Source organism: Triticum aestivum, chromosome 7A (assembly GCF_018294505.1).
Source record: "Triticum aestivum cultivar Chinese Spring chromosome 7A, IWGSC CS RefSeq v2.1, whole genome shotgun sequence".
Classification (NCBI taxonomy): domain Eukaryota; kingdom Viridiplantae; phylum Streptophyta; class Magnoliopsida; order Poales; family Poaceae; genus Triticum; species Triticum aestivum.
This window is the reverse complement of record NC_057812.1, coordinates 236941538-237013626: the sequence shown is the minus strand read 5'-3', so window position 1 is coordinate 237013626 and position 72089 is coordinate 236941538. Positions and strand designations below refer to the sequence as shown.

The window sequence follows — 72089 nt, the reverse complement described above, 5'->3', positions numbered from 1 at the left end:
TATCCGGAGTTCTTTCGGTCCTAGATCTCGGGACGAGATCCTTTCGTAGTGGTGGAGTGTTGTAACACCCCAGATGTAACTTACCATATTTGTACTCCAACTCTTGCCATTTCCGGCTCTAAGTTATGAGATTCCCTCATGGTTGGGTTTTGTCTTCGTTTTGCATTTTGTTCATGTCATGCATTTCATATCATGTCATCATGTGCATCTCATTTGCATACATGTTCGTCTCATGCATCCGAGCATTTTCCCCGTTGTCCGTTTTGCATTCCGACACTCCTACGTCCTCTGGCGCCCCCTTTTGCCTCTTTTCGTGTGCGGGTGTTAAACTTTCTCGGAATGACCGAGATTTTCCAAGCGGCCTTGGTATACCACCGATAGACCACCTATCAAGTTTCGTGCCATTTGGAGTCCGTTCGATACTCCAACGGTTAACCATGGAGACGTAAAGGCCTCGTGTGTGTTGCAGCCCAACACCCCTCCAAAGTGGCCAAATAACAATCCAAAACCCCTCCATCCTCTTGGTCGTTTGATCACGATCGTGTGGCCGAAAATCGCTCTCCATTTGGACACTCCCACCTCCTTCTATGTACAAATAGGTGCCCCTCCTCCAAATTCGGGCGAAACCTCCTCCCGCAGCCACCGGACACGTCTGGCCGCCGCCGGACAGAACCCGCCACCCGCGCCCCGCCGCCGGCCCCCGCGGCCCATCTCCTCCCTGCCACCGAGCGCTCCTCCAGCGCGCCACCCGCCATCGTCACCTCGCGCGCCGGTCGCCACCCTCCGGCCGCCGCCACACCAGCGCTGCTCTGCCGCTGCTCCTACGCCTCCCCGTGCCGCCCTTCGTTGGCGTCCGGTCGGATCCGGCGAGCCGCGGTCAGATCCTCCCGACCCCGACCACTCTCCGGCGCCGCCCCACGTCCAAATCGCCGGATAAGCTGTTGCGTCGCCGTTGACCTCGGTTCACGTGCTTCCAAAGAACCCTAGATCTATTTCGGAGAGGTCCATTTTCCACCAAGTCATTTGTCTGATATATTTTTTAGCCATGTTCAACATGTCATAACTTCTCATCCGTAGCTCTGTTTCATGCGTGTGATATATCAAATTGTTCATAATGATGTGCTCTTCATTTTGTTCCATTATGCCATGCTTGTTTGAGTCCATCTTGATGCCCAAATCGTGGGGTGCAAGAGTGCTATAAAATGTTAGCTCCTGTTACTTAGCAGATTATGAGCATTTGTCATTTTTGCCACATTTATTGTGAGCTGCATATGAGCATGAGCTCTACATGTGTTTTGGGCTATGCCATGCCATCTTTACAGGGGTGTATGCCATGTATTTTTGTGATCAATGTGGTGACCAGCACAAGCATGCAAAGTAGCTCTCATGATATTACTGATTTCAGGGACTTAGAATTTCATTAAATCTTTGCTCTGCTGTTCTTTTATGCCATGTATTCATGTTGCTACAGTGAAATCCATGCTTCTTTTGAGTATGTTCAGTAAGGATGATTTAGACATATGGTTGTGCTCTATCCATGCCATGCCTTGTATTGCTATGTTCTGTTCCTGTAGCATATTGTTAGCTTGCTCTAAACTTTGCCTCCTGATATAATTCCTGACATGTTAGTATTTTCACCAAGTCTGTGATGTTGATATCTTTTGCACTTTTGCCATGCTTGTTTGAACCTTCTATTGTGTGATTTAGTTGTAGCTCAGTGTTCATCTTTTGTCAAGCATCTTGAGTAGATCACTGCCATGTGCTTTGTTTCTATGTTAGAGTGCAGTAGCCTAGTTTGTTGTTGCATTTTAGATGGCATCGTGTTGTTAATCGCAGAATTGTGCCATTATTGTTTTGCTTGCCATTTGCAAACCTTGCATTCGATTCCGGTGATCTTTATATCGATTTCGACCGAAATCAACTCATCTTTCCAGCGGCGCACTTGGTTTGCCAAGTTGAGGCCTAGTTCAACCTTTCCCTTTCGAAGCACGCATATGCATTGCTTATCAAGAATATCCTGAAGTACCTGAAAAGGACTAAGGAAATGTTTCTCGTTTATGGAGGTGACAAAGAGCTCGTCGTAAAGGGTTACGTCGATGCTAGCTTCAACACAGATCTGGATGACTCTAAGTCACAAACCAGATACGTGTATATTTTGAATGGTGGGGCAGTAAGCTGGTGCAGTTGCAAGCAAAGCATTGTGGCGGGATATACATGTGAAGCGGAGTACATGGCAGCCTTGGAGGCAGCACAAGAAGCAGTCTGGGTGAAGGAGTTCATTACCGACCTAGGAGTCATACCCAATGCGTCGGGCCCGATGACTCTCTTCTGTGACAACACTGGAGATATTGCCCTTGCCAAGGAGCCCAGGTTTCACAGGAAGACCAGGCATATCAAGCGTCGCTTCAACTCCATTCGTGAAAGTGTTCAAAATGGAGACATAGAGATTTGTAAAGTACATACGGACCTGAATGTCGTAGATCCGTTGACTAAACCTCTCCCGAGAGCAAAACATGATCAACACCAGAACTGCATGGGTGTTATTCATCACAATGTAACTAGAATATTGACTCTAGTGCAAGTGGGAGACTGTTGGAAATATGCCCTAGAGGCAATAATAAAATGGTTATTATTATATTTCTTTGTTCATGATATTGTCTATTGTTCATGCTATAATTGTGTTATCCGGAAATCGTAATACATGTGTGAATACATAGACCACAACACGTCCCTAGTGAGCCTCTAGTTGACTAGCTCATTGATCAACAGATAGTCATGGTTTCCTGACTATGGACATTGGATGTCATTGATAACGGGATCACATCATTAGGAGAATGATGTGATGGACAAGACCCAATCCTAAGCATAGCTCAAAGATCGTGTAGTTCGTTTGCTGTAGCTTTTCTGAATGTCAAGTATCATTTCCTTAGACCATGAGGTTGTGCAACTCCCGGACACTGTAGGATTGCCTTGGGTGTGCCATACGTCACAACATAACTGGGTGACTATAAAGGTACATTACAGGTATCTCCAAAAGTGTCTGTTGGGTTGGCACGAATCGAGAATGGGATTTGTCACTCCGTATGACGGAGAGGTATCTCTGGGCCCACTCGGTAATGCATCATCATAATGAGCTCAATGTGATCAAGTGGTTGATCACGGGATCATGCATTACGGTACGAGTAAAGTGACTTGCCGGTAACGAGACTGAACAAGGTATTGGGATACCGACGATCGAGTCTCGGGCAAGTAACGTACCGATTGACAAAGGGAATTGTATACGGATTGATTGAATCCTCGACATCATGGTTCATCCGATGAGATCATCGTGGAGCATGTGGGAGCCAACATGGGTATACAGATCCCACTGTTGGTTATTGACCGGAGAGGTTTCTCGGTCATGTCTGCATGTCTCCCGAACCCGTAGGGTCTACACACTTAAGGTTCGGTGATGCTAGGGTTGTAGAGATATTAGCACACGGTAGCCCGAAAGTTGTTCGGAGTCCCGGATGAGATCCCGGACGTCACGAGGAGTTCCGGAATGGTCCGGAGGTAAAGATTTATATATATGAAGTCCAGTTTCGGCCATCGGGAAAGTTTTGGGGGTAATCGGTATTGTACCAGGACGACCGGAAGGGTCCCGGGGGTCCATCAAGTGGGGCCACCTATCCCGGAGGGCCCCATGGGATAAAGTGGGAGGGGAACCAGCCCCTAGTGGGCTGGTGCGCCCCCCTTGGGCCTCCCCCTGCGCCTAGGGTTGGAAACCCTAGGGGTGGGGGGCGCCACCCTTGCCTTGGGGGGCAAGGCACCCCCTTGGCCGCCGCCCCTCCTAGGAGATTGGATCTCCTAGGGCCGGCGCCCCCCTAGGCACCCTATATATAGTGGAGGGAGGGAGGGCAGCCGCACCCAAGCCCCTGGCCTCTCCCTCTCCCTCCCGTGACACTCCTCCGTCTCCCTGCGCTTGGCGAAGCCCTGCTGAGATCACCGTTGCTTTCACCACCACGCCGTCGTGCTGCTGGATCTTCATCAACCTCTCCTTCCCCCTTGCTGGATCAAGTTGGAGGAGACGTCTTCCCAACCGTACGTGTGTTGAACGCGGAGGTGCTGTCCGTTCGGCACTTGGTCATTGGTGATTTGAATCACGTCGAGTACGACTCCATCAACCCCGTTCTCTTGAACGCTTCCGCGCGCGATCTACAAGGGTATGTAGATGCACTCCTCTCCCTGTTGCTAGATGACTCCATAGATTGATCTTGGTGATGCGTAGAAAATTTTAAAATTCTGCTACGTTCCCCAACAGTGGCATCATGAGCTAGGTCTATGCGTAGTTACTATGCATGAGTAGAACACAAAGTAGTTGTGGGCGTCGAAATTGTCAATTATCTTGCCGTTACTAGTCTTATCTTGATTCGGCGGTATTGTGGGATGAAGCGGCCCGGACCAACCTTACACGTATGCTTACGTGAGACCGGTTCCACCGACTGACATGCACTAGTTGCATAAGGTGGCTGGCGGGTGGCTGTCTCTCCCACTTCAGTCGAATCGGATTCGATGAACAGGGTCCTTATGAAGGGTAAATAGAAATTGACAATTCACGTTGTGGTTTTGGCGTAGGTAAGAAACGTTCTTGCTAGAATCCTATAGCAGCCACGTAAAAAACTTGCAACAACAATTAAGGACGTCTAACTTGTTTTTGCAGCAAGTGTTTTGTGGTATGATATGGCCAAAGGATGTGATGAATAATATATGTTATGTATGAGATGATCATGTTCTTGTAATAGGAATCACGACTTGCATGTCGATGAGTATGACAACCGGTAGGAGCCATAGGAGTTGTCTTTATTTATTTATGACCTGCGTGTCAACATAAATGTCATGTAATTACTTTACTTTATTGCTAAAGAGTTAGCCATAGTAGTAGAAGTAATAGATGACGTGACAACTTCAAGAAGACACGATGATGGAGATCACGATGATGGAGATCATGGTGTCATGCCGGTGACAACGATGATCATGGAGCCCCGAAGATGGAGATTAAAAGGAGCGAATGATATTGGCCATATCATGTCACTATTTGATTGCATGTGATGTTTATCATGTTTTACATCTTATTTGCTTAGAACGACGGTAGCTTAAATAAGATGATCCCTCGAAATAATTTCAAGAAAGTGTTCCCCCTAACTGTGCACCGTTGCGAAGGTTCGTTGTTTCAAAGCACCACGTGATGATCGGGTGTGATAGATTCTAACGTTTGAATACAACGGGTGTAAGCCAGATTTACACACGCGATACACTTAGGATGACTTGACGAGCCTAGCATGTACAGACATGACCTCAGAACACAGAAGACCGAAAGGTCGAGCATGAGTCATATAGAAGATACGATCAACATCAAGATGTTCACCGATGTTGACTAGTCCGTCTCACGTGATGATCGGACACGGCCTAGTTAACTCGGATCATGTTATACTTAGATGACTGGAGGGATGTCTATCTGAGTGGGAGTTCATCGAATAATTTGATTAGATGAATTTAATTATCATGAACTTAGTCTAAAATCTTTACAATATGTCTTGTAGATCAAATGGCCCACGTTGTCCTCAACTTCAACGCGTTCTTAGAGAAAACCAAGCTAAAAGATGATGGCAGCAACTATACGGACTGGGTCTGGAACCTGAGGATCATCCTCATAGCTGCCAAGAAAGATTATGTCCTAGAAGCACCGCTAGGTGACGCACCCATCTCAGAGAACCAAGATGTTATGAACGCTTGGCAGCAGCGTGTTGATGATTACTCCCTCGTTCAGTGCGGCATGCTTTACAGCTTAGAACCGGGGCTCCAAAAGCGTTTTGAGAGACACGGAGCATATGAGATGTTCGAAGAGCTGAAAATGGTTTTTCAGACTCATGCCCGGGTCGAGAGATATGAAGTCTCCGACAAGTTCTTCAGCTGTAAAATGGAGGAAATAGTTCTGTCAGTGAGCACATACTCACAATGTCTGGGTTACATAACCGCTTGACTCAGCTGGGAGTTAATATCCCGGATGACGCGGTCATTGACAGAATCCTTCAGTCACTTCCACTGAGCTACAAGAGCTTTGTGATGAACTTCAATATGCAGGGGATGGAAAAGACCATTCCTGAGGTATATTCAATGCTGAAATCAGCGGAGGTAGAAATCAAAAAGGAACATCAAGTGTTGATGGTGAAGGAAATATGCCCTAGAGGCAATAATAAAGTTATTATTTATTTCCTTATATCATGATAAATGTTTATTATTCATGCTAGAATTGTATTAACCGGAAACATAATACTTGTGTGAATACATAGACAAATAAAGTGTCACTAGTATGCCTCTACTTGACTAGCTCGTTAATCGAAGATGGTTATGTTTCCTAACCATAAACAAAAGAGTTGTTATTTGATCAACGGGATCACATCATTAGGAGAATGATGTGATTGACATGACCCATTCCGTTAGCTTAGCACCCGATCATTTAGTATGTTGCTATTGCTTTCTTCATGACTTATACATGTTCCTATGACTATGAGATTATGCAACTCCCGTTTACCGGAGGAACACTTTGTGTGCTACCAAACGTCACAACATAACTGGGTGATTATAAAGGAGCTCTACAGGTGTCTCCAAAGGTAAATGTTGGGTTGGCGTATTTTGAGATTAGGATTTGTCACTCCGATTGTCGGAGAGGTATCTCTGGGCCCTCTCGGTAATGCACATCACATAAGCCTTGCAAGCATTGCAACTAATGAGTTAGTTGTGAGATGATGTATTACGGAACGAGTAAAGAGACTTGCCGGTAACGAGATTGAACTAGGTATTAAGATACCGACGATCGAATCTCGGGCAAGTAACATACGGATGACAAAGGGAACAACGTATGTTGTTATGCGGTCTGACCGATAAAGATCTTCGTAGAATATGTGGGAGCCAATATGAGCATCCAGGTTCCGCTATTGGTTATTGACTGGAGACGTGTCTCGGTCATGTCTACATTGTTCTCGAACCCGTAGGGTCCGCACGCTTAAGGTTTCAATGACAGTTATATTATGAGTTTATGAGTTTTGATGTACCGAAGGAGTTCGGAGTCCCGGATGAGATCGGGGACATGACGAGGAGTCTCGAAATGGTCAAGACGTAAAGATCGATATATTGGACGACTATATTCGGACATCGGAAAGGTTCCGAGTGATTCGGGTATTTTTCGGAGTACCGGGGAGTTACATGAATACGGGGAAGAGTATTGGGCCTTAATGGGCTTTAGTGGGAAGGAGCCAGGAGGTGGCGCGCGCCCCTCCCAAGCCCAGTCCGAATTGGACAAGGGGTTTGGGGCGCGGCCCACCTCTCCCTTCCTTCTCCACTTCCCTCCTTTCCCCCCTTCTCCTAGTTGGACTAGGAAAGAAGGAGTCCTACTCCGGGTGGGAGTAGGACTCCCCTTGGCGCGCCCTCCTCCTAGGGCCGGCCTCCTCCTCCCTTGCTCCTTTATATACGGGGGCAGGGGGGCACCCTAGAGACACAAGTTGATACACGTGATCATATTCTTAGCCGTGTGCGGTGCCCCCTTCCGCCATAGTCCTTGATAATATTGTAGCGGTGCTTAGGCGAAGCCCTGCGACGATAGTACATCAAGATCGTCACCACGCCGTCGTGCTGACGGAACTCTTCCCCGACACTTTGCTGGATCGGAGTCCGGGGATCGTCATTGAGCTGAACGTGTGCTAGAACTCGGAGGTGCCGTAGTTTCGGTGCTTGATCGGTCGGGCCGTGGAGACGTACGACTACATCAACCAAGTTAACGCTTCCATTGTCGATCTACAAGGGTACGTAGATCACACTCTCCCCCTCTCGTTGCTATGCATCACTATGATCTTGCGTGTGCGTAGGAAATTTTTTGAAATTACTACGTTCCCTAACAGATGGTGAATAAAACCACTAAGTTCAAGAAAGGCAAGGGTAAAAAGAACTTCAAGAAGGACGGCAAGGCAGTTGCCGCGCCCGGTAAGCAAGCTGCCGGGAAGAAGCCAAAGAATGGACCCAAGCCCGAGACTGAGTGTTTTTATTGCAAGGGAAGTGGTCACTGGAAGCGGAACTGCCCCAAATACTTAGCGAACAAGAAGGCCGGCAACACGAAAGGTATATGTGATATACATGCAATTGATGTGTACCTTACCAGTACACGTAGTAGCTCCTGGGTATTTGATACCGGTGCGGTTGCTCACATTTGTAACTCAAAACAGGAGCTGCGGAATAATCAGAGACTGGCGAAGGACGAGGTGACGATGCGCGTCGGGAATGGTTCCAAGGTCGATGTGATCGCCGTCGGCACGCTACCTCTACATTTACCTACGGGATTAGTTTTAAACCTCAATAATTGTTATTTAGTGCCAGCTTTGAGCATGAACATTGTATCAGGATCTTGTTTAATTCGAGATGGCTACTCATTTAAATCCGAGAATAATGGTTGTTATATTTATATGAGAGATATGTTTTATGGTCATGCTCCGATGGTGAATGGTTTGTTCTTAATGAATCTCGAGCGTAATGCTACACATATTCATAGTGTGAATACCAAAAGATGTAAGCTTGATAATGATAGTCCCACATACTTGTGGCACTGCCGCCTTGGTCACATAGGTGTCAAATGCATGAAGAAGCTCCATGCAGATGGACTTTTAGAGTCTCTTGATTACGAATCATTTGACACGTGCGAACCATGCCTCATGGGTAAAATGACCAAGACTCCGTTCTCAGGAACAATGGAGCGAGCAACCAACTTATTGGAAATCATACATACTGATGTGTGCGGTCCAATGAGTGTTGAGGCTCGCGGTGGCTATCGTTATGTTCTCACCCTCACTGATGACTTGAGTAGATATGGGTATGTCTACTTAATGAAACACAAGTCTGAGACCTTTGAAAAGTTCAAGGAATTTCAGAGTGAGGTTGAGAATCAACGTGACAAGAAAATCAAGTTCTTGCGATCAGATCGTGTGGGAGAATACTTGAGTCGCAAATTTGGCACACACCAAGAAAATGTGGAATAGTTTCACAACTCACGCTACCTGGAACACCTCAGCGTAATGGTGTGTCCGAACATCGTAATCGCACTCTATTAGATATGGTGCGATCTATGATGTCTCTTACCGATTTACCGCTGTCATTTTGGGGCTATGCTTTAGAGACTGCCGCATTCACTTTAAATAGGGCTCCGTCAAAATCCATTGAGACGACACCGTATGAATTATGATTTGGGTAGAAACCTAAGCTGTCGTTTCTAAAAGTTTGGGCATGCGATGCTTATGTCAAGAAACTTCAACCTGAAAAGCTCGAACCCAAGTCGGAAAAATGCGTCTTCATAGGATACCCTAAAGAAACTGTTGGGTATACCTTCTACGTCAGATCCGAAGGCAAGATCTTTGTTGCCAAGAATGGGCCCTTTCTAGAGAAAGAGTTTCTCTCGAAAGAAGTAAGTGGGAGGAAAGTAGAACTTGATGAAGTATTACCTCTTGAACCGGAAAGTGGCGCAACTCAGGAAAATGTTCCTGAGGTGCCTGCACCGACTAGAGAGGAAGTTAATGATGATGATCATGAAACTTCAGATCAAGTTGCTACTGAACTTCGTAGGTCCACAAGGACACGTTCCGCACCAGAGTGGTACGGCAACCCTATCTTGGAAATCATGTTGTTAGACAACGGTGAACCTTCAAACTATGAAGAAGCGATGGTGGGCCCGGATTCCGACAAATGGCTGGAAGCCATGAAATCCGAGATAGGATCCATGTATGAAAACGAAGTATGGACTTTGACTGACTTGCCCGATGATAGACGAGCCATAGAAAATAAATGGATCTTTAAGAAGAAGACAGACGCGGATGGTAATGTGACCATCTATAAAGCTCGGCTTGTCGCTAAGGGTTATCGATAAGTTCAAGGGGTTGACTATGATGAGACTTTCTCACCTGTAGCGAAGCTGAAGTCCGTTCGAATCATGTTAGCAATTGCCGCATTCTATGATTATGAGATATGGCAAATGGATGTCAAAACGGCATTCCTTAATGGTTTCCTTAAGGAAGAATTGTATATGATGCAGCCGGAAGGTTTTGTCGATCCTAAGAATGCTGACAAGGTGTGCAAGCTCCAACGCTCGATTTATGGGCTGGTGCAAGCATCTCGGAGTTGGAACATTCGTTTTGATGAGATGATCAAAGCGTTTGGGTTTATGCAGACTTATGGAGAAGCCTGCATTTACAAGAAAGTGAGTGGGAGCTCTGTAGCATTTCTCATATTGTATGTGGATGACATACTGTTGATGGGAAATGATATAGAATTCTTGGAAAGCATAAAGGCCTACTTGAACAAGTGTTTTTCAATGAAGGACCTTGGAGAAGCTGCTTATATATTAGGCATCAAGATCTATAGAGATAGATCGAGACGCCTCATTGGTCTTTCACAGAGTACGTACCTTGACAAGATATTGAAGAAGTTCAAAATGGATCAGTCAAAGAAGGGGTTCTTGCCTGTATTGCAAGGTACGAGATTGAGCATGGCTCAATGCTCGACCACAGCAGAAGATAGAGAAAAGATGAGTGTCGTCCCCTATGCCTCGGCCATAGGGTCTATCATGTATGCTATGCTGTGTACCAGACCTGATGTAAACCTTGCCGTAAGTTTGGTAGGAAGGTACCAAAGTAATCCCGGCATGGAACACTGGACAGCGGTCAAGAATATCCTGAAGTACCTGAAAAGGACTAAGGAAATGTTTCTCGTTTATGGAGGTGACGAAGAGCTCGTCGTAAAGGGTTACGTCGATGCTAGCTTCAACACAGATCTGGATGACTCTAAGTCACAAACCGGATACGTGTATATTTTGAATGGTGGGGCAGTAAGCTGGTGCAGTTGCAAGCAAAGCATTGTGGCGGGATATACATGTGAAGCGGAGTACATGGCAGCCTTGGAGGCAGCACAAGAAGCAGTCTGGGTGAAGGAGTTCATTACCGACCTAGGAGTCATACCCAATGCGTCGGGCCCGATGACTCTCTTCTGTGACAACACTGGAGATATTACCCTTGCCAAGGAGCCCAGGTTTCACAGGAAGACCAGGCATATCAAGCGTCGCTTCAACTCCATTCGTGAAAGTGTTCAAAATGGAGACATAGAGATTTGTAAAGTACATACGGACCTGAATGTCGTAGATCCGTTGACTAAACCTCTCCCGAGAGCAAAACATGATCAACACCAGAACTGCATGGGTATTATTCATCACAATGTAACTAGAATATTGACTCTAGTGCAAGTGGGAGACTATTGGAAATATGCCCTAGAGGCAATAATAAAATGGTTGTTATTATATTTCTTTGTTCATGATATTGTCTATTGTTCATGCTATAATTGTGTTATCCGGAAATCGTAATACATGTGTGAATACATAGACCACAACACGTCCCTAGTGAGCCTCTAGTTGACTAGCTCATTGATCAACAGATAGTCATGGTTTCCTGACTATGGACATTGGATGTCATTGATAACGGGATCACATCATTAGGAGAATGATGTGATGGACAAGACCCAATCCTAAGCATAGCTCAAAGATCGTGTAGTTCGTTTGCTGTAGCTTTTCTGAATGTCAAGTATCATTTCCTTAGACCATGAGGTTGTGCAACTCCCGGACACCGTAGGATTACCTTGGGTGTGCCAAACGTCACAACATAACTGGGTGACTATAAAGGTACATTACAGGTATCTCCAAAAGTGTCTATTGGGTTGGCACGAATCGAGAATGGGATTTGTCACTCCGTATGACGGAGAGGTATCTCTGGGCCCACTCGGTAATGCATCATCATAATGAGCTCAATGTGATCAAGTGGTTGATCACGGGATCATGCATTACGGTACGAGTAAAGTGACTTGTCGGTAACGAGACTGAACAAGGTATTGGGATACCGACGATCGAGTCTCGGGCAAGTAACGTACCGATTGACAAAGGGAATTGTATATGGATTGATTGAATCCTCGACATCATGGTTCATCCGATGAGATCATCGTGGAGCATGTGGGAGCCAACATGGGTATCCAGATCCCGCTGTTGGTTATTGACCGGAGAGGTTTCTCGGTCATGTCTGCATGTCTCCCGAACCCGTAGGGTCTACACACTTAAGGTTCGGTGATGCTAGGGTTGTAGAGATATTAGCACACGGTAACCCGAAAGTTGTTCGGAGTCTCGGATGAGATCCCGGACGTCACGAGGAGTTCCGGAATGGTCCGGAGGTAAAGATTTATATATATGAAGTCCAGTTTCGGCCATCGGGAAAGTTTTGGGGGTAATCGGTATTGTACCGGGACCACCGGAAGGGTCCCGGGGGTCCACCGGGTGGGGCCACCTATCCTGGAGGGCCCCATGGGCTGAAGTGGGAGGGGAACCATCCCCTAGTGGGCTGGTGCGCCCCCCTTGGGCCTCCCCCTGCGCCTAGGGTTGGAAACCCTAGGGGTGGGGGGCGCCACCCTTGCCTTGGGGGGCAAGGCACCCCCTTGGCCGCCGCCCCCCCAGGAGATTGGATCTCCTAGGGTCGGCGCCCCCCTAGGCACCCTATATATAGTGGGGGGAGGGAGGGCAGACGCACCCAAGCCCCTGGCCTCTCCCTCTCCCTCCCGTGACACTCCTCCGTCTCCCTGCGCTTGGCGAAGCCCTGCTGAGATCACCGTTGCTTCCACCACCACGCCATCGTGCTGCTGGATCTTCATCAACCTCTCCTTCCCCCTTGCTGGATCAAGTTGGAGGAGACGTCTTCCCAACTGTACGTGTGTTGAACGCGGAGGTGTTGTCCGTTCGGCACTTGGTCATCGGTGATTTGAATCACGTCGAGCACGACTCCATCAACCCTGTTCTTTTGAACGCTTCCGCGCGCGATCTACAAGGGTATGTAGATGCACTCCTCTCCCTCGTTGCTAGATGACTCCATAGATTGATCTTGGTGATGCGTAGAAAATTTTAAAATTCTGCTACGTTCCCCAACACTTTTGCCATGCTTGTTTGACCTGCTATTGTGTGATTTAGCCGTAGATCAGTGTTCATCTTTTGTCAAGCATCTTGAGTAGATCACTTCTATGTGCTTTGTTGCTATGTTAGAGTGCAGTAGCTTAGTTTCTTGTTGCATTTTAGATGACATCGTGCTGTTAATCGCAGAATTGTGCCATTCTTGTTTTGCTTGCCATTTGCAAACCGTGCATCCGATTCCGGTGATCTTTATATCGATTTCGACTGAAATCAACTCATCTTTCCAGCGGCGCACTTGGTTTGCCAAGTTGAGGCCTACTTCAATCTTTCCCTTCCGAAGCACGCATATGCATTGTTTATCACATCCCGCATATCATGCCATGTTTTGCATCATGTTGCTTGCGCATTGCACCATGGTTGATTGTTCTTTCCTTTGCTTGTGTTCTTGCTTTGGTTAGAGCCGGGAGACGAGTACGTGATTGAGGAACCCATTGAGTACGCTTACGAGGATCAAGCTTATGTCAACTCGGAGAACTTTGTAGGCAAGATGACCATACCCTAGAAATCACTTCTATCTTTGCTTGATAGTTGTTCGCTCGTTTGCTATTCCGCGATACCTACCACATTATTTATCATGCCTCCCATATTGCCATGACAAGCCTCTAACCCACCTTTCCTAGCAAACTGTTGTTTGGCTATGTTACCGTTTTGCTCAGCACCTCTTATAGCGTTGCTAGTTGCAGGTGATGATGGAGTTTGTTCCTTGTTGGAACATGATTATTGTTAGGATATCATTATTATATCGTGTTTACTTTAATGCATCTATATACTTGGTAAAGGGTGGAAGGCTCGGCCTTATGCCTGGTGTTTTGTTCCACTCTTGCCACCCTAGTTTCTGTCATACCGGTGTTATGTTCCTTGATTTTGTGTTCCTTACGCGGTTGGGTTATAATGGGAACCCCTTGACAGTTCGCCTTGAATAAAACTCTTCCAGCAAGGCCCAATCTTGGTTTTACCATTTGCCACCTAAGCCTTTTTCCCTTGGGTTCCGCGGACTCAAGGATCATCTTTATTATAAAACCCCCGGGCCAGTGCTCCTCTGAGTGTTGGTCCAAAATGACTAGACTGCGGGGCCACGTCGGGGCAACTTGAGATTTTGTTTTACTCATAGGATGTCTCATCCAGTGTGCCCTGAGAACGAGATATGTGCAGCTCCTATCGGGATTTGTCGGCACATTCGGGTGGCTTTGCTGGTCTTGTTTTACCATTGTCGAAATGTCTTGTAACCGGGATTCCGAGTCTGATCGGGTCGTCCTGGGAGAAGGAATATCCTTCGTTGACCGTGAGAGCTTGTGATGGGCTAAGTTGGGACACCCCTGCAAGGTTTTGAACTTTTGAAAGCCGTGCCTGCGGTTATGGGCAGATGGGATTTTTTTAATATCCAGTTGTAGAAAACCTGACATTTAACTTAATTAAAATGAATCAACCGCGTGTGTAGCCGTGATGGTCTCCTTTCGGCGGAGTCCGGGAAGAGGACACGGTCTCGTGTTATGCTTGAACGTAAGTAGTTTTAGGATCACTTCTTGATCTTTATAGCTTCTCGACCGAGCTTTGCTTCTCTTCTCGCTCTCATTTGCGTAAGTTAGCCACCATATATGCTAGTGCTTGCTACAGATCCACCTCACTACCTTTTTCCGACCCATAAGCTTAAATAGTCTTGATCGCGAGGGTGTGAGATTGCTGAGTCCCCGTGACTCACAGTTTACTTCCAAAACCAGATGCAGGTGCCGATGATGCCAGTGCAGGGGACACGACCGAACTCAAGTGGGAGTTCGACGAGGATTCAGGACATTACTATGTTTCCTTTCCGGACGATCAGTAGTGGAGCCCAGTTGGGGCGATCGGGATCTATGCATTAGGGGTTGTCTTTCTTTATTTGGTTCCATAGTCGGACCTTGATTGTATCTGGATGATGTAGTGATATATTTATGTTTTGTGTGAAGTGGCGATTGTAAGCCAGCTCTTTATCTCTTTCATATTTAGTACATGGGATGCGTAAAGATTACCCCTCTTGGGACATGCCTACTATGCGGTTATGCCTCTAAGTCGTGCTCCGACACGTGGGAGATATAGCCGCATTGTGGGTGTTACAGTGAGTCGAAGAGAGACACTCGTGGAGTTTTTGCAATGGCAACGGAGGCCATGGCAACCGACTCACCATCTTCATCATCATCATCATCCTCATGGTACTCTTCTTGAACCACCAACGCCTTGTGAGGTGTCTTCTTGGTGAAGTTGCTCTTGTTGGGGAAAGACTTGGCTTTGTCCTTTCGGATGAGCTTGCCACCATTGTCTTCCCTCTTCTCATACGGTCACTCCGCAACAAAATGGCTCACATTGCCACAATTGCAGCAAGTCCTCACACGTTGCTTGCTCTTCGTGCCACTTGAGTTGTTCTTGTTGAAGTTTGTCCTTGAGTTCTTCTTGCTCCAAAATTGCCTTGAAGCAAGTGCCATGTGTTCATGATAGGCATACTTTGTATCTTCGGGGTTGCCTTCCTATTCTTCCTCTTCTTCTTCAACACAAACCTTGGCCTTCAATGCAAGGTTGGGCTTCTTTTCCCTTTGAGAGTGAAGCACCGCATTGTCGGTGGTCTTGTCCAAGATGTTCATAGCCACAAACTCATACAACACTTCACTTAAGGTCAAAGTGTGGAAGTCCGGCCTTTGACGAATGATAGAGGACATGGCCTTGTGGTAAGGCATCATTGCCTTGAGGACTTTGTGCTTGATCCAATTGTCATCCGTGTCCTTTCTCCCATGATCTCGGAGTGAGACCGTGAGTTTGGTTACTCTCTGATAAAGCTCACGAAGTTCTTCATCTTATTTCATTGCAAACTCATCGGCTTCATCTTGCACTACTTCATAGTTGGAGCGTTGAATGCTTGCGCTTCCCCGGTAGAGAGGGACAACACAAAGCCATGCATCTTTGGCCAAGGCGAAGGGCCAAGATGAGGTAGATCTTTGGGTGGAATTGCATCTTGGATGATGAAGAGAGCATTCTCATTGAATTGATTATCCGCGGCTTCTCGAGGAGTGAAGTTGCTTTGGTCATGCGGATAAAAACCTTCTTCAATGATTCTCCAAAGATTAGTATTCACATGATTTAAATGACGCTTAAAGCGATAAACCCAAGAATCAAAGTCCTCATTTTTCACAATCTTAGGGGGAGGACCGGCATGATTCAAATGAGTGGAAGGAATTGGTCCACCATAAACAAGTGGTGGTTCCACATGGGCAAAGATGTCGGTGCCATTTTTACCACTGGAAGAAGGAGCATTTTCACTACTAGCTTCCCCCTTGTCGGAGTTAGCATCCGTCACCTTGTCAGTGGGATCACCCACTTTCAACGGTGCGGTGTATAGTTTAAGCCCTTCAATGAATTTAGTAAACATGCTTTCAACCTTGGTCGTCATGGATGTTTTCAATGTCTCCAAGGCTACATTGAATTCCTCACGAGAGACCGAGGTTCCCCCATCGCCCGTAGATGAGATCGGATTCACACCGGAGTGCTCCTCCACCCCGTCTACGGTGTCAACCATACTCTTCGGACAACAAAATCCTTAGTGAAGAGACGAGGCTCTGATACCAATTGAAAGGATTGATATGGTTGACTAGAGGGGGGTGAATAGGCAACTAACAATTTTTAGATTTTCTTTATCAAATTAAAGTTTGCATCAAAGTAGGTTGTCTAGATGTGCAACTAGGTGAGCAACCTATATGATGCAACAACAACAAGCACACAAGCAAGCACGGGAAGTAACACTAAAAAGCTTGCACAAGTAAAGGTGCGAGATAACCAAGAGTGGAGCCGGTGAAGACGAGGATGTGTTACCGAAGTTCCTTCCTTTTGAGGGGAAGTACGTCTCCGTTGGAGCAGTGTGGAGGCACAATACTCCCTAAGAAGCTACTAGGGCCACTGTATTCTCCTCATGCCCTCACACAATGCGAGATGTCGTGATTCCACTATTGGTTCCCTTGGAGGCGGTGACCGGACCTTTACAAACAAGGTTGGGGCAATCTCCACAACTTAATCGAAGGCTCCCAACAACACCATGAAGCTTCACCACAATGGACTATGGCTCCGTGGTGACCTCAACCATCTAGGGTGCTCAAACACCCAAGAGTAACAAGATCCGCTAGGGATTGGTGGGGGAATCAAATTTCTCTTGGTGGAAGTGTAGATCGGGACCTTCTCAACCAATCCCGAGCAAATCAACAAGTTTGATTGGCTAGGGAGAGAGATCGGGCGAAAATGGAGCTTGGAGCATTAATGGAGCTTTTGGGGGAAGAGGTGAGTCAACGAAGAAGAAGAGGACCCCCTTTTATAGAAGGGGATCCCATCCAACCGTTACCTCCAAAACAGCCCCGCAGAGGGCGGTACTACCGCAGGGGCAGCGGTACTACCGCTGGACCCAGCGGTACTACCGCGCGGTACAGGAGCCGAGCCCAGTGCGGTACTGCCGCGGTGGTAGGGCGGTACTACCGCTTCTACTACCGCTGCAAGTACCGCACAACCCGACACGAGAGGCGACCCCCTCGAGTCGACGCGGAAGGATCCCGGTACCGCAGCGGTACTACGGCTGAGACCCACAAGCGGTACTACCGCTGGGTACCGCGGTACTACCGCTTGGACCCAAAACCACACACTGAAAGGGGAGAGAGCACTCCATTTGAAGCGGAACGGCGCAAAGGGTGAGGAAAGGATGTGTACATGTGATTCCACCCAAGCCTTACCAAAGCGGACCCCCTCTTGATAGTACGGTGACTCCTACGAAACTAGTCCACCAAACAAGAAACGAAAGAGCTACACCGTCTTGAATAACACTCCGAGGGGAAAGAAATCGTCTCGTGCCAAAGGATGAATCTCTAAAATGCTCAATGCACACGATTAGTCCACAAACATGTTGTCATCAATCACCAAAACTACATTGAGAGAGATATGCCTTAACAGCTGGCTGGTAGGCTACCAAGGCTCCGGTACAGGTTGCTAGAGGGGCAAAGCCAGCTGGATCGGGCCAAGGCAGTGCGTGTGTGCGTACATGGTTGAGATGACACGGGATTTGTTTGGGAAAAAAGGGCTTGCTGAAACGTGTAGAAGGTAAATCATGGAAAGACAAGAAGAAGGAATTGTGTAGAGAAGGGATCCAGCTTGATCAAGTCTTGCACGGATATTTTTTCTTTCTATCCAGTATGATGAGGGGCTTCGAGTATCTATGGCAAGGACTAGCGCATAAGGCTTGAAGAGGTCTGAAGTGTGTCGTGGCAGGATCATGCATACATAGGGCGTCAAACAATGCACGGAGATGTGCGGCCGGAGACGACGCAGGGTGAAGCATGGTTGCAGTCGGATATTTTCGGCTGGATCGGACTGGACAGTCTGATGGATTGACGGCGATGTTGGTCAAAGCCGAAGACGGTGGTGATATCGGCGACGACGACATAGGAGCGTGATGCTGATGGTGACCGACTTTTGAGGCGTGGAAACACGTGGTGCAGGTCTGAGGGCTTGTGCAGCTTTGACAAGACTATGCGCAGGGTTGATTCAAGGCAGTGTACACATGAGAGAGTTTGAAGTCGATAGGGCGCAGGGTAGCACGGCCAGCTACATGGAGTCATGTTGAAGGTGGAGCTGGAGTCTGATGGATGACTACACTATGTGTTGATGGAGGGGCTACGGCGTAAATGCATGGAGAGTCGAAGCCTATTTTAGCGGGGAAAGCGAGAGACACGTGGATCAGACTGGGGCCCAGTGGCCTGATGGAGGTGTGATACTCGGCATCGGTCGGTGATATGATGATCGGTGGTTCTCTGCAGTAGGGGTTTGAGTGGTGTGGGTTTGCGACCCAGGAGACTCGACCGGGACAGCAGAGGCTCGACGCGGCTATAGCGGCGAGGCATGCAGTAAGCACGGGACATAGCGACAGGCCAAGGCACTGATGGTCAGACATGTGGTCAGACAAATTGTGTAGGGGGTGCTGAAGCAGCGTTGACGAGTATCGGATTCAAGTTGATGACTGGGTCTATCGGTGTTGATTGATGGATAGGAGTTGACCATGGAGAATCTGAGAAAGTGGTGGAAAGTCTAAAATTGTCAAAACAGAGAGAGTACATGGTCGTATATTCTATGGTGCTCGGTGCACATGGCAAAGTGCGGATGACAAGACAGAAGGGGGCGGAGTGCTATAGCTGTGGGACATGCTAGAGACTATCCGAAAAAGGGTGAGACAACTGTGAATTTGACTCAGGGTGACACAGGGCGACGGTGAAATTCCTTCAAGTTTTATACAAGCGGTCAAGAAAGAGCGATGACGTAGAGTTCGGCTAACTCTTATATGTGCCGTCCAATATGTGAGTTGTTGACTTCCATGCAGACAGTGGTCGGTGTGTGATGGCGTTGAACGGATTCTCCGGTAGTTGGAAGCACAAAGTAGAGAAATGAGGAACTTAATTTTGCTCGAGTGTTGACTGTAAAGAAGACGAGAAGGGACTACAGTTGCAGGTGGAGTCACATGAAGTCTGGGAGTAGCAACGGTGCTCATGGCATATCTCAAGTCCAATGTACATGGAAATTCAACGCATGGATGAATCCAAGGTGATGGAGAATATTCGCCAAGGTGAAGTTTGTTAGAGTTGTGTCGAATATTATTGTATAAGGTAGGTTACAGTTGGACTTGGTTTTGGACTGTGTATAGACAGGATGGGAGTTGTGTCGTAATAGGATACTTATATTCTAGGCCTCTCATATATATCAGGGGTAGACACACGATGTAACATATGCCAACATAGTAGTACGTCCACGCGGGGGAGCTGGCGGCGTGTGCCGACGTCCGGGCGGCCAGGGTGCAGTATTGTGACGGTATCATGGGGAGGAGCGTCCATCGTCCCCGGGGATATAGCTATATTGATGAATCTCGTTAACAAATCTCGGTGTCGTGCTCGTTTAATTGCTTGGTCCTTAATAAATCAACGGAGCGCCTCGGATTTATTCTAACAATTTTAACCTCAAATTGATGATTTTCTATCCGTACATACTTATATTTTGTTGTCACTAAGAACCCATGTTGACCTATTGGTTCCTGCTCGTGTGTAGTGTAGTGTGTTTTCTATTCATGCAGAAACAGCCAAAAGATGCTTGAGACCTCAATATGAAAAGCTTTGGTTTTACTCTGTTTGTGCAACAGAGGGCCTCCTATTTCTCAGAGAAAAATGTGCCATGTATTAGAAGCCAAGAGCAGAATATGAAGATTTCACTTGCATCCTCGCTGTCACAGCAACTCTTGCATTTTCAGATTTGTCGTCTCTTTAGCTGTATGCAGAACTGCAATGGTCTCTGCTACACCTGTCTGATTAAATCTGTTTCCTCACACATGTTACTATCTATATTGCTCCTACTATAAGTAGTTAACCAATAATGAGACCTTCACTGGCAGGGTGCGCAATGAAGATGTATGTGCTCCATTCTCCTCTTGCATGCATTGCGTTCTCCCTTCATTCTCTTCAGTAGTTGAACGTAGCGCTTTCCAATATTTGAGACTCTAGAAATGCCCTTCTCTTCAGGAATGCAGTGCATGCTCCTTCTGTAACCATAACAAACATCGTATCCTACTTTTATTTTGTGGTTATTCAGATTTAAATGCTAGTCAGAAGGTGTCTTCGCAGCAATACCTTACCTCGTGCTCTAGCACATCTCTGTAACTTTGCCCATGTGGCACTTTGAGTGATATATTTAGGCCTCTTTTGGTTCATAGGATACGATTATCATAGTAATAGGAATTTTGTAGAAAATGAGATGACATGTATTTTAAATCCTATGAGTAGAAATAGGAAATGAGATGTCATTTGGTCGACACCAAAAGAATTTTTCCATTGAGTCTAAGCTCATTTTTATTTTTCTATGAAATGTGGAGGATAGGAACCAATCCTATGCAGAAATAGGAATCCATTCCTATGAACCAAAGGGCTCAAAAAGAAAAAAAATTCCTATAAGAATCATATCCTCTAGAATTCCTATAAAATTCCTTCAAACCAAAGGAGGCCTAGCTGGGATCCTCTCTCCCCCGATGATAGTTAAAAAAAATCGATCGCTCTTGTGTGCCGATTGACCATTGGTTGGCGTGTTGTCTTTTTAGTATTATGATACTTAGGCCTTCTTTGGTTTACAGGAATTTTGTGGGAATCTCATAGGATAGGATTTGTATAGAAAAAATTCCTTTAAAGGCCTTTGGTTTATAGGAATGAAAGCCTATTCCTACGGAGGAATTCTTTCTATCCTTCACATTTCATAGGAAAATAAACATTAGTCTAGACTCAATGGAAAAAATCCTATGATGTGAACCAAAAGACATCTTCTTTCATATTCCTATTCATAGGGTTTCAGATACATGTCATCTCATTTTCTATGACTTTCGGGCAGTGATCTGCGCCGGTGTGCCGGCCCAACAGTTGGGCCGGTCGAACCCAGGCCGTCCGATGCACTGCCTCCCAACCGTCAGATTGATCCCTTCCGCATCGTCGTCTACCTTCCGCGCCAGATCGAGCCACAGCAAGCGCCACGGGCCACCCCACACCAAGCCATGGGTGTCTACCTCGTCGTCATCCCCGTCGCCGTCCGCCGCTCGCCCTCGCCGTCGCGGTCGCCGCTCGCCCGCGCCGTCGCCGTCGCCGTCGCCGCTCGCCGGTTGGAGCACAAGTGCCCCATGGCCCGCCCCCTCTTATGCAGCAAAAAAATGGACCCAGCAACAAAAATTGACCCTGCCGGTCCCTGGAGTTCGTCGCCGTTGCAACTCCGCCGGGAATCCACCGCAGTAGTTAGTTGCATCAAAAATGGTGAGTAGCCGATTCGAGCTTTTTGCTGCAGTCTCTGGTTGAAGCTTTTCAGAAATAGGGTTGAAGCTTTTCATGTCAACAACTGCAACTTTTTCGTTGTGTACTCGTGTGGGTGAAGCTTTCTATACAGTTGGTTGAAGCTTTGTATAAAGCGGGTTGAAGCTTTTCAATTCACGGTTGAAGCTTTCCAAAACGACGGTTGTAGCTTTTTTTTCTTTCGTAGTGTTCGCATGAAACTTATCTATTTCGTCGGTTGAAGCTTTTTCAAATACAATTTGAAGCTTTCACATGAACGGTTGTAGCTTTTTCAGTTTGTATGGGTGGTCTGTTGAAACTTTTGCAAACTACGATCGAAGCTTTCGACCGTGCCAAATGAAGCTTTTTTCACCTAAGCTTGAAGCTTTTTTCACAAAAGGTTGCAGCTTTTTACTCTGCGGTTGCAACAAAAACACAAAGAGACGCCATGGTCGTCGTCGAGGAGGATTTCTCAATCTCTGTTTGAAGCTTTTTCATCTGCGGGTTGAAGCTTTTTGTCAAACGGTTGTAACTTTTCCTGTATTTCGTTGTCTGGTTGAAGCTTTTTTATCTACTGGATGTAGCTTTTTGTGTCCATGGTTGTAGCACAGGAAAACGCCGTTTGCAACTCTCCAAGTACCGTTGTTGCAGCTCCTCCCTGTGGCTATGGTTGTAGCACGGGCGCCTTGGTCCTCCCCGCGTTTGGCTTGTCGTCGGTTGCAGCAAAAAGGGAAGAGAGGAGGAGGAAAGGGAAGAGAGGGAGAAGGAAGAAGGGTAGATGTTGTTGCCGCGATCGAGGGAGGGTGGGCGGCAGCGGAGAAGTGGGCAAGGGCACTGAGGTTGGTGGTAGGGACCTGCACGGGATTGGGGCTGGCCGGCGGCGAGATCCGAAGGATGAAGACGAGGGCCAGCAGCGCGCTAGGCTGAGAGGGAAGGAGGGAATTGGGAGGAAGAAGAAAGTGGGAGAAGATAAGGTGGGTCAGGGCGATGCGGGAGGTGTACGATGGGGGGCTGATCGCGTGGCTCGCGAGCATACCGGCCGAATCGTTCGGCACCGCCCCGAAACGTTCCCCTTTTTTATTCCTATAATTTTCCTATCTTATGAATCAAAGAAGGCCTTATGTGCTCTTGACGTGGTAATTGTGGTGGAGACTTGCATTATCTTCACACAGTAATAGCGTCCATTTCATAAGGAAGACACATGACATTTTTCACTTCCATGAACTCTTCTCAAGTAGCATAAACAAACACACGGCAACAACTGATTTATGCATTTATTTTTTCTTAAATACACGCAAGTGTGCGTATCATTCATTAACAACTTATTTATGCATCGCATCGTCGAATTTGAACACGGATACATGTTCATGCGAGTATGTAATTCAGCTCTGCAGTAGAAGACCTCTGTGGCCATCAAATTAAAGAGACGCAATCACACGTCAGAAGGTGAGACCAGAACCTCTCAGCTTCTCTTCAACGATGCAGTCCAGCTTTTTTGCCATCTCCTCAGTCAAGTGTGTCTTCCAGTCTCCCACCTTCCCAGCCCGGAAGTAGGACGAATTCTCCATGGGCAAGCCACCGATCCGATCGGACACTCCTGAGGAGTTGACCGGCAGGCTCTTCAGATTCTCGAAGCTACACAGGGCCACGACGTCCTCCACGGCCCCGCCGCTGACCTCCTCGTCAGTGAACGGGGCGCGGAGGAACTCGGCGAGCATCTTGAGGTGCTTACCTGCGTCGGCCATCATGTCGTCGTACTTGAGGAAGAGAACCCTGTCGGGCTCCGCCACGCTCTGCTCCCAGTACCCGCGGACGTGATCCCAGAGAGGGCCGTACAGGGAGAACCCCTCGCAGAAGAGCTCGAAGGTGGCGTCCATGTCGGGGGAGAAGTCGGCGCTCACCCTGTTCATGTAGTGCCAGCTGGAGACGAACACGTCCTTGGGCTCCCGGCACAGGTACACGACGCGGCAGCCGAGGGCCGAGATGCCCGGGGGCAGCAGCGACGGCGGCATGTGGGTGGAGAGGAGCCTCGGGGAGGGGAGCTTGTCGAGGCCGGCGACCGGGTGGACGTCGCGGTGGGGCACCTCGAGGGACGGCACGAGGTCCTGCGGGTGGGTGGTGAGCAGCGGGTGGGCGCCGGAGCCGGCGGGGTGTCGGGAGCGGTTGGCGACGGCGAAGGCGAGCGCCTTGAGCCAGGTGGTGCCGCACTTGGGGAAGGTGGCGAGGACGACGTCGTCGGGGCGCGGGGCGAACTGGGACTGCAGGAGCGTGATGCTCGTCACGGTCCGGGGTGTGAGCCAGCAGCCTCGGTAGAGGAAGAATGGCTTCCACATCCCTTCCTTCTTCGGGAGCGTGGACAGGAGCTGCCCGTCTCCTTCCTCTGCGGCGTCATTGTTGATCTCGGCCATGGCGGATGGCGGATGGGGCACGCAGCTATCTAGAGTGGTCGAGCAGGTGCCACTTTGCTGGTATATATGGCACTGCAGTATGCATGTATGTGCGGAGGGAGAGTAATGATGCAGAGATAATGTATTGTTAGCACCTAATGTAGGTCCGTTAATTTGCATGTCCGGTGAGATGTCTCGTCCTCATGGTCATGGGTTACGTAGCACGTTCTCTTGCAACTAAGGGATTAGCCGAAGTCGAAGGGAACAAATAAGGTAACTCCAGCTGATGATCCCAATTCATCACAATAGAGTATTGTTGAGACTCTACCAATATCACGTTCTGAATTATTAGGAGAGTTGCTTTTGCAGCTATGCAATGTCGCAACGACAGGAGAAGGAATTCCAGCTATGGAACAGCCCTGAGTCATTAATCCTTGCAGCCACCGGAGCAGCCTTGGCCGCGGCGGCCAGGAGAGGCTTTTATGGAACTCAAGCATGAGACCAGCAGAAACCTACATCGGTTTCGTTTCAACTTGGGCTTGGTAGCATGCGTTTCAAATAGACAAGCACTTTTACAAACCCAGCAAAAGAACCCATCAGGTTCTCGCCGGAGCTGATCCACACAACCGGAACAACACCACTCACATTCAGCAGAAACACACAATGGCAAGCTCAGAAATACAGAAGTGGGAAATATAAAGGAAACCAGTACCACCGGACTTCCAATAGACCAAACGGCACTATAAGCTCCATAGGTCAATCATCTGCCGGGGCACCACCGGATGGTGCATGCCGCCCGGGATCGCCCTGGCCTCTGGAAGATCGAACTTCTGCAGTTAAACGACCTTCCTCGGTGGTTGCGGATCCACCATCCCCTCCAGCACAGATTTCTTCACCTTCTTCACCATCAACATCAAGTCAGGCCAAACAATATTGATTAATGGCCAAGAAATAAGGTTACTAGAAAGCATCACAAGGTTAGTATAAAAAAAGGTATCACAAAGAACAGAGGAAGCAACACGTAAAGGACAATCGTGCCAAAGCAACATTAATTTTGCACTGCATTCGACCATGTCTTCTCTCTCTAAAAGTTAACACCATGAAAGTACCTGCACTGCATTTTATTTCAAAATGGCAGCCAGCAAAAGATTAACAGTTACTTTCACCACTGAGCATTTTATATCAGCAACTCATATTAACCGGGACAAGCATAGCAACCATCGGAAGATCAAAACAGACACGCACTCAGTCTCTACACAAACTGAGCACAGGCATCATATCCCTACGTAGTAGAGGAAGCCATGATCAGATGACCAACCACAAACCAAATCCTAGAAATTGCATCGGCGTGATGGCCATGGGCACACAAAGCAACATAAGGGTGTGGAGGAAAAAAGAAAGCCAGTCAGGTCATACGGACAAAAATGCAATATGAAAGTCATTGTGTTCCAGAGTATTTTATTTTCTTTACCTATGCTCTCCTGTAGTTGTTGTCTCAACATAGCCGGTCCCAAGCCCGGGTAAAGGAGGAGGGTTGTGATAGGCTTGGCGAGCCAACGTAAAAACTCAGCCACTCTTATGGAGATGAAACCCAAAAGATTTTCGTTGGGGCGTAACCCTCTCAGCGACGCGCCACATCGGAACCCGGGTGTGGTGGAAAGTGGGCAAGGGCCGGGCCGTCACCCCCCAAGTGGCGCGCCGTATCTTGATCCGGATACGGTGGCAAGTGAGCGAGGATCGGGTCATCGCATCCTTAGTGGCGCGCTACATCGGCGCCCGGGTGTAGTGGAAAATGAGCAAGGGTCTTCGCATTTGACTCGACGGATGCGAAGGGTAAGGAAGCTAGCCGAGCCTAGGAGGATTCGCTTAGGTAGCTGGAACGTAGGGTCTCTGATAGGGAAGCTTCGGGAGCTAGTTGATGCAGCGGTGAGGAGAGGTGTTGATATCCTTTGCGTCCAAGAAACCAAATGGAGAGGACAGAAGGCGAAGGAGGTGGAGGATACCGGCTTCAAGTTGTGGTACACGGGGACGACTGCAAACAGAAATGGCGTAGGCATCTTGATCAACAAGAGCCTCAAGTATGGAGTGGTAGACGTCAAGAGACGTGGGGACCGGATTATCTTGGTCAAGCTGGTAGTTGAGGACTTGGTTCTCAATGTTATCAGCGCGTATGCCCCGCAAGTAGGCCACAATGAGAACACCAAGAGGGAGTTCTGGGAAGGCCTGGAAGACATGGTTAGGAGTGTACCGATTGGTGAGAAGCTCTTCATAGGAGGAGACCTCAATGGCCACGTGGGTACATCTAACACAGGTTTTGAAGGGCGCATGGGGGCTTTGGCCATGGCATCAGGAATCAAGAAGGAGAAGATGTCTTAAGCTTTGCTCTAGCCTACAACATGATTGTAGCTAACACCCTCTTTAGAAAGAGAGAATCACATCTGGTGACTTTTAGTAGTGGCCAACACTCTAGCCAGATTGATCTCATCCTCTCGAGAAGAGAAGATATGCGTGCGTGCCTAGACTGTAAGGTGATACCTGGAGAGAGTGTTGTACCCCAGCATAAGCTGGTGGTTGCTGACTTCCGCTTTCGGATTCGTGTCCAGCGGATAAGCGTGCCAAAGTCGCTAGAACGAAGTGGTGGAAGCTCAAGGGGGAGGTAGCTCAGGTGTTCAAGGAGAGGGTCATTAAGGAGGGCCCTTGGGAGGAAGGAGTGGATGCGGACAATGTGTGGATGAAGATGGCGACTTGCATTCGTAAGGTGGCCTCGGAGGAGTTTGGAGTGTCCAGGGGAAGGAGAAGCGAAGATAAGGATACCTGGTGGTGGAATGATGACGTCCAGAAGGCGATTAAAGAGAAGAAAGATTGCTTCAGACGCCTATACCTGGATAGGAGTGCAGACAACATAGAGAAGTACAAGATGGCGAAGAAGGCCGCAAAGCGAGCTGTTGGTGAAGCAAGGGGTCGGCCATATGAGGACCTCTACCAACGGTTAGGCACGAAGGAAGGTGAAAGGGACATCTCTAAGATGGCCAAGATCCGAGAGAGGAAGACGAGGGACATTGGCCAAGTCAAATGCATCAAGGACGGAGCAGGCCAACTCTTGGTGAAGGACGAGGAGATTAAGCATAGATGGCGGGAGTACTTCGACAAGCTGTTCAATGGGGAGAATGAGAGTTCTACCATTGAACTAGACGACTCCTTTGATGAGACCAGCATGCGTTTTGTGCGGCGAATCCAGGAGTCTGAGGTGAAGGAGGCTTTAAAAAGGATGAAAGGAGGCAAGGCGATGGGCCCTGATTGTATCCCCATTGAGGTGTGGAAAGGTCTCGGGGACATAGCGATAGTATGGCTAACCAAGCTTTTCAACCTCATTTTTCGGGCAAACAAGATGCCAGAAGAATGGAGACGGAGTATATTAGTACCAATCTTCAAGAACAAGGGGGATGTTCAGAGTTGTACTAATTACCGTGGAATTAAGCTGATGAGCCATACAATGAAGCTATGGGAGAGAGTCATTGAGCACCGCTTAAGAAGAATGACAAGCGTGACCAAAAATCAGTTTGGTTTCATGCCTGGGAGGTCGACCATGGAAGCCATTTTCTTGGTACGACAACTTATGGAGAGATATAGGGAGCAAAAGAAGGACTTGCATATGGTGTTCATTGACTTGGAGAAGGCCTATGATAAGATACCGCGGAATGTCATGTGGTGGGCCTTGGAGAAACACAAAGTCCCAGCAAAGTACATTACCCTCATCAAGGACATGTACGATAATGTTGTGACAAGTGTTCGAACAAGTGATGTCGACACCGATGACTTCCCGATTAAGATAGGACTGCATCAGGGGTCAGCTTTGAGCCCTTATCTTTTTGCATTGGTGATGGATGAGGTCACAAGGGATATACAAGGAGATATCCCATGGTGTATGCTCTTTGCGGATGATGTGGTGCTAGTTGACGATAGTCGGACGGGGGTAAATAGGAAGTTAGAGTTATGGAGACAAACCTTGGAATCGAAAGGGTTTAGGCTTAGTAGAACTAAAACCGAGTACATGATGTGCGGTTTCAGTACTACTAGGTGTGAGGAGGAGGAGGTTAGCCTTGATGGCCAGGTGGTACCTCGGAAGGACACCTTTCGGTATTTGGGGTCAATGTTGCAGGAGGATGGGGGTATTGATGAAGATGTGAACCATCGAATCAAAGCCGGATGGATGAAGTGGCGCCAAGCTTCTGGCATTCTCTGTGACAAGAGAGTGCCACAAAAGCTAAAAGGCAAGTTCTACAGGACGGCGGTTCGACCCGCAATGTTGTATGGCGCGGAGTGTTGGCCGACTAAAAGGCGACATGTTCAACAGTTAGGTGTGGCGGAGATGCGTATGTTGAGATGGATGTGTGGCCACACGAGGAAGGATCGAGTCCGGAATGATGATATACGAGGTAGAGTTGGGGTAGCACCAATTGAGGAGAAGCTTGTCCAACATCGTCTGAGATGGTTTGGGCATATTCAGCGCAGGCCTCCAGAAGCTCCAGTGCATAGCGGACGGCTAAAGCGTGCAGAGAATGTCAAGAGAGGGCGGGGTAGACCGAATTTGACATGGGAGGAGTCCGTTAAGAGAGACCTGAAGGATTGGAGTATCACCAAAGAGCTAGCTATGGACAGGGGTGCGTGGAAGCTTGCTATCCATGTGCCAGAGCCATGAGTTGGTTGCGAGATCTTATGGGTTTCACCTCTAGCCTACCCCAACTTGTTTGGGACTAAAGGCTTTGTTGTTGTTGTTGTTATGCTCTCCTGTAATATTCAAACAGCCGAATCAGATCTCTCTAGTGAACAAAATGCAGAACAAAGGTGCTGACTAAATAAGTGGAAAAAGTCCATGGCTCTTTAGTCTTTAGATTATGTAACAGACTGACAAGGACCCGTGAGTTGCAGCTAACCAAAAACTTAAAAAAAATGTAGATAAATCAAGATTCAGTTGAACCATTGTGAATTTGCTATCAAGTAAACGAGACCTATAAACCATTGCCAGATTACAAACAAATACGGCTTTGCTAACACCAATAGCAGATTGCTCAAAGATAAATAAATGGCACTTCATACAAGCAGACCAAGGTAACATAAGATTAATCAAATGGTGTCAATACAGGGTGACCGTCATAGAATGCAGAGTCTGAACACTGCGTGATAACTACATGAGCATCCCCAACAGCAGCCCTAAAAATGCAGCTGTGCCCAAAAAAATGCTTTTTAGGTCACTTGGGGTGGGGGTCAAATAAAACGCCTCCAACAGCAGCACTACAGGTATATATGGTGCCCAAAAAAATTTAGGTCGTGCCCAAAAAATTGCTACAGGTGATGCAAATTACACATCACCACTAACAGCTGCCCGAAAACCAAAAGGGCTGCGGCGGGAACCCCAACACCCAAAGTGAAACTTCACCCCACAGCTGCCGTCGCGCCCAATTCCGGCCGCCCTACGCCAATGGAGTCATATGAAGCAAGCCTTACCCCTGCACAGTGCAATGCAGAGGGACTGTGTCGAACCCATGACCTCTTGGCACAAGTGGGCAGATCCTCCCCACTGCGCCAGACAGTCAAAAGATCATATAAACTCAATGGTCCCAAAAATATCCTAAATCAAAAGGGAAGCAGCAATATTAGAAATTTAACTAAGTGCACATTGTTCTATTTGACAACAGAGGTCTAATTGATAAAATGAATCAAAGCTATCAAATTATTCTTTCATGCCAAAAAAAATTGAGGCGGAAGAAATTGGCACATACTGCACGATGTTTGAAACTACCAGATATGCAATGAGATGACTGCACAGTATGGCCATAGCACGAAGGCTAGATCCCAGAACAGACAGAGGAGAAAGGAGAGACCAAGGACTCACCTAAGTAGTGGTAGCCGAGGAGGCAGTCGTGGGAGCCGACGCTGAGATTACGAGATTACGGGGTGACAACCCCATTGTCTCATCGGCACTGGAAGCAAGGTGGTGAACCACCGTCATCCGAGACCGTGACAACGACCACCAGGTCATGGAAACGAGAGCTGCAGGTCTGTGTGCACGTGACGCCATGACCAACCTGTTCACACGTCAAGATTAGTTGCTACCAAACATCCCGGACAACGGGAGAGATAAATAAGGAACATGTTCTTGATGGTTAGAACCTGAACCTAAACCATGCCGGGTTAGGGCAACTCCAACGCGGATCAACAAATCGCCACTAAATGTCCGGACTGGACTGTTAGGACATTTTTTTTGCCATCCAACAAAGGTCACCAAATTTGTCCAGACCGGTCCAGATGTCCGAAATCCCACAAACTGGAACCAAACGTTGGGGAGGTTTACAGGCGTCCGGACGTTCGCCGCGTCAGACTCAGACACGCCCGACCGACCCAAGAACCCCATCCAAAGCACGCACATTTGGACATTCCCACCACTGTTTCCGCGGGAAAGCCCACCCTTTCCCACTGCCTCCAACCCCCCCCCCACACACACACACACACACGCACACCACCACCACCAACACCGTTCAGGCGCCACCGTGATGGAGCCAGAGGACCCCGACCGTGGTGGCCGCCCGCAAGGCCGCGTCTGCGGAGCGCAGCACCCGCCATCACAGGGCGAATAAGAAGGCGGGGGGTTCATCGGCGGCCGGTCAAAGTGCGCCGCCACCCTGGTGTCGCCCAGGCAATCGACGTCGTGGCCATCCCAGCTGAAGCCACTCTACTACTACGCCTCCCAGCACCTCATTCCACAGCAATCGCCGCAACAGTCCACGTCCTCCTCCACCTCCAGCCATCAAGTCTCACCGTCGACCTCAACACCGACTATGCCTTCACGGAGTCGCAGTCACGGGAGCTTGTCCGATCGCGGATGGCGGCTGTGGACTGCTCGTCCGTCGATGCCCAATCAATGTTTGCCGGAATGCCCCATCCAAGCGGGACAGCGGTAGCCGACGAGGCGATGATGAACATTATCCACGACGAAAGCAGCTACGAAGACGAATAAGTGGATGACTCCTAGCCGTAGAAACAACCACAGTAGGACACCCAACAAACATGCACCCAGCAGTTGGACACCCAGCAGCCGCACATGGATCCGGATGAGCAGTGGGCGCCGGGCGTCGACCCAAAGAAGAAGCAGAGGGACTAAATTTCTCCCCAAAGGAGGATGAGTTGTTGTGAGGCATTGGTTGGCCACTAGTAACAGAGCGTGGCATTTTAGCAAAGCATGCATATTTGGTTTCACGAGCAAAAGCACTACAATCCCTACCACAAGGAAGTGATCCATCAGCGCAATTCAAAGTCGCTCAACCATCAAATGTACAACATTCAAAGAGGGCATCAACAAGTTCTGCAGCTTTTACAATTAAGTGAAAACCTGATGGCCAAGTAGCGCGGCAATCCAAGATCTCATAAGTTGTGTGCCTTGTTGCTCTATGTGTTGGTCATTTCATTGATTTGCTCAATGTTGCAACTTGTTGACCATCCATTGTCTTCCTTTGCTCGGTCGTACGTGCATGCACATTATATCACAAGATGGAGAAGAAGCACTTCATCTATATGCATTGTTAGTTGAAGTTGAATGGGCAAAGCAAGTGGACCGCCTTGATTGCCAATTCCGTCAACGCCATGCTCAATGAAGACGAAGGTGGTGATCCAACCGTTCCAAGACAAGATGGACTTGCTTTGGCCAAGAAGGTGATTAGGAACCAGGGAAGGAAGTGGGAGGAGGGGAAAAAGAAGGGAGAAGGGGCGGCGGCCAAGATGACGAAGAAGTTCAAGGACATCATGACGAAGGAGGAGGCAAGTGTCGCACGCAATGAGGTGAAAGAGGGAAATAAGGGGGAGAGATTTGGCATCTTCATGGAGATGCAAGACAAGAAGCTCAAGCTCCAAGAGAAGAAGCTTGAGATCAAGGCCGCTTCGGAGGACTCCAAAATGTTGTTCGTGAAAACGTCGGACTTGGATTCCGATGCGGCGAAGATTGTCCAAGCCTAGCGTGTGAGCATATTGAAGCGCTTCGCGCAAAGGGAGGAGGCCGGAGAAGCCAAAGAGTGAGGTCTTTGCCACAGACAGCCGGAATGGGAGCCGATGAAGGTCTTTGACATGGACAGCCGGACTAGCAACTTTTGGAATCTGTAAAAACATATTGAAGATCCGGTGCATATGTTTGCAACTATTAAACGTATGCTTAAATTGGTATTGATCTAGATATGCATGTCAAATGGAGGAGGCTGGACCAGGGGCGGACATTTGGTGATTGTGGTTGGATGTCTCCACCCCTATCCCTGTCCATAGACATTTGGTGAGGGCTGTTCTGGTGATCCGCGTTGGAAATGCCCTTAGTGAGCCATTACCATATCTAAAAGCAGGAGTTTGAGTGTCCATCTAAGAGCATCAAATATATATGTAAATACCAAGAGAAGATAAGCTACTATCTAGTATTATATGAATCTATGAACTGCAATAAGGACTGCATACGGATGTATATAGACATACTGTAGAGTGTAGATTCACTCATTTTGTTATGTATGTGTCCGCATTAGAATCTCTAAAAGACTTATATTTAGGAACGGAGGAAGTACATCTTTGCTAAAACCAATAGCAAGTTGCTCATAGATAAATCGCACTTCATACATGCAGACCAAGGTAAGCATAAAATCCTTCAAATGGCGTCTATACAGGGTGACTGTCATAGTATGCAGAGTGCCAGAGAGAGATTGAAGACTGCGTCATAACTACTTGAAATTACATGACTATGCATAGTTAGGAAGCTCATTCCCTTTCAGACATAAAGATAGTTTAACAGTTAACATACAATCTTGCAAGCGCGGCAACTGGAGGTGAAATAGATGTTTCCTTGTATATTACAGGAGACACATGTCAACCTGAATTGAATCTCCAATTTGAAACTTAAGTTTTCAAGGTGCAGCAAGTGCAGTAAAAGATTTGTTCCTTCCATATCAAGTTCTACACCCTAGGCAGTAGCACACCAAGATCCTAAATAAATATCAAACCATCACAAATAGCGTAAAATAGCACAAGGGCCTAATCACCACATGGGGCAATTCATCAACAAGATCATCACAATCACAAGACTCTGGTGGGCAGAAGACCACCACCACAGACAACATGACCACATAACCGAACCCTATGATTGGCTCGATAATCAGCCATGACTCAATGGCTGGATAATCTCAAGGCATAAGGGAGAGAGGGAGGAGACCAGGAACTCACCAGAACCAAGGAAGAGGCGACCACCGCTGTAATGAGGCTGTCATCGCCCTGCAGTGCAGAAGCTGAAGTAGCTGAGGAGGTAGTCCACCGAAACTCATTGTTGTTGAACTCACCAAGAAAGACGAAAGCGACCCAAATTCCTATAGGCAGCAGCAGAGCCTAGGCATTGGCCTACAATCAAGAGGAGGAGCTAATCAAATCAAAAATCTCAAAGAATGCCATTGTGGGATAAGGTTGGGTTTACATGCCTATAACAAAGAAATATAAAATACAGTTGTTTTTGCCATTCTGTGCAGCAGGCTACAATTAACATAGTGTGCTCTTACAAAAACCGCATGTTGTTTGCCTAGTGTTGTTCACAAGCCAAGATGTCCACTGTTCATGGGCCAAAATATCCACAACTTCTAAATTGCTAATACATGAGATACGTGGATCCAAAGTACGTACATGAATAAAACAAACAGGCTTCTAAACAGCAGCAAAACAAAAACTCGTTAAGATTACTCTTACAACCTAGATTCATATATTCACAAATACAGTAGAGATGTCAATTACAGTGAATAATCAGAAGACGCGGATAATAGCTTTAATGAACATCTATATAAAATACATGAGGTGCTCTCAGCTGTACGTGCTCAAGCACACACTAATCAATCAAAATTATCCAACCTAAGGAAAAGATAATTTGTAGCTCTCTTAACTAACTATGGGTAGCATAATGCCAAAAGAATGATATATGTCATGAAAGGCAGAACAGAATCCTACATAATCATGCATATAGGCAGCACAACATAGTAGCCACAGAATCTTGCAAAGCACAAATATTGTGACATATTTCATCAGCAAAAAAGATTATCACAATAACAAGATTGTGGTGGCCGGAAGACCACCATCACAGATCCAAACACCGAATCATTGGCTGGGTGACCTGCTCTACACTCGGCCACGGCCTGATGGCTGGACCATCACATACGGCAAAATATAATTAATTAGTGCTTATACTGTACACATGCCATCCTCCTCAGAAACCTACAACTAAAATAAACACCAGCCATCGATAGCTTAATTAACAGTCTTAAATTAACCTTGGACTTTGAGTGGAGGTTTATACTGTTTGAGGGTTTGGGTAATGTGGTGGTATTTTTGCATCACAAATGTCTAGGCTACTGAACTATGTGTTACACAAAGCATGGCATATGCTTTTTGTTTAGATGATTGCTACTGTAGTTACACCTGTTATTTTCAAAATGAATCATGCGTCTTTCTGGGAAAATCCAAGTTATGCTAGTCAGCTAGTGTCACTTTCAAATTTCAGCTCATAATACATCTTTCTGAGAAAATCCAGGTTATTCTTGAACTGGAGGCAGCTGAAGCAGATCATGTGGAGTATCTCCGCTGCTCTGCGACATGGCTTGGGTGGTAGATGGACATGGGCAGCCTGATGAACCTGAAATGACCTTGATCCAGCGATGAGAAGGCAAACTTGTCAGACAAAAATGAAGATACAATCATTCTGAATCAGAATCTTAGATCAAAGATTGCAGAGCAAACATGGACTAAGGAACACAATCTATCTCTCAGTGAAGTGCTGCAAAACTGATTTTACCAAGAATATTTCTGACAGTGTACAATACTAAACTGAGCATTCAGCTATGACCATATCATATATTTTCATATCTAGCATTGTATATTTGGATCACAGACCATCACAACAGCCCAAAACACTAGAAATTGCAATTGCTTGATGACCATGGGCACATAGAGCATGAGAGAACAGAGCACAGCTATTCTAAATAATAATGCAGTAGCATCTGTGTCACAGAGAACAGGCACACAGTAAAACTATGATGGCAACATGGAGACACATAACAACATGAAGATTGAGGCAGGGCGCTGTCATCTAATTACTTACACCTTGTTGAAGAGGTAGGCCTTGCCATGCTTGCAGTGGAACATCTGGCGAGGAAACAAGATGAATAAAAATGGAGAAGGGATGTAAATGGAGATGAGAGACATAGGAGGAGACCGAGACCTTGGAGACAATGCGCTGGGCATAGGCAGGGTTGGAGTCGCAGCGCTTGCAGCAGTAGATGGTGCCCGTTAGCGCAGGACCCCGTCGCTCACACGCCCTGACCGATTAGTCTCGTCTTCTTCTTCCTCCTCCTACTCTCTTTTCTCTGGCCGGCTAATTGATATCTGCTTGCTTGCCTCCTCCAGGCTAGCGACCATTGTGTCATCTTCATGCCAATGTCCCTCATCGACACCAAAAACTTTGATCGTGTGGCTAATGTTTTCAAGTAGTCATGTGATTATGAAATTTGGCTATTACCCAGTATCTAAAACTTTGATTGTATTGCTGTTGGCAGGATCAATAACTGTCTCAACAGGCACATGTCTAAACTTTGGGGATCTACTATTGCTCATAGTGTTGTACGTTATGAGCATTAAGAACTCGAGAAACATACATTTGTCAATATCAGCAACTCTACCCTGGAGGTCATCCTCCATCTCCTTGGAAGCCCAGTCAAGTATATTCATTGTAGCTTCATCAAAAGCAACAGAATCTTCTCTGAGCTTCTCAGCCCACAAAAGGGCTCGCCTTCCAAGACCTTGCTTACAGAAATGAGAAAAGAAAACATTAACTGTGATGGTGTTGGGTTGAAAAGCCATCTTAATCAGTTTACCAGTGAGAATCATAGCTCGATCAAGGACATCATTGCAAATGCCATCCATCAGTGTGTTGTATGTAACTGAATTAGGTGTGAAACCAACAGCAACAAGTTCATCCAGCACTCTCGCTGCTCGATTCATCGAATGGTTGTTGCAGAGGCTATGAATCCAAATATTATATGTGAAAATATCTGGATCACAGCCATCTGCAAGCATCTTGTTCATGAAAATCATGGCACCGTTCATATCCTGGGCCCGGCAATATGCATTAATAATTGTATTGTATGTCACTACATCAGGAGTTAAGCCACTACTGCGCATGTCCAAGAAACGGTTATTCACCATATCCAGCCTTCCTTGTCTGCAAAAACCATCAATCAGAATGTTGCTTGTGAAAACATCAGGAACAAGACCACTCTGCCTCATCTTCTGCTCTAGTTGCAGTGCTTCGGCCACATGGCCAACCCTAACAAACGCAGATATCAGAGAGTTGTAAGTAATATTGTTCGGAACAAGACCTCTTCTTGTCATCTCCACAAATGCCCGATAAGCCTCATTTACATGATCTAATCTGCAAAGGCCACTGATATATGCAGAGAAAGCGATAAAATCAGGCTGCCCACCAACTTTCAGCATATCATCCCAGCATTTCAAGGCACCTTCTACATTACCAGACCTGAAGCATGAATCCATGTAAACGGTAAATGAGGTACCAACAGAATATCCCTTACTAATCATATGTTCTAGCAAAAGCTGTGCATCATCTAGTCTTCCTTGATTGCATAGACCCAGTATCAAGTAATTGAAAGTGGAGGATAAGGGTGCAAGGCCTATCTCTTTCATAAGCTTATATAACTCAAGAGCTGCTTCTTCAAATCCCTCCTTGCTATATGCAGCAATCAAAGCATTAAAACCTGCAACACTCACTGGAGCACCCTGCTCGATTGCACAACACACAAGTTGCCGGGCATCATCCAATCGTCCATCCCAACAAAGCCTACAGATCGTCATATCTACATTGTCTGCTGATATCTGTGAACCAAACATTTCATACAGCTCCTGCTGCTCATGTGCTAAGTGCGCGGTCTTTCCAAACTTGTATGCTCCAGCAGAAAGAATGTTGAAGGTGTAGCAATCTGGCAGCAATCCCCTCTCCCTCATCTCTCTGTAGGCGGCATCAGCCTCATCCATCTGCCCAGTCTTTGCATACCCATCGATTAAAACATTGAAGGTGATTGTATTTGCTTCGACCCCCACCGCCACCATCTCATCGAACAGCCTCCTTGCCTCCACCACATTCCCATCACGGCACCGTACATTCACCAAAATGTTATACGTCACAACAGTCGGCTCGCACCCTGACTTGTGCATTTTTTCAAGCAGCTCAAAAGCATCCCCTGCCTGCCCAAACACACAATGTCCCTTGATCAGGATGTTATAGCTGCACGCATCAGGGGTAACATGGAACTTCCACATGACACCAAGCAATCCCGCAGCTACAGGGATGAGCCCCATGTGGCATAACCCTAGGATCATGGCGTTGAAGATGGGGAGGCTCGGCCGTGGCCCCATCGCTGTCATTTCCACGAACACCTTCCACGCGGCCTGGACGTTGCCCTCGCGGAACAGCAGGCGCAGCAGCGTCGCGAGCGCGGAGAGGCTGGGCGTTTTCCCAACGCTGCGGATGCGTGAGAGCACGACGAGCGCCTCAGCCGGCATGCCGGCGGCGATAAAGGCGTGGAGCGCGAGGCGGAGGGCCGCGTACGGGGCGCCGCCGGGGGAGGCGCACCAGGCGAGGAGATGCGGGGAGGCGGCCGGTAGGAGGGCGGCGAGGAGGAGGGATGCGAAGGGGCGCAGCGCCGGGGACAAGATGGCGAGGCGGGAGGCGGCGGCGAAGCGGGCATGGAGCGGGGGGGTCTGGGAGGTGAGGGTGCGGAGAGCTAGGTGGCATTGCAGGGAGGACTTGAGGATGCGCGCGAGGTCGAGGAGAGAGTCGCGGCGGAGGGAGGTGGGGAGGGAGAGGTGCCGGGGAGAGCCGGAGGGGAGAAACTGCGCCGCGGGGTCGTAGAAGGAGCAGAGATGGGAGGAATTGGTGCCGCTGGTGGTCGTGGTGGAGAGTTGGTGGTAGGGGGATAAGGAGAAGAAGAAATGCCGCCGCCGGGATGGTTTCGCCGCCGCGACGAGGTGGCGCATCGGGCGCCGGCGGCGGAGGAGAGTGGGAGAGGGAAAACTGAGGGCAGGCGGCAATGGCTTCCGCGCACTTGAGGTATTCGGGTTGACTATGAACATGATGCCAACTCACTCACTATGTACCGTTGGATTCAAGATGGAGCGACCAGATCGAAGCGACTGGCCTTGCCGTGCGTCGCTTCAAGGTTTTTGTCGTTTCCAAACAAAATGCAATTTTGTTTTTTATGTAGGTTGGCACATTATGATTTTCCTAGAAACATAGAGCACGCCATAGTTTCAAAACTAAATGTTACTACGTCAAAACATCTTACATTTAAAAACAGAGGGTGTACAAGACATGTGTCTATAACCCCTAAAAAATTCAAGTCAAAATCAAAATGCACATGAAGACACCATTCACATATGGATTTGACATTTTTGTTTCTCAATGTTTATTTTGAGGAAATGCACAAGGAGACACTATTCACATATGGATTTGTCTTTTATTTTTATTTTTTTGAAACAAAAGGGGTTTCCTCCCACCCCAACTTTATAGAAAGCCAAGGCAAACATCAACCAAACATAGACTGTTAACAGCGCTCGGCGGCAACCGGAGAGTAGCTGCCACGGATAGGAAACGGGGTTTTAGACTGCCCTATTACAAGTTTTTAGGTAGTTCAAGCCAAGAGACATAGCCAGGGAGCAACATGCCAGCTTACTTAAGATCAAAGTTAAGAATTGTAAACTAGCATAACACAGTCCAGCGATGTCCTCGAAAATAGCATTTTATCTCCAAGCAATCCTAAGCAATTCCCCCCTTCGGTGGTCCAGTAGGCTTAAACATCAGAGAAGTAGCGCACCCTGAGCTTCTGAGCATAGTATTTTCCATTGCTTGATCGTTGCCCCCAACAGGTTCAAAACACATCGTATACTTTGCCATCTTCGCCCCTGGAAAACAAAGTCATTTCGGAAACGCCATAAGCTCCACAAGGTAGCAGCAGTAACGATGCTTAAAGCTTCAAGGTGTTTTCTTCTCTTCCAGAAGGAAGTCAGCAGAGCAAATGAATTAGGAACATCAACCTTAAAAATATCAGCAACTAGATTCCAGACATTTTTAGCAACAATGCAATCAAAGAATAGATGCTGGATAATTTCAGGTTCGTTGCAGAAGACACAAGACATGTCATCTATATGCCTGCGTTTGGCCAAGTTATCTCTAGTTAGGCTCTTGTTATAGTATATTAACCAGAGAAAAACATGTATATAAGGTGGCACTTTGATCTTCCATATATCATCTTTAATGACAGAGATTTGTCTTTTATTCTCAATGTGTATTTGGAGTTTGGATCTAAATTTTTTACGGGTGGTAAACACATGTGTTGTAAACATTCATGATTTTTTAGATTTTTTTAAAATTGAGAAACAGTATAACTAAGCGACCTAGGAGCCTCCACAGCGTTTTACCTTCGCTGGCCGTCCGATTACGTCGATCGCATGATGTCTGGATGTCCTGATGTTTCTCTAGGGCTGCTGCTCCATGGAAATATCTGGGCCAGCTGTGATTGATCGGGCTGCTGGGCTTGCTTTGGTCGATGAAGTGTAAAACGTGGTCATAGCACAAAAAAAGTACTCTGAGTAGGTGGGTGCGTTCATCATCCCAGCGGCCATGACCAATCAATCACTCTAATTTGAACATCAACACTGAGTCAATTATCCTGCTGTTAAGTCTGGACATAATTTCTCAAAAGAATTCTGAAGATAATTGCTCCCGTAAAAAAAGGCTGGGCAGAATTGCTCTTACTTATATGTCCCGGGAAACAATTTTATATCCACCTATTGAGCTAAATTGTGAGATGCTTGATTATTGTGGTAATTTTTGGAATCAAGTGCTTTTTCTAGCCTCGTGTGTGCTGCACATGCGGAGTTGCCCATCGCCTTTTGGGGTTAAGTCAGGTATGTGCAAAACTATCATTTTCATATGTATTCTCCAAAAGTGAAAACACATGTTTCGAAAGGGTATAGATGAACATTTCGCTATTCAAGTATTAGATATTTAGAAAACCTCCAAGGTTTTGAGCCCTGAAAAGGTGGATGTCAAGAAAAGTACACGGCTTAAGAGAGTTTTCTCTAGCATCCATTATGTAAACCATACCATAACCATATTAACTAACAGATATGAGGTGTAAAGAGGGATCTCGAACAACCATATTTTTTGTGAAAATTGTCACTCATTATTATGTCTAAAAAATTATTATTTAGAATTATTTTCTAAGCTTAAACATTTTATGTGTTATGTCACCAGAAAAATGTTACCCTCTATGAAAATTGTCACTTGTTGTGTCTGCCTATGAAAGAACAAAAATGGTGTTTTTGTAACAATAGCCACGTGTTTGTTTCCAGCCTATGATTTTTTCTAAAATAATTACGTCGGTGATCCTTTAAAGCTTGGGTAGGTAATTATATTTTATACAAGCATTATTAGTGTATGTGCCATTTGATCCGTCAATGTGATGTCGTGCAACGGGACAAGCCTAAAAGTTTTGCCCCTTAGCAGCAACATCATGTATATTTAGAAGAGAATTATTTACTACTATAGTCTATGTATATATGATAGTTCATGTTTTTAAATATTTATATAATATTTTAATTTTTTAAATGAACGGGCGCAGCAACGCGGGCCATCATGATCTAGTTCTAAAATAAATGGTAGCATGGGAGTGTGTAAGGATTGGTATCACCGTGTGCTTCCCTACATGCAACCGCCATATGCACATATCTCAAAAGGTCAACTGGAGATTGGATTCGTTTTCCCCTCCAAAAAAAAGAAGATTGGATTCGTTAAGCGTTTTTTTGATTAAATAGGATAATGTCTGTGTGTTGCAGTGGGATATAAATAGTAAGTTAGCTTGTGATTTACCTGCTCATATTAATGTGATTGTGTAAATAAATGTTTATCAGATCCTGCTCGTGATTCACCATGTATTTTCATGAGAAATTTGGTAAGTAAATTAAAGTGAAATTGGTTAACAGGTAAGTAATTAAGGTGATTGATTATCATATGGGAAAGATTAGACCAAGAGATGGTGGGAAAAAGTGAAACACGGGACATTATAGTCTTTTGAAGTACTCCTTCTGTTTCTTTATGATGTATTATTTTCGGCACGGTGACTGAGGAAGTTTTGGATTAGGGATTAGGGGATTTCCGGACAGCCAGACTATCTCCATTGATCGAACTGTTAGATTATGAAATACAAGATTGAAGACTTCGTCTCGTGTCCGGATGGGACTCTACTTGGCGTGGAAGGCAAACTAGGCAGTACGGATATGGATATCTCCTCCTTTGTAACCGACCTTGTGTAACCCTAACCCTCTCCGGTTTCTATATAAACCGAAGGGTTTTAGTCCGTAGGACAACAACAACCATAACATACAATCATACCATAGGTTAGTTTCTAGGGTTTAGCCTTTTTGATCTCGTGGTAGATCTACTCTTGTACTATCCATATCATCAATATTAATCAAGCAGGACGTGGGGTTTTACCTCCATCAAGAGGGCCCGAACCTGGGTAAAACATCGTGTCCACTGCCCCTTGTTACCATCCGGCCTAGACGCACAGTTCGGGACCCCCTATCCGAGATCCGCCGGTTTTGACACCGACATTGATGCTTTCATTGAGAGTTCCTCTGTGCCGTCGCCGTTAGGCTTGATGGCTCCTACTATCATCGATAGCGATGTGGTCCGGGGTGAGACTTTTCTCCCCGGACAGATCTTCGTATTCGGCGGCTTTGTACTGCGGGCTAATTCGCTTGGCCATCTAGAGCAGATTGAAAGTTACACCCCTGGCCATCAAGTAAGATTTGGAAGTTTGAACTACACGGCCGACATCCGCGGAGACTTGATCTTCGACGGATTCGAGCCACAGCCGGGCGCGCCGCACTGTCGCGAGGGGTATGACCTAGCTCTACCGCCGAACAGTACCCCAGAGGCCACGCCCGCATCAGCTTCGACCCTTAGCTCGGAGCCAACTGCGCCAATCGAGGACGGGTGGCTAGACACCGCCTCAGGGGCTGCAGTCTCGACGGCAATCGAGCCAAACACCGGCATAATCCTCTATGCAGCCCGTGACTCCAAGGTGCCAGACTCTTTTCCGGACTCCGAACCATCCGCGCCCCTGCCAATAGAATCCGATTGGGCACCGATCATGGAATTCACCGCCGCGGATATCTTTCAACACTCGCCCTTCGGCGACATTCTGAATTCACTAAGGTCTCTCTCTTTGTCAGGAGAGCCCTGGCCGGATTATGGCCAACAGGATTGGGATGCGGACGACGAAGAAATTCGACGCCCACCCACCACCCACTTCGTAGCCATTGTTGATGATTTAACTGACATGCTTGACTTCGACTCCGAAGACATCGACGGTATGGACAACGATGTAGCAGACGAACATGAATCAGCACCTATAGGGCACTGGAAAGCCACCTCGTCATATGACATATACATGGTGGATACACCCAACAAAGGCAATGGCGGCGACATAGCGGAGGATGACCCCTCCAAGAAGCAACCCAAGCGCCAACGTCAGCGGCGCCGCTCTAAGTCCCGCCAAAGCAAAAGTGGTGATACCGGCACAGGAGATAATAACACTCCGGATAGTGCCGAAGACAACAACAATCCCCTCCAGCAAGATTTAGAGCAGGAGGATGAAGGAGCCAGCTCTCCTGAGAGAGCGGCAGACGAAGAGGAGGAGGATGATCACATGCCCCCCTCCGAAGACGAGGCAAGCCTCGGCGACGATGAATTCGCCGTACCAGAGGATCCCGTCGAACAAGAGCGCTTCAAGCGCCGGCTTATGGCCACGGCAAATAGCCTGAAGAAAAAGCAGCAGTAGCTTCAAGCTGATCAAGATCTGCTAGCTGACAAATGGACTGAAGTCCTCGCGGTCGAGGAATATAAACTCGAACGCCCCTCCAAGAGTTACCCAAGGCGCAGGTTACTACCCCGACTGGAGGAAGAAGCGTATGATACGGCTGATCGGCCACCTCGTGGCCGCGATAGAGAGGCATTCCAGCCAAAAGCTCAGCCTCCACCCCAACGCCATTCAAATAAAAAGGCATGGGGAGATACGCCAGACCTGCGAGACATATTGGAGGACAAGGCAAAGCATTCAAGATAGATCTACGGATCACGAGGGAGCACCATTCTGCGAGACGACAAACGTCACGCCAGATACAGTAAAAGCAAATCCGGCCGGGCCGAACATAGCGGGCAAGACCCATTCGAGCTGCGTCGCGATATAGCCCAATACAGAGGCGCCGCACACCCCTTATGCTTCACAGACGAAGTAATGGAACATCAATTCCCAGAAGGTTTCAAACCTGTAAATATTGAATCATACAACGGCACAACAGATCCCGCGGTATGGATTGAGGACTTCCTCCTCCACATCCACATGGCCCGCGGCGATGACTTACACACCATCAAATACCTCCCACTAAAGCTCAAAGGACCAGCGCGGCATTGACTTAACAACTTGCCAGCGGACTCCATTAGCTGTTGGGAAGATCTGGAAGCCGCATTCCTCGACAACTTTCAGGGCACTTATGTGCGACCACCAGACACCGATGACTTGAGCCACATAATTCAGCAGCCAGAAGAGTCGGCTAGGCAATTATGGACTCGGTTCCTTACAAAGAAAAATCAAATCGTCGACTGTCCGAATGCGGAGGCCTTAGCGGCTTTTAAGCACAACATTCGAGACGAGTGGCTAGCCCGGCACCTTGGTCAGGAAAAGCCAAAATCTATGGCAGCTCTCACGACGCTCATGACCCGCTTTTGTGCGGGAGAAGACAGCTGACTGGCTCGCAGTAATAACATATCAAAGAACCATGGTACCTCAGATACCAAGGACGGCAATAGCAGGTCACGTCGCAACAAGCATAAGCATCGCATTAACAGTGACAATACTGAGGATACGGCAGTCAATGCCGGATTCAAAGGCTCTAAACCCGGTCAGCGGAAAAAGCCATTCAAACAAAGTACGCCGGGTCCGTCCAGCTTGGACCGTATACTCGATCGCTCGTGTCAAATACACGGCACCCCAGACAAGCCAGTCAATCGCACCAACATGGATTATTGGGTGTTCAAGCAGGCCGGCAAGTTAATTGCCAAAAATAAGGACAAGGGCCGCATAGCGATGACGAGGAGGAGCCCCGGCAGCCGCACACTGGAGGACAGAAGAGGTTTCCCCCGCAAGTGCGGACGGTGAACATGATATATGCAACCCACATCCCCAAGAGGGGGTGGAAGCGTGCGCTAAGGGACGTATATGCGTTGGAGCCAGTCGCCCCAAAGTTTAACCCTTGGTCCTCCTGTCCGATCACCTTCGATCGCAGGGACCATCCCACTAGTATCCGTCATGGCGGATTCGCCGCACTGGTCCTAGACCCAATCATCGACGGATTTCACCTCACTCGAGTCCTTATGAACGGCGGCAGCAGTCTGAACCTGCTTTATCAGGACACAGTGTGCAAAATGGGTATAGACCCCTCAAGGATCAAACCCACAAAAACGACCTTTAAAGGCGTCATTCCAGGCGTAGAGGCCCATTGCACAGGCTCAATTAAACTGGAAGTGGTCTTTGGATCCCCGGATAACTTCCGAAGCGAAGAGTTAATCTTCGATATAGTCCCGTTCCGCAGTGGCTATCACGCGCTGCTTGGGCGAACTGCATTTGCTAGATTCAATGCGGTACCGCATTATGCATACCTCAAGCTCAAGATGCCAGGACCTCGCGGAGTTATTATAGTCAATGGAAACACAGAGCGCTCTCTCCGAACAGAGGGGCACACCGCGGCCCTTGCAGCAGAAGCGCAAAGCAGCCTCTCAAGGCAATCAACCAGTTCGGCGCTTTAAAGCCCGGACGCCTTCAAGCGCGCTCGGGGCAATCGGCAAATAGACCGCCTGGCGCGATCTGAGCTCGCGTAGCAATACGGCGGCCACCCCAATCCCAGCCCAACGGCGATATTCGTGTCACGCGTACATAATTACGCATTAAAAATACCATGGGCACAGGTGGGGAGGGGGGCACAACTGCGGCACGCCCCAAAACGCGGCCTAAACCGCACTAGGGGCTTCCCGTTTGGTTATTTTTCTTTTTCTTTCAGGATCTTAATCTCTGGAAACACTGTCCGACAGCACTATTGCCGAACACTTGATGCAGCAACCAAGGAGGCAGACAGCTACGTCATACCACAGAATTCCCAGGTTGATTACAGTAATGAGTGAAATATTCAATTTAATATCATTCCTCAGCTTACCCTTGGAAGGGACATAGTCCTACTCTTTGCTTATCGCACTATCTGTATCACTCTGCTTTAACGCAATTTTTTAATAAACAATGCATGACATTACGACTATTATTGCATTCTTGTTATATATATATCTATGTGTTCATTAATGACGCCTTGCAACCGTACACCTTGGTACGGCTAATACACCAGGGGCTTACGTACCCCACAATGCGGTGTGAAAAGTCCGAACACTTTCACAAGTGCGGCACCCCGAACTTATAGCAATGCGGTGTGAAAAGTCAATTGTTGGGTTTGCCCGGCTCTTATGTTTTGGTACCTTTCATTCCGCTCTATCGGCTAAGGTAGCGTTAGGAGAACTACTGCGATTGTGCCCCGGTTCTGCCGGGCTGAGCACCTCAGTAGAGAGCTAAAACTGACTGTCATGATAAGGCGAGAGACCGGTCGCTGTTCGGCGAGGTTTTTCGAGTCCCTAAAGACTTATGCCGCTTAGGGCGAGGGGCCGGCCCTGTCTGGCTTACAGGCGTGTATCGCGCCCCGAATTCGGCCTTCCGAATACCAGGGGCTTCGCCGAAATTTAAAATTATAGAATTCTATGGCTAAGTGAGAGTGATAAAGCATTATTAGTCCGGTTGCCTTGTTCGTTGTGCTGAGCACCTCCCTCGAAGGACCCAAATATGGGAACAAGAGTGCTCAGGTTTATTCCGAACACCCCAGCACTCGTGGCATGGGGGCAGAAGCCGAGGGCTAGCCATCTCTCAGATTGGATAAACAACCAAACAGAAGGTAATATTTTAAATTCAAGCAAGCGTTGCATAGTGCATATGAAACAAGTTTTCATAAATACAGGATAAAACGAGCAAGTTTACTCAAATATTACATCTTTTAAACACTCATCCGCGATGAGACGGGCACCCGGCAGAACACCCTCGTAGTACATCTCGGGGTGGCGGTGCTCCTTGCCCTCCGGTGGCCCCTCCTTGATCAGCTTCATGGCGTCTAGCTTGACCCACTGCAATTTCACATGGGCGAAAGCCCGGCGTGCACCTTCAATGCAGACAGATCGCTTGACGACCTCCAGCCGCGGGCAGGCATCCACAAGCCGCCTCACCAGGCCGAAGAAGCTGTTCGGAAGGGTGTCGCCGGGCCACAACCGGACTATAAAGCTCTTGATGGCCTGATCGGACGCCTTATGTAGCTCGACCATCTGCTTCAGCTGGTCGCTCATTGGCACCGGATGTTCGGCCTCAGCATACTGAGACCAGAACAGCTTCTCCGTCGAGCTTCCATCCTCGGCCTGGTAAAATTGTGCGACATCGGACACACTGCGGGGCAAATCTGTGAATACTCCTGAAGAGCTCCGGATCTGGGTAAGTAATCGGTAATTTACTTTTACATGCTTGCTTTGCATATAGAAAGCCTTACCCGCCGCTATCTTCTTAATCGCGTTGATCTCTTGGAGGGCCTTTTGGGCTTCGGCCTTGGCACTTTTTACACTCTCGAGGGTCGCGGCAAGCTCAGACTCCCACGTCTTGAAGTCAAGCTCCAACGCCTCGTGCTTCGCCACAAGAGCCTGGAGCTCTTGCTGCACCTCGCCCACCCGAGCCTCGTGCTTCTCTCGCTCGGTGCGCTCCTTGGCCGCTGCATCTTCGGCCTTGGTTAGCGCTTGCTTCAGGGTCGCTACCTCGGTCGTGGCCCCTGGCAAACATACGATGATCATGTCATTTTGCAATCGCGTTCTCTTTTATACATATACATAAGACAGGGTATTACTTACCCTTGTTCTCCTCGAGCTGCCTCTTGGCAAGGCCGAGCTCTTTCCTGGACCCCTCGAGGTCCTGCTTCAGTACGACGACCTCCTCAGTCGGTGCGGCGGACGCCAGCAGCGAAGCCTGCATACGCATATTGACATACTTATATTAGACTCCTGCGATATTATTTGATCCTCTGTTCGGCTTTTCTTTGTGAACACCGAACAAAGCATCAGGGGATACTGTCTATGCGGTAATATTTCTACTACATTTTGAAACACTTACCTCAAAGCATGTTAGAAGGCTGGCACAGGCTTCAGTCAATCCGCTCTTGGCGGACTGAACCTTCTGGATCACCGCACTCATGATAGTGCGGTGCTCCTCGTCGATGGAAGCGCTGCGAAGCGCTTCCAGCAGATTGTCCAGTGCCTCTGGATGGACAGAGGTCATCGGCACAGGCGTCTTGCCCCTCTTAGAAGGAGGCCGCCTGCCCGAGCCCTGAATCGTTGGAGGGTCCGGTGCGGTGTTCGGCTAAGGGCCGAACTCGGAGCTCTCGGGGGCCCCGTCCCCGCAGCTCCCGAAGTCCGGAAGGTCGCCTTGAGGCGCCTCCAAGACTGTCTCCCCTCGACCCGGTGCCTCTTGAGACAGCACCTCGGCGTCGTCAGCAGGATGAGGGGAGGTGGCGGTTGGGACTGGATCGCTATCCATGTCCGACAAGCCCAGGGAACCGTCCGATGATACATCGATGCTGGTTCGCGGCGGCCTGCATAATCATGTTCGGCGTTAGGGAAATTAGTGCGACAAAGGAATGCTATGAGTTACTTTGGTATCCAAATGCTTACGATCTCCTTGGGGGCTTGGCCCGGGGCAACCACTCGCCTTCGCCCTCGTCGGCGGCGGTGGAACTGTCCGGAAGGAGAGTCCTTCCCTTCTTGGACCCTTCGGCCTCCCCAGTTGGGGCGGCCTTCCTTTTCTTGTCTCCCCCGCCTAGAGGGGGAGCATCTTCTTCTTCCTCCTCATCTTCGGGAGAAGAGTGTGCCGCAGAGTTATCAGACAATGAGTCCGATAACACCTAGCGTCGGGAACTCTTTCGGGTTCCCTTGGCCTTCTTGGTCTTCTTCGGCACCTTGTAAGGAGCCGGAGCCAGCATCTCCATCAGTAGAGCGCTCGCAATGTCTTCGAACAAAGGGGCCGGACAGTCGATCTGCCCCAACATCTCCACCCAGTCATGTCAAAGGCCTGGAGATTAGACCCCGCGCATAATTGAGCTAGGGAAGATAAATGTCTTATGGGACGTATTGAACTCACCGAACGCGCTAAGCGCTTTGCGCTTAGTCCGCGATCCTCGGCGAGAGAAGGAGGGACCTCGGCACCCTTGAATAGTACCTTCCAGACGTCCTCGTGTGTCGTATCAAAGAGCTCGCTCAGAGTCTGGTGCTGGGCCGGGTCGAACTCCCATAAGGTAAAATCCCGTTGTTGACACGGGAGGATCCGGCGGATGAGCATAACTTGGACTATGTTGACAAGCTTGAGCTTCTTGCTTGCCATACTCCGGATACACTTCTGGAGTCCGTCCAGCTCCACCGATGAACCCCACGATAGGCCCTTCTCCTTCCAGGAAGTGAGCCGTGTAGGGAATCCGAATCGAAACTCGAGGGTTGCCGCCCATTTGGCATCGTGCGGCTCGGTGATGTAGAACCACGCCGACTGCCACCCCTTTATTGTCTCCACAAAGGAGCCTTCGAGCCATATGACGTTGGGAATCTTGCCCACCATGGCTCCGCCACATTCTGCTTGTTGTCCTCGTACCACCTTCGGCTTGATATTGAAGGTCTTTAACCACATGCCGAAGTGGGGCCGGACGCGGAGGAAAGCCTCACACACGACGATGAACGCTGAAATGTTGAGGATGAAGTTCGGGGCCAGATCATGAAAGTCCAGGCCGTAGTAGAACATGAGACCACGGACGAATGGATGGAGGGGAAACCCTAGTCCGCTGAGGAAGTGGTGAAGGAAAACTACCCTCTCGTGAGGTTCCGGGGTAGGGACGATCTGCCCCGCGGTGGGCAGCCGATGCGCCATGTTCGCGGCTAGGTATCCGGCTCCGCGCAGCTTCTTGATGTCTCCCTCCGTGACGGAGGAGACCATCCACTTGCCTCCCGCTCCGGACATGATTGGAGAAGGTCAAGGTGGGAAGTGCGGACTTGGGCGCTAGAGCTCGAGTGTGCGAAAACGGATGGGTAAGGGAGGAAGAAGGCGTGGATAGAAAGGTGAATCCTTACCCCTTTATATGGGCGGACGAAACTAAGCGTCCCCACTTGCCTGGTAAAACTCGCTTATCCCCCAAGCGCTGCAATTGATGGCGCGGTTGGGTTACCCACGCCCGTATTGATGAGAATCCCGTAATAAGGGGACACGATCTCTGCTTTGACAAGACGTGTCGAAAAACTGCCTCGCGTTATGTGCGGGGCTGGTTAAAAGAAACGGTTCGAATAATCACCGGGCCATGACGTAACGTCATGCTGTCAAAACAAGCCAGCAAATTAGATCTGCAAAAATGTTATTCTCTCTACGGTGGAATGTGGAACTTATTTTGCACGGTCGGACACTATCCTCGTATTCAAATTCTTCTGTGATGTATTCGGAGAAGGAACCCGCCTTGCAATGCCGAAGACAATACTGCGCGCCGGACTCATCGTCATTGAAGCCTGGTTCAGGGGCTACTGAGGGAGTCCTGGATTAGGGGGTCTCCGGACAGCCGGACTATCTCCATTGGCCGGACTGTTAGACTATGAAGATACAAGATTGAAGACTTCGTCTCGTGTCCGGATGGGACTCTACTTGGCGTGGAAGGCAAGCTAGGCAGTACGGATATGGATATCTCCTCCTTTGTAACCGACCTTGTGTAACCCTAACCCTCTCCGGTGTCTATATAAACCGAAGGGTTTTAGTCCGTAGGACAACAACAACCATAACATACAATCATACCATAGGCTAGCTTCTAGGGTTTAGCCTCTCTGATCTCATGGTAGATCTACTCTTGTACTATCCATATCATCAATATTAATCAAGTAGGACGTAGGGTTTTACCTCCATCAAGAGGGCCCGAACCTGGGTAAAACATCGTGTCCCCTGCCTCCTGTTACCATCCGGCCTAGACGCACAGTTCGGGACCCACTACCCAAGATCCGCCGGTTTTGACACCGACAGTGACCAAGGCACATAATTATAGAGGTGTTAGGACAAAATTACCCTTGGGAAATTTTTTTGTTAGTGGCAAGTAAATCAGTGAGTTCAGAAAAGTAAGAGATACATGCAATCGAGAGAGAGATAGTTTCCTTCTTTTGATACAACGAGAGATACAGTCAATCAGATGAGAGATACTTTCCTCTTTTTGGAGTATAAAAAGGGAATTACGAGGATTTAGAAGAAATGCACTTTACATTGTGCAATTTTATCAAAAAACAAATACACCTTATATAAAAGAACGGAGGGAGTAGTATATAGAGAGTAGAGAAGACATTGATATATTTAGAACTAGCAATAATGCAAAAAAATGCCAATAGAAAATCAACACCGAAAACATAATGTTGCATATGAAATCCGTTTTCGAAGAACTTGAGCTTGTCATGAAGATGACCACTAGATCTAAAATCTCACACTGAGAAAAGCCAAACAAGAACCAAGAAAGATGATGTCGGGGATGCAATGGTTTGAGCTCTCTACGGATGTTACGATCAAGCTACTCACTCAAGAACCCCCTTGATATTACGACAATCGATCCTATAACCCGGTCTCCCAACTAACATCATGAGACCGGTGAAAGAAAACTTATCAAGGACAAGCCTTTGCCTTGCGCATAGTTCACTTGAGCTAGATGAAGACGATCTTATCCTCCTCAAGTTGGACCACCTTTCTTGATTGCTCCCCATACTCCACTATGGGTGATCCACTGTCGGATTACGGGTTCTGGCAAACCCTTGTGAGGTTCGAACTCTGGGGTGCGCGCGAAGAGCACTGTCTTCCTCGCTCGCTCGCTCAATGATTCCATGGCTTAACTCGACGGACCCAAAGAAAAAGAGACACGAGCGTTTATACTGGTTCTGGCCACCTTGCGGTGTAATACCCTACTCCAGTTTGTGGGTGGATTGCCTCGAGGGGCTAAGGATGGACTAGTACAATGGATGAACAACCTCAGGAGGTGAGGCGTTCTTGAGCTAGATGAACTGGTGAGCTCGTTTGGGTGGAATGGATCCGATCTATCCCTTTCTCCCCCCTATGGTGGTGGCTAAGTCCTATTTATAGTGGCCTTGGTCTTCTTCCCAAATGTTTAGGTGGGAAGGGATCCCACAACGACCAAGTTTAAAGGAGGACAACTAGTACAAGCTATCCTGACAAAATGTGGTCTTCGCCTGCCAAAGGCTCTGGTGGTGATGCTGTTGTGGGCTCCGTGATGACCTCCGTCCTGCTGGTCTTGGTCTTGTTGCACCGATATGGAAACCTTTGTCTGATGCCTCGGTACCCCGCGTCTGCGCTTGCCTACTTAGCACCAAAGAGAAAACGGGTACACTGCGCCCGCTGGCGCTCGTCTGGCCTTGGTCATCATGGCTCACGTCATGTGGACCTCGCGAGGTGCCCCTTGCATAGATATCTCCGCTCCTCAGGAGCCAGCCTAGTGAGGCTGCCCCCAGGGAGGTCTTGGTGTCGTCCGCCTCGCGAGGCTTGGCCCCTCGCGAGGGGTCTTGTGTTGTTGCTGCTAATGATGGTCGTACCAGGCCGTTGGTGGAGCCACGCTCGTGGGCCACGGGCAGGCAAGTCTGGGCACCCCCAGTCCCAGAACGCCAACAACCACTCTTCGGCACATCTTCACAAGTCCATTGTCACCACAATGAACAACAACCTTCAAGCATGTGATCGCTTCATGATTGTCGGTGTTCTGGGAATGGGGGTCCCCAGACTTGCCTATCTGCGGCCCATGGCGTGGTTTTTCTGGCAGGCCTGTACGGCCCATCTTCATCAACAAGGAATCAAGACCCTCGCGAGGGGCCAAGCCTCGCGAGGCAGACGACACAAGACCTCCTCAGGAGCGGCCTCGCCAGGCTGGCTCGTGAGGGGCGGAGAGTTCAAGGTCGGGCAAACCTCGCGAGGTTCTCGTGACGTGAGCCATGACGATCGAGACCAGGAGGGCGCCAGCGCGCGCAACGTCCTTGTTTCCTCTTTAGTGCTAAGGGGGCAAGCGCAGGCGCGGAGTACCGAGGCATCAAGCAAAGGTTTCCATATTGGTGCAACGAGACCAAGACCAGAAGGACAGCAAGACGAAGGTCACCATGGAGCCCAGGACGGCGTCACCACCAGAACCTTTGGTAGGTGAAGACCACCTTTTGTCAGGATAGCTTGTACTAGCTGTCCCCTTTCAAAATTGGCCGTTGTTGGCTCCCTTCCCGCTCAATATTTGGGGAGAGGACCAGGGCCACTATAAATAGGACTAGCCACCACCATAGGCAGGGAGACGAAGGATCGAGTTCATCCTCAGCCACACAAGTGCACCAAGCATAAGAACACCTCAACCTCAGGAGGCCGTTCTTCCCCTTGTACTGTTCATCCTCAGCCCAAGAGGCAACCCACCACCACCACACCGGAGTAGGGTATTACACCACAACGGTGGCCCGAACCAGTATAAATCTTGTGTCCTTTGTGTTGCGAATTCGTCGAGTTAGTTCGTGAGATCTAGGCTAAGTAGGACGCGGATCGATAGGGGGGAGATCTTCGCGCGCACCCTAGTGTTCGAACCTTAAGGGTTTTGCCGGAACCCGTGATCCGACAATGATGCTCCACTTGAACTTGCACAACGCAATCTTGAGGAAGATCGCCACTTGATGCCATCCTCCATGGGTTATATGATATCTTCCTTTTGATGCATGCCCATGAAAACATACCTAGCCCCACCAAGAACTCTCATGTAGACCATGAGTTAGTACACAAAGCGTAAATGGGCAATGCTTACCATACCATGGGATCACTTGATCCCTCTCGATACATCTTGTACGCTTCATGTGTTGATCAACTTGATTCACTCTTTGACTTAGTCTTTGCCAACCTTGTATCATGCCTTATCTATGACCAAGCTTTGGATACTTCCTTGAGTAGCACCTTAGTCACCACAAAATCTCCTTGAAATCAACAAATGGACTTCAAGAAATGCCTATGGACAAACTCTTCAAATATAGCTCAAGGCAACCATTAGTCCATAGCGATTGTCATCAATTACCAAAATCACACATGGGGGCACCATGCTCTTTCAGCTGATCTTCACTCGATATGATATGAAACTTCAGAAAGACACCATGCATGATCACTACTACTACCTCTGAAGCTCTACATAAATTGTCCATCATGATGCACCTTACTTTTATCTAATTTAACATTTTAAAGTATCAATTTCAATGAACTGTTTTGTATTGTGCACATTTCGCCACTTTCACAGTCTGTCATGCATATAACCATGCAATCTTCTTAGTGCATCTAAAAAATGAAAATATATGTTTGTGTGTTACCAAATGTCCAACACCATGGATGCAAATGATTTTTGTGATGGTATGCAACATCTTCTATAGAATGATAACATACTTGGTATATAAGCATTCAAAATCCTAATATACATGTTATTGGACAGTTAGTTGAAGGAAATTTGATGATGGCGGGATCATGACTCCTTTTTGCAGGAAAACTTTTGATCTATTCATATTCAATCATGGACTCTTTTGCAGGTCATGTTGGAAGTAAAAGATAGGTGTTTTATTAAAGAGGTCATTTAGTAAGTTTGACAGGGTCCAAACCGGTCAAAAGTAGATATACAACCTGGTAATACTGATATCAATAAATTTGTTCTATTCGTTGCAATCTTATTTTTAATATTCATATTATTTGTAGAGCTTGAGGATAATAGAAAATAATAATAATTTTTTTTATTATCTTGCACAGAATATTATTCCAACACATGATATTAAATGTGTAAGTGAGATCTTCTATCGTATATAATATATTAAAAAAAGATGTGTGTGCCACTCTATTAGTTTCTACAGTAAAACCTATGCAATATGTGATCAAATGATGTATAAAAAGAAACTATTTTAATTAAACTTGACATGATGCAATTTTTTAACAAAAAATGTGAATCCTGAACTATATATTTTTGGTCCAAGCGTCCAACACATATAATCGTCCTTGACCATACAAAACCTAATGTAATGCATGAATTTATCAGGCCCCCTCTTCCCCATGGAAAAAGAGATGTATGACTTGATGAGGTGGTATCGCCTACATGATATATTAATGAAAAAGTTGTAAGTTATAAGTACATGCATGACTTGCTGATACTACAAGATTTTGATCGAACGTCTTTCAATAATTGAGATGACGTGGAAACACACATGTGTAGAAAATCTTGTAATGATACCAACCAATGTCCTAATAAATTTCAATGCCCATCTGTCTTGGTTCTGGAAAGTAATATGCTTTGCCGCTGGACATATCTTGTAAAGAGGTAAATGGTGTCCTCGAGTTGGAAGGCAAAATACATAAAGTAAGATGAAGAAACAAACAATAACGGTCAACCTATGAATAGAGAAGTAAATGACATTTCAGTGAAATAACAACAGAAGAAGAGAAAGAAAATGGGACTTGGATTAACCGAGTTTGAGCTCATATGTGCCCGGGTGAACAGTAAAATCCGAGAAAATTGTAAAAAATCAAAACATTCTGGAGAAAAAATTGCGGCAAGACATAGTATGACATTCGTGGCAAAAAGAAATAAACACTCCAAAAATAACTTTTTGGTGCATCAATTTCTTTTTACCACAACTTCCATGTATGCAATTTCACGATGAAATTTTGTAAGCATTAAAAACATTTTTGTCAAAATAAAATTTAGATTCTTTTTTGAATTTTACTGTTCACTCGAGCTCAAACGAGCTCTAGCTGAGAAGGGCGTTTTCAAAGAAAACAGTGAATTAACGACCAACGGATAGGCGGTAGAAGAAATAAAAATGGCGCAACAAGACGCTCCTATGCTTCGAGTTACATCCAAACGTGCCCTTGAGCAGGACTCTAAGCAGTCTAAGAGCAACTCTAGTAGACCTCGCAACCCGCCCCGGCCCGTAAAATAACCGCCAAAATGCGGGTTAGGGCGAAAAAACCAGCCCGATTAGACCCCGCATCCCGTCCCGGCCTGCAAAAAAGTTTAGGGGCGCAGCAAAATCCCAACCCCAACCCGGGAAAACGCGGGTTTCGCCCCCGCCGCTGTGGTGTCCTGCATATAAGCGAATGAAGGAAATATGCCCTAGAGACAATAATAAAGTTATTATTTATTTCCTTATATCATGATAAATGTTTATTATTCATGCTAGAATTGTATTAACCGGAAACGTAATACTTGTGTGAATACATAGACAAACAAAGTGTCACTAGTATGCCTCTACTTGACTAGCTCGTTAATTGAAGATGGTTATGTTTCCTAACCATAGACATGAGTTGTCATTTGATTAACGGGATCACATTATTAGGAGAATGATGTGATTGACATGACCCATTCCATTAGCTTAGCACCCGATCATTTAGTATGTTGCTATTGCTTTCTTCATGACTTATACATGTTCCTATGACTATGAGATTATGCAACTCCTATTTACCGGAGGAACACACTTTGTGTGCTATCAAACGTCACAACGTAACTGGGTGATTATAAAGGTGCTCTACAGGTGTCTCCAAAGGTACATGTTGGGTTGGCGTATTTCGAGATTAGGATTTGTCGCTCCGATTGTCGGAGAGGTATCTCTGGGCCCTCTCGGTAATACACATCACTTAAGCCTTGCAAGCAATGCAACTAATAAGTTAGTTGCAAGATGATGTATTACGGAATGAGTAAAGAGACTTGCCGGTAACGAGATTGAACTAGGTATTGAGATACCGACGATCGAATCTCGGGCAAGTAACATACCGATGACAAAGGGAACAACGTATGTTGTTATGCGGTCTGACCGATAAAGATCTTCGTAGAATATGTAGGAGCCAATATGAGCATCCAGGTTCCGCTATTGGTTATTGACCAAAGACGTGTCTCGGTCATGTCTACATTGTTCTCGAACCCGTAGGGTCCGCACGCTTAACGTTACGATATCAGTTTCATTATGAGTTTATATATTTTGATGTACCGAAGGTTGTTCGGAGTCCCGGATGTGATCACGGACTTGACGAGGAGTCTCGAAATGGTCGAGACATAAAGATCGATATATTGGACGACTATATTTGGACACCGGAAAGGTTTCGGGTAAGATTGGGACAATATCGGATCACCGGGAGGTTATCGGAACCCCCCTGGAGGTATATGGGCCTTATTGGGCCTTAGTGGAAAGGAGGGGAAAGGAGCAAGGGAGGGGTGGCCCCCCAAGCCCAATCCGAATTGGGAAGGGGGTCGGCCCCCCCTTTCCTTCCTCCCTCCTTCTTCTTCCTTCCCTCTCCTACTCCTAATAGGAAAAAGGGGAGTCCTACTCCCGGTGGGAGTTGGACTCCCCCCCTTGGGCGCGCCACCCTCCTTGGCCGGCCCCCTCCTCCACTCCTTTATATACGGGGGCAGGGGGGCACCCCAGAGACACAACAATTGATCATTGATCTCTTAGCCGTGTGTGGTGCCCCCCTCAACCATAATCCTCGATAATATTGTAGCGGTACTTAGGCGAAGCCCTGCGACGATAGAACATCAAGATCGTCACCACGCCGTCGTGCTGACGGAACTCATCCCCGACACTTTGCTGGATCGGAGTCTGGGGATCGTCATCGAGCTGAACGTGTGCAAAAACTCGGAGGTGTCGTAGTTTCGGTGCTTGATCAGTCGGGCCGTGAAGACGTACGACTATATCAACCGCATTGTTATAACGCTTCCGCTTCCGGTCTACGAGGGTACGTAGACAACACTCTTCCCTCTTGTTGCTGTGCTTCACCATGATCTTGCATGTGCGTAGGAATTTTTTTGAAATTACTACGTTCCCCAACAGTGGCATCCGAGCCTAGGTTTTATGTGTTGATGTTATATGCACGAGTAGAACACAAGTGAGTTGTGGGTGATATAAGTCATAGTGCTTACCAACATGTCATACTTTGGTTCGGCGGTATTGTTGGATGAAGCGGCCCGAACCAACATTACGCGTACGCTTACGCGAGACTGGTTCTACCGACGTGCTTTGCAATAGGTGGCTGGCGGGTGTCAGTTTCTCCAACTTTAGTTGAACCGGGTGTGGCTACGCCCGGTCCTTGCGAAGGTTAAAACAGCACCAACTTGACAAACTATCGTTGTGGTTTTTGATGCGTAGGTAAGATTGGTTCTTGCTAAGCCCGTAGCAGCCACGTAAAACTTGCAACAAATAAAGTAGAGGACGTCTAACTTGTTTTTGCAGGGCATGTTGTGATGTGATATGGTCAAGGCATGATGCTAAATTTTATTGTATGAGATGATCATGTTTTGTAACCAAGTTATCGACAACTAGCAGGAGCCATATGGTTGTCGCTTTATTGTATGCAATGTAATCGCCCTGTAATGCTTTACTTTATCACTAAGAGGTAGCGATAGTCGTAGAAGCATAAGATTGGCAAGACGACAACGATGCTACGATGGAGATCAAGGTGTCGCGCCGGTGATAATGGTGATCATGACGATGCTTCGGAGATGGAGATCACAAGCACAAGATGATGATGGCCATACCATATCACTTATATTGATTGCATGTGATGTTTATCTTTTATGCATCTTATCTTGCTTTGACTGACGGTAGCATTATAAGAAGATCTCTCACTAAATTTCAAGATAAAAGTGTTCTCCCTGAATATGCACCGTTGCCAAAGTTCGTCGTGCCCAGACACCACGTGATGATCGGGTGTGATAAGCTCTATGTCCATCTACAACGGGTGCAAGCCAGTTTTGCACACGCAGAATACTCAGGTTAAACTTGACGAGCCTAGCATATGCAGATATGGCCTCGGAACACTAAGACCGAAAGGTCGAGCATGAATCATATAGTAGATATGATCAACATAGTGATGTTCACCATTCAAAACCACTCCATTTCACGTGATGATCGGTTATGGTTTAGTTGATTTGGATCACGTGATCACTTAGAATATTAGAGGGATGTCTTTTTAAGTGGGAGTTCTTAAATAATATGATTAATTGAACTTAAATTTATCATGAACTTAGTACCTGATAGTATCTTGCTTGTTTATGTTTGATTGTAGATAGATGGCCCGTGTTGTTGTTCCGTTGAATTTTAATGCGTTCCTTGAGAAAGCAAAGTTGAAAGATGATGGTAGCAATTATACGGACTGGGTTCGTAACTTGAGGATTATCCTCATTGTTGCACAGAAGAATTACGTCCTGGAAGCACCGCTGGGTGCCAGGCCTGCTGCTGATGCAACTGACGACGTTAAGAACGTCTGGCAGAGCAAAGCTGATGACTACTCGATAGTTCAATGTGCCATGCTTTATGGCTTAGAACCGGGTCTTCAACGATGTTTTGAAGGTCATGGAGCATATGAGATGTTCTAGGAGTTGAAGCTAATATTTCAAGCAAATGCCTGGATTGAGAGATATGAAGTCTCCAATAAGTTCTATAGCTGCAAGACGGAGGAGAACAGTTCTGTCAGTGAGCATATACTCAAAATGTCTGGGTATAATAATCACTTGATTCAACTGGGAATTAATCTTCCGGATGATTACGTCATTGACAGAATTCTCCAATCACTTCCACCTAGCTACAAGAGCTTCATGATGAACTATAATATGCAAGGGATGGATAATACAATTCCTGAGCTCTTCGCGATGCTAAAAGCTGCGGAGGTAGAAATCAAGAAGGAGCATCAAGTGTTGATGGTCAACAAGACCACTAGTTTCAAGAAAAAGGGCAAGGGGAAGAAGAAGGGGAACTTCAAGAAGAACAACAAGCAAGTTGCTGCTTAGGAGAAGAAACCCAAGTCTGGACCTAAGCCTGAAACTAAGTGCTTCTACTGCAAGCAGACTGGTCACTGGAAGCGGAACTGCCCCAAGTATTTGGCGGATAAGAAGGATGGCAAGGTGAACAAAGGTATATGTGATATACATGTTATTGATGTGTGCCTTACTAGAGCTTGCAGTAGCACCTGGGTATTTGATACTGGTTCTGTTGCTAATATTTGCAACTCGAAACAGGGACTACGGATTAAGCGAGCACTGGCGAAGAACGAGGTGACGACGCGCATGGGAAATGGTTCCAAAGTCGATGTGATTGCGGTCGGCATGCTACCTCTACATCTACCATCAGGATTAGTATTAGACCTAAATAATTGTTATTTGGTGCCAGCGTTGAGCATGAACATTATATCTAGATCTTGTTTGATGCGAGACGGTTATTCATTTAAATCAGAGAATAATGGTTGTTCTATTTATATGAGTAATATCTTTTATGGTCATGCACCCTTGAAGAGTGGTCTATTTTTGATGAATCTCGATAGTAGTGATACACATATTCATAATGTTGAAACCAAAAGATACAGAGTTGATAATGATAGTGCAACTTATTTATGGCACTGCCGTTTAGGTCATATCGGTGTAAAGCGCATGAAGAAACTCCATACTGATGGACTTTTAGAACCACTTGATTATGAATCACTTGGTACTTGCGGACCGTGCCTCATGGGCAAGATGACTAAAACGCTGTTCTCCGGTACTATGGAGAGAGTAACAGATTTGTTGGAAATCATACATACAGATGTATGTGGTCGAATGAATGTTGAAGCTCGTGGTGGATATCGTTATTTTCTCACCTTCACAGATGATTTAAGCAGATATGGGTATATCTACTTAATGAAACATAAGTCTGAAACATTTGAAAAGTTCAAAGAATTTCAGAGTGAAGTTGAAAATCATCGTAACAAGAAAATAAAGTTTCTACGATCTGATCGTGGAGGAGAATATTTGAGTTACGAGTTTGGTTTACATTTGAAATAATGCGGAATAGTTTCGCAACTCACGCCACCCGGAACACCACAGTGTAATGGTGTGTCCGAACGACGTAATCATACTTTACTTGATATGGTGTGATCTATGATGTCTCTTACAGATTTACCGCTATCGTTTTGGGGTTATGTTTTAGAGACGGCCGCATTCACGTTAAATAGGGCACCATCAAAATCCGTTGAGACGACACCTTATGAACTACGGTTTGGCAAGAAACCAAAGTTGTCGTTTCTGAAAGTTTGGGGCTGCGATGCTTATGTGAAAAAAACTTCAATCTGATAAGCTTGAACCCAAATCAGATAAATGTGTCTTCATAGGATACCCGAAGGAGACTATTGGGTACACCTTCTATCACAGATCCGAAGGCAAGACATTTGTTGCTAAGAATGGATCATTTCTAGAGAAGGAGTTTCTCTCGAAAGAAGTGAGTGAGAGGAAAGTAGAACTTGATGAGGTAATTGTACCTGCTCCCTTATTGGAAAGTAGTACATCACAGAAACCGGTTTCTATGACACCTACACCAATTAGTGAGGAAGCTAATGATGATGATCATGAAACTTCAGAACAAGTTACTACTGAACCTCGTAGATCAACCAGAGTAAGATCCGCACCAGAGTGGTACGGTAATCCTGTTCTAGAAGTCATGCTGCTAGATCATGATGAACCTACGAACTATGAAGAAGCAATGGTGAGCCCAGATTCTGCAAAATGGCTTGAAGCCATGAAATCTGAGATGGGATCCATGTATGAGAACAAAGTATGGACTTTGGTTGACTTGCCCAATGATCGGCAAGCAAATTGAAAATAAATGGATCTTCAAGAAGAAGACTAATGCTGACAGTAATGTTACTGTCTACAAAGCTCGACTTGTCGCAAAAGGTTTTCGACAAGTTCAAGGAATTGACTACGATGATACCTTCTCACCCGTAGCGATGCTTAAGTCTGTCCAAATCATGTTAGCAATTGCCGCATTTTATGATTATGAAATTTGGCAGATGGATGTCAAAACTGCATTCCTGAATGGATTTCTGGAAGAAGAGTTGTATATGATGCAGCCGGAAGGTTTTGTCGATCCAAAAGGAGCTAACAAAGTGTGCAAGCTCCAGCGATCCATTTATGGACTGGTGCAAGCATCTCGGAGTTGGAATAAACGCTTTGATAGTGTGATCAAAGCATTTGGTTTTGTACAGACTTTTGGAGAAGCCTGTATTTATAAGAAAGTGAGTGGGAGCTCTGTAGCATTTCTGATATTATATGTGGATGACATATTGCTAATCGGAAATGATATAGAATTTCTGGATAGCATAAAGGGATACTTGAATAAGAGTTTTTCAATGAAAGACCTCGGTGAAGCTGCTTACATATTGGGCATTAAGATCTATAGAGATAGATCAAGACACTTAATTGGACTTTCACAAAGCACATACCTTGACAAAGTTTTGAAGAAGTTCAAAATGGATCAAGCAAAGAAAGGATTCTTGCCTATGTTACAAGGTGTGAAGTTGAGTAAGACTCAATGCCCGACCACTGTAGAAGATAGAGAGAAAATGAAAGATGTACCCTATGCTTCAGCCATAGGCTCTATCATGTATGCAATGCTGTGTACCAGACCTGATGTGTGCCTTGCTATAAGTCTAGCAGGGAGGTACCAAAGTAATCCAGGAGTGGATCACTGGATAGCGGTCAAGAACATCCTGAAATACCTGAAAAGGACTAAGGATATGTTTCTCGTATATGGAGGTGACAAAGAGATCATTGTAAATGGTTACGTTGATGCAAGTTTTGACACTGATCCGGACGATTCTAAATCGCAAACCGGATACGTATTTACATTAAACGGTGGAGCTGTCAGTTGGTGCAGTTCTAAACAAAGCGTCGTGGCGGGATCTACATGTGAAGCGGAGTACATAGATGCTTCGGAAGCAGCAAACGAAGGAGTCTGGATGAAGGAGTTCATATCCGATCTAGGTGTCATACCTAGTGCATCGGGTCCAATGAAAATCTTTTGTGACAATACTGGTGCAATTGCCTTAGCAAAGGAATCCAGATTTCACAAGAGAACCAAGCACATCAAGAGACGCTTCAATTCCATCTGGGATCTAGTACAGGTGGGAGACATAGAGATTTGCAAGATACATACGAATCTGAATGTAGCAGACCCATTGACTAAGCCTCTTCCACGAGCAAAACATGATCAACACCAAGGCTCCATGGGTGTTAGAATCATTACTGTGTAATCTAGATTATTGACTCTAGTGCAAGTGGGAGACTGAAGGAAATATTCCATAGAGGCAATAATAAAGTTATTATTTATTTCCTTATATCATGATAAATGTTTATTATTCATGCTAGAATTGTATTAACCGGAAACATAATACTTGTGTGAATACATAGACAAACAAAGTGTCACTAGTATGCCTCTACTTGACTAGCTCGTTAATCGAAGATGGTTATGTTTCCTAACCATAGACATGAGTTGTCATTTGATTAACGGTATCACATCATTAGGAGAATGATGTGATTGACATGACTCATTCCATTAGCTTAGCACCCGATCGTTTAGTATGTTGCAATTGCTTTCTTCATGACTTATACATGTTCCTATGACTATAAGATTATGCAACTCCCGTTTACCGGAGGAACACTTTGTGTGCTACCAAACGTCACAGCGTAACTGGGTGATTATAAAGGTGCTCTACAGGTGTCTCCAAAGGTACATGTTGGGTTGGCGTATTTCGAGATTAGGATTTGTCGCTCCGATTGTCGGAGAGGTATCTCTGGGCCCTCTCGGTAATACACATCACTTAAGCCTTGCAAGCAATGCAACTAATAAGTTAGTTGCAAGATGATGTATTACGGAACGAGTAAAGAGACTTGCCGGTAACGAGATTGAACTAGGTATTGAGATACCGACGATCGAATCTCGGGCAAGTAACATACCGATGACAAAGGGAACAACGTATGTTGTTATGCGGTCTGACCGATAAAGATCTTCGTAGAATATGTAGGAGCCAATATGAGCATCCAGGTTCCGCTATTGGTTATTGACCGGAGCCGTGTCTCGGTCATGTCTACATTGTTCTCGAACCCGTAGGGTCCGCACGCTTAACGTTACGATATCAGTTTCATTATGAGTTTATATATTTTGATGTACCGAAGGTTGTTCGGAGTCCCGGATATGATCACGGACTTGACGAGGAGTCTTGAAATGGTCGAGACATAAAGATCGATATATTGGACGACTATATTTGGACACCGGAAAGGTTCCGGGTAAGATTGGGATAATAGCGGATCACCGGGAGGTTATCGGAACCCCTCGGGAGGTATATGGGCCTTATTGGGCCTTAGTGGAAAGGAGGGGAAAGGAGCAAGGGAGGGGGCGCCCCCCCAAGCCCAATCCGAATTGGGAAGGGGGCCGGCCCTTCAAGCCCAATCCGAATTGGGAAGGGGGCCGGCCCTCCCTTTCCTTCCTCCCTCCTTCCTCTTCCTTCCCTCTCCTACTCCTAATAGGAAAAAGGGGAGTCCTACTCCCGGTGAGAGTTGGACTCCCCCCTTGGGCGCGCCACCCTCCTTGGTCGGCCCCCTCATCCACTACTTTATATACGGGGGCAGGGGGCACCCCAGAGACACAACAATTGATCATTGATCTCTTAGCCGTGTGCGGTGCCCCCCTCCACCATAATCCTCGATAATATTGTAGCGGTGCTTAGGCGAAGCCCTGCGACGGTAGAACATCAAGATCGTCACCACGCCGTCGTGCTGACGGAACTCATCCTCGATACTTTGCTGGATCGGAGTCCGGGGATCGTCATCGAGCTGAACGTGTGCAAAAACTCGGAGGTGCCGTAGTTTCGGTGCTTGATCGGTCGGGCCGTGAAGACGTACGACTATATCAACCGCGTTGTTATAACGCTTCCGCTTCCGATCTACGAGGGTACATAGACAACACTCTCCCGTCTCGTTGCTGTGCATCACCATGATCTTGCGTGTGCGTAGGAATTTTTTTGAAATTACTACGTTCCCCAACAGCGAAAGCGGTTGGTGGGAGGACATTTCATCCCGCGCTTTCTCCCACAAACCACCTCTCCTCCCCCCCTCGCGCCGCCGCCGGCCGCCGCCCAAGATTCAGGCGAACGCAGGCGGCAGGAGCACGCCGGAAGGCTGCCACGCACACGAGGCCTCCCCTCCCTCCCCCTGCGTCGGCGGGCCGCCGGATTTGCAGATCTACGACACTTCATCCCGGGCCATCGGATTTGGTTTTTTCCGGCCGCCGGTTGCGACCTCAAGCGATGGAGTGGTCGGGGAGCCTCTCCCGCAGCCCAGGCAAGGGCGCATCGCTGCATGCAGGTATGGGTTCGTCCGCCCGCCGCCGCCGAAGGTTTGCGGGCATGGACTCGTCCGGCCGTCCACCGGGCTCGGCGCTCGCGCAGCGCCTTTGTGGCTTGCTAATGCCGCTCATAGAGTGTGACAACTGCACGAGGAAAGTGTTGCCGCTCACTTCGAGCACGCTGAAGCACCCCGGATGGGTGTTCTTCAAATGCGAAGACGACGGGGTACGTGCACTTGCGGTAGCTCGTTTCGTAGTTCATTCTCTAGTTCAATGGCGGTAGCTCACTTCGAGCTTACTCATTCTTTTGTGTAGGATGATGGATACTCATTTTGGTTTTGGGAAGGCCAATACATTGATTTGTTGATAGAAAGAAACTTAATAAATGTTAGTGTACTCCTTAGTACAATCGAAGGCAATGATGTGGCTGCATGTGCAACTAGAGGGGAAGCAACATCTACTTCTTCTGAACCAAAGATGAAGAAAGAAGAATGCAAAATCAAGAATCCACGGATCAACAACGGAAGAAGATATTAGTCCAACTAGTGGGAGCAGTTATGGAAGTTGGAAATCTTTTAAAATACAAACTTGTAGTTCTCGTTTTCTTTGATCTTGCTATTCTAGCAAAGATTTGGTGATATCTTTTGTATCAAATGTTGTTAAATAAGAAAAGTAATGCAATATGCAAGATCAAATTAAGTTGTAAATTTAAGTTTTACAGGCCGGAAGGAGCTGCGCCCGGTCACACGCCGCAACCCCAACCCGCAATCAAAAAAAGAAGAATGCAAAATCAAGAATCCACAGATCAACAACGAAAGAAGATATTAGTCCAACTAGTGGGAGCAGTTATGGAAATTGGAAATCTTCTAAAATGCAAACTTGTAGTTCTCGTTTTCTTTGATCTTGCTATTCTAGCAAAGATTTGGTGATATCTTTTGTATCAAATGTTGTTAAATAAGAAAAGTAATGCAATATGCAAGATCAAATTAAGTTGTAAATTTAAGTTTTATGGGTCGGAAGGAGCTGCGCCTGGTCAGACGCCGCAACCCCAACCTGTAAAAAAACATATTTCGGGAATATCCTTTTTTACGGGTCTATTATGCGGGGTCTGCATACGCGGCCGTCCGCGCCGGCCCGCAAAGGCGTTTTCCGCGACCTGCAAAAATGTTTTGCGGGTTGGAAGGATGCGGGGTCTGTTAGAGTTGCTCTAATACACAGGTCTAACATGCTTGTGCAGATTGACAACGGAATAGAATAAGAGCAGATGGACTCGTGTCTTCAAGGAATGCAAAACCACACGTGACATAGGTGTAATCTGGGATGAATAGAATTTCACTCTAAAGCGTCTCTATTTGTGTTCGACGGATTTTGCAAGAGCAGTTCTATATCTTATCTTTTATACCTATATATATATATATATATATATATATATCTTTCCCTACTAATAAAGCACGGAGTGCTTTTGGTCGTACGTCGTCACCAATTTACAAAAACGTCCCTCTATTTCTGCAAAATCAACCCGCAATCCCTATTAAGTGGATCTGGGAAACTATTCGTTTTAAAAAAAAACTAGCGTCGCGGCGGTGGCCTTGGCCGGCATGGAGGTGAGCTTGCGGGCGCGCTTGCGGTAGGCGAGCCTAGCCCGCAAGCCCTCCCGTTGCTTGGTGAGGGCCTTGGCCTTCCTGCGCACCTTGTCGGCCTCGGCGCTGGCCTTGGCGGGCCGAGGCGTCGCGTAACGGGCGGCGGATCTCGGCTGCTCCGCCGTGGATCCGGCGGCAGACGGATCGAGACAGGAGAGGCGGCAACCTCCATGGCGGGCCCCTGGAGGAGACCATCGTGGATTGAGATGGAGAGGCGACGACCTCCATGGCGAGCTACGGGGCAGAGGAGGCAGGGTCTTGTGGCGGCGCTCGCCTGAGCTCCTGGCGCCGGGAAGATATCGGGAACGGACGAAGGACGGCGAGGCAGGCCGGAGAGGGGCCGGATCCGGCGATTCCCGACAACGGATGGGCGGTGGCGGTCTCCATGCTGCGGGGTCGGCTCGAAGTTCCTGCAGTGGGCATGGTGGTCTTCCTGTTGAAGAAAATAGAGAGGGTTCAGAGAGAGAAGAGAGAGACAGGGAGAGATAGAGAGGGAGAGAGGAGGCGGGGCAACGTCGCAGTGCAGCTACTGCTCACCTAGGCGACGACGTCGGCAGGGCCGCCGGGGCATGGGTCGGAGCGGAGGACCTCGGGCGTCCATGGCGGCCTCCCTGCAACAGAGAGCAAGAGAGATAGAGGGAGATGAGAGTAAACTGGGAAAAGAGAATAAGGGAAGAGGGAGATGGCGGGGAAAGGAATGCAGGGGGACGACGGGGGCCCGCTTGGTGGCTTCGGTCATCGGCGGAAGAAGGAGCTCAGGGACTAGGTGGTTGTGCTCGGGAGCAGCAGATCGAGCAGGAGAAAGGAGGGGATAGAATGAGGCGATGGAATAAGAAGGAACTCAGAGAAAGGAGGGGATAGAATGGGATAAGCTTCAACGGCAGAGGAAGGGCTCAGCAAATTTGACGCCTTAAGACGAGACATACACGTGACGGTGTACGTGGCCTCCACTTTTTTTTAATTGGGTACGTGGCCTCCACCCGCATGACAGTGATGGGCAACAAAGAAAATTTTGCTTTTTTATGGTGATGATGGGATGGGGGTGCGTGGTCTTTGGGCCAAGTTTAAATAGAGCAAAAGAAAAAGAACCAAACATAATTTGTAAACCCAACAACCAGCATTTTCTAAAAAAATAATCAACATAGTAAAAACATGTTTGATTTTGAATATTAACAACAAATAATTCTTTATAAATAATCCCACTTGAATGCACCACTACTCTTCCATCCAAAAGAAATCCTTCTGCATTTAAATCCTCTGAAAATCCGAAGAATTAATTTTGAACTATTTATTAAACCTCGAATGGTATACTATTATTTTGTCTGTATATCCCGCTAAAAACACTTACACCATTTCTTTTCCACCTGATGATAGTGGTAAGCTGAAGGAGGAGCCATCAAAGGACATCCCTATGACTTTCTCAACTTTATACTACATGGTCTAGACACCAACAATCATGTTTTATATTGCGGACATTGAGCGTGTGTGTGTTTTTTAAGATAAAGGGTGTTTCAAAATCTTCTTGCTTTAAAAAATCATGCTTTTAAGTATGTTCACGTTTTTTAACGAATGCACAAAATCCCAAAAGATCCAGCTTAAACAAATATTTAAAATTTATCACAAAATTTTAAAATTTCATATTTAAAAAGACATGCGGTCAAAACATGTTCATCTTCAAAACATGTTTCAATTCTAATAAAAAGATAAAAATTTCAAAATTGTTCATTTATTTCAAAATAAATAAATATTAGTGTTTCCCCGAAGAGTAAATAAATAAAACCGATTACTAGACTACTCCATGCACCACTACTCTTCCATCATATTACTCCGAAAAACAATAGCAGTATAAACTTATTACCGATGTTTATGAGAACTGCGTATAAGAAATGGCATGTACTGTCACACGGAGTAGGCTTTACGATATTTTTCGCCCGTTGCAATGCACGGGCATTTGTACTAGTACTAACAAAGCATGGACTGTTTCTGGTTGTACATTACGCCATTTTACTAATAAATCCCTCAGTTTTCTGTAAATCAACCCGCAGTATACATTTAAGTTACAACCGAACCGTTTTTTCTCAGTTTCTCAGAAAACCCCCTGACGTTTTAGACAATCAACCCGCCATCCATATTTAAGTCAGCCGAAACGTTTTTTTAGTTTTAACAGAAAACCCCTTCACGTTTTGGTTAATCAATCTACAGTTTATGTAAAATAAGATTATTCATATCTTTTAAACCGTAACTTAGATTTTAACATGTTATATATGAAACTAGATTAGAAAAATATGTAGAATCTAAATATGAAGTTATTTTTAGCTGTTAAATATTTCTAAAATATAATTTTTGATGCAAACTTAATATATAGTGTATGGTTTATTTTTTTGTACCGTCGGTGATTCGAATTGCAAATAAACATCTATTAAAACCAGAGTGAGAGAAAAAACATCGAGAACCATGCATACACAACTATGAAAAACCTTGCGGGAAAAAAACAACATACTTTTTATCTTATTCCAAGCGAGTGTGCGCACATGCGCGCGCGCAAAAGAAAGAGACATTAAGACTAACCACATTCAAACGTGTTTTCATTGTGTGAGCACAGAAGTCACTCGGCAACACAAATGTGATGCCATGTGAAACTAAAAGACGTGGGCCTATTAATGTCTTGAGTCATGGTTATTGGGTTAAGAGTGTGTGTTATTTTCTTTCCCGTTGCAATGCATGGGCTTTTTTTTCGAGCAAGTGTGTCAGTATAGAGAAAATACAAATGTGATGCCATGTGAAACTAAAAAACACGGGCCTATTAAGGTCTTGAGTCATGGTTATTGGGTTAAGAATGTGTGTTATTTTCTTTCCCGTTGCAACGCACGGTTTTTTTTTGCTAGTTTATATGAATGAAAGGATAAATAATTTATACTCCACATAACCAACGAAGAGGCGATACTGACAAAAAATAAAGCACGCCGATACTGACAAAAAATAAAGCACGCCCGGTGGGACTCGAACCCACAATCGCTTGATTAGAAGTCAAACGCCTTATCCATTAGGCCACGGGCGCTCTCTGCTATTACGTTCCACTTAAGTTTAATTATCCTTGTCTGAGCAGTTTCTCGAACGCGCACTCACCATTCGGTAGAGAAGAGAAGTCCATGATCCGATCACCCATCCATGAAGAAGCGCATATACAGTTTTATCCATGACTTGTTGCAGCCAAGCCCTTGCGTAGGTCGACCAGCCTATCACAAACTGGACCCCAAAAAAATCACTAAACGTGCATCATTTTTTAACACAGTACAGATGCAAGCGTTTATATACACACACATACACTCATCCGAATGAACGTACACATGCACCCTACCTCTATGAGCACATTCGAAAGACTGAGCCGGTATATCATCTTGAAATTTATAAAGTCACCATAGGCACCTCGTTGTCGACGGGAATGTCTCATCCTGATGGGTTTGGAATACCACAGTCTCTCTAACCATTCAATCACAAATTGGTTCGCCTAAACGTGCACCGTTGATGAGGGGAAAAGTTTGTTGTCTCGGAAAACCAATATCCATCATGTGTGACATGTCACCCCAATAGACCTAGGTTTTTTTTTAAAAAAAAACGTTCGATCCATTCATTATGCCATGGCAGTACAAAGAACACATAAATAAAAAAAAGTTGCATCCATGTCCATAGACCACCTAGCGACGACTATAAACACTGAAGTGAGCCGAAGGTGCACCGCTGTCATCGCTCATCCCTCACCGGAGTCGGGCCAAACTTGTTGAAGTAGAAATTCAGGAAGTCATTGTGCTATGGCCCCATAAGATTAGCGCATCAGAACAGTAACCGTTGATGATACACGAAAGAAGATGGACAAAACCTGGATCCGAACAGATCCATCGAGGATCAGCTACGATCGAATCCGCCGGAGACACACCTCTACACACCCTCTCACAACACTAGACGCATCACGGAAACGGGGCAAAGCGGAGAGAATCTTATCGCATCCTCAGGAAGCTGCCACCGCCTCGTCTTCCTAAGCAGGACATAACCATAAGCAAACTCATAAAAACACCTAAAACCAGAGCAAGATCCTTCCGGCCTGCAAGGGCCGTTTTCCACCCTGTTTAACTTCATAAATAGACCTATGTTTGATTTCATAACTCGCCCTTTCACTTTTATTATCCAATTTTACAACGGCAAAACAAAATGTGAGTTAGAACTCCTCGCATAGTAGTAAACAGAAATAGGCCACATGTCCCCTAACCGAAGGTGACACATGCGGCAACGAGATCAACACCAACTCCGCCCCCATCGCCTGCTCCTCCTTCTCCTCGCCGCCGCCGGGGGAAGCAAGTGCAGTGGCGGGCTGCGGGGCCTCTCTTTCTATTTGCTCCAGCAGCTCCTCATGCGATGGCCCGCAGTGCGTGTAGCACCAAGGCGGCGGACGACAAAGCCCCGACGACGACTGGCGGTGGTCATTAGATCTTCGGACGACGACAATTGTTGTGTACTCGCCCTTAATCAAAATCAGTAGATCGATTCAATTGGGCGGCAACACACAAGCTTGGTTGTTTGCACATCCATCGTGTGCTTCAAGTGGCTCGCAACATCTCACCTAGCACAAGGCACTAGGACGCGGTGCGATCCGCTGACTGCTCCTATGCTTTTGTTCCCAGTCAGCTATAGCCAGACCATGAAGACATCTCACGGTGGTGGCCGACTACTGTCGCTGACAGTGGCAAGCTGTGTTGATTCGTGATAGCATTGCTCAGATATGCTTGGACTTGTTCTTCGGGGTGAAAATCTAGAACTTGGTCTATGGTGCTTGGATCTGGTGACGACGATGCCGCAACATTGTTCTTTTCCTTAAGTCGTAGTTGTTGAAAAACAACATTGTCCTCGTGGTGTCAAGTGATGGTTGGCAGATATGATCGTTGTTATAGTTTGTCGATCGTTGTTTTGATCGCTTTGGGGATTTTCTTTTTCTTTTCCTCGCTAAGGCATAGATTTGCCCTTGTATGACTTTGCTCTTTTGACGTGGTATTTGTGTGTGTGCTTTGTTGTTGATTGTGTGGATCCTAAATATGCAGAGCCCGGATGTGTGCTTGTATCCACTTGATGATTAATTTAAGTTCATAAATCCACCCTTTGTCAAAGGCTAATGCGGAGTTAACTTTTGGACTTAAGAAGGCTGGAGAGCTCAGGTTAGGCAAACGCGCCCATAGCCTACGACACCCTTTTGCTGCCGCACCCACTCGCTCCGCCGCCATTCGTCCTTGTATTTTCAGAGTGGCTACAACATGCAAGTCGTCTTTATATTTTTGTCGTCCTTTCTCCTTGTTTGTTGTGGGTATTGGATTGACCCTTCGTTGTCTTCAAACTATTTTATCTAATCTTGTTAAAGATGGCGTGCAGGACCGACTTCAAGAGATGACTGTTGATGACAATGCAAAAGAAGGAATCGCTTATGTCCGCGTCCGACACGCTCTAGTATGGTGAGGAGATCGAGCTGAACATAGAAGCTCTAGTTGAGTGCCTGAAGGCCTGTCCAGAACAACTAATGAAGTGACGGGTGTCTGACGGCTAGAAGGAGCACGAATGACGTTGACTCTCCCGAGGGCGCACCGTCCTACTACC

General features: G+C 46.9%; 3 protein-coding genes and 1 non-coding gene across 5 annotated transcripts; all 4 read right to left on the bottom strand.

Annotated features, from left to right (window-relative positions):
- Positions 1 to 23351: 23351 nt before the first annotated feature.
- LOC123147912 (cytosolic sulfotransferase 5-like) lies at positions 23352 to 24483 on the bottom strand. Its single transcript, XM_044567237.1, has one exon. It carries the CDS (start codon positions 24477 to 24479, stop codon positions 23352 to 23354), a length of 1128 nt encoding a protein of 375 aa, XP_044423172.1. The 5' UTR covers positions 24480 to 24483.
- A 4914-nt stretch (positions 24484 to 29397) lies between these two features.
- LOC123151334 (pentatricopeptide repeat-containing protein At3g22470, mitochondrial) lies at positions 29398 to 38475 on the bottom strand. Of its 2 annotated transcripts, none has more exons than XM_044571061.1 (6): positions 35578 to 38475; positions 35458 to 35501; positions 34779 to 35002; positions 33546 to 33716; positions 30193 to 30385; positions 29398 to 29928 (listed from the first exon to the last, which is right to left on the bottom strand). In XM_044571061.1, exon 1 carries the CDS (start codon positions 38406 to 38408, stop codon positions 35871 to 35873), a length of 2538 nt encoding a protein of 845 aa, XP_044426996.1. In that variant the 5' UTR covers positions 38409 to 38475; the 3' UTR covers positions 29398 to 29928; positions 30193 to 30385; positions 33546 to 33716; positions 34779 to 35002; positions 35458 to 35501; positions 35578 to 35870. The 2 variants fall into 2 exon arrangements, with proteins under 2 accessions (XP_044426996.1, XP_044426997.1); XM_044571062.1 differs by having other exon boundaries at positions 34779 to 34992.
- A 27658-nt stretch (positions 38476 to 66133) lies between these two features.
- LOC123150399 (WAS/WASL-interacting protein family member 3) lies at positions 66134 to 67330 on the bottom strand. Its single transcript, XM_044570254.1, has 2 exons — positions 66990 to 67330; positions 66134 to 66885 (listed from the first exon to the last, which is right to left on the bottom strand). Exons 1-2 carry the CDS (start codon positions 67189 to 67191, stop codon positions 66371 to 66373), a joined length of 717 nt encoding a protein of 238 aa, XP_044426189.1. The 5' UTR covers positions 67192 to 67330; the 3' UTR covers positions 66134 to 66370.
- Positions 67331 to 69437: 2107 nt separating this feature from the next.
- Positions 69438 to 69510, bottom strand: TRNAR-UCU (transfer RNA arginine (anticodon UCU)). Its single transcript has one exon. It is a non-coding gene; the product is annotated as a tRNA-Arg (tRNA).
- Positions 69511 to 72089: the final 2579 nt, after the last annotated feature.

What these genes read in the sequence shown, in the direction of transcription:
- LOC123147912 (XM_044567237.1), bottom strand. Translation starts at nt 24,479, where the DNA reads ATGCAAATTAACGGACCTACATTAGGTGCTAACAATACATTATCTCTG.
- LOC123151334 (XM_044571061.1), bottom strand. Translation starts at nt 38,408, where the DNA reads ATGCGCCACCTCGTCGCGGCGGCGAAACCATCCCGGCGGCGGCATTTC.
- LOC123150399 (XM_044570254.1), bottom strand. Translation starts at nt 67,191, where the DNA reads ATGACCGAAGCCACCAAGCGGGCCCCCGTCGTCCCCCTGCATTCCTTT. An exon ending in CTGCCGACGTCGTCGCCTAG is followed by an intron (nt 66,886 to 66,989) that starts GTGAGCAGTAGC and finishes TTTCTTCAACAG; the next exon opens with GAAGACCACCATGCCCACTG.